Below are 72089 nucleotides of genomic sequence, written 5' to 3'. Positions count from 1 at the left end.
CTGCCTGATGTGAGGATATGTTCACTCCATCTCTCATTTGTTGCCTACAAGTGGCTGGGAGATTTTCAATGAGGCATTTTGACTACAACCATGAACAACCATGGGTCAGAGCAAGCTGCATGGTTGTGGGTGGAGGATGGCTGACAGCACAGGAAAGAGAAATCGTCTGGGGAGAGCTGGTCTGTGTTTCTGTACAGGCAGACTTCACCCAAGCACACACACACGCACACACATGCACACCCCAGTCACGCGAGAGTGATTGTAACTGTCCTGCCTGCTTTACAAAACCATTTGTAAGAGGAAGTTATGGATGAGTAAGCACTGTACAAAGTGAAGAGCACCAGCTCTGTGCCAATATTTTAATTTATCTTAGCATTAGTCCAACTTACAAAATGCTATTTTTATTTTGTTTAATAAAAAAAATAGTGCAAGGTGAGACTTTCTCCCACCCAGATCACATTTCAGTTCTTTTGGATGTATACTCGAAAGTAGGATCCCTGGGTTATATGGTAATTCTCTACTTGTAACATTTTGAGGAACTCTATACTATTTAATTTGAGCTGCACATTTTGTATTTCTACCAAGTATTGTACATGGTTTCCATGTTTTCCACATTTTCTCCAACACTTATTATTTTATGTTTTGATTTTATTGGTAACTGGCATCATAATGGATGTGAGTTGATATCACATTGTGGCTTTAATTTGCATTTCCTTGATGATTGGTGATGTTGACATTGTTTTCTTAGCTGTTGGCTATTTGTATATCTTTTTTGGAGAATAATACATTCATGTCTGTTGTCCATTTTAAAATCAGATTATTTGTTGTTGCTGTTGTTGTTTTTGTTGAGTTGTGGGTATACTTTATATATAGTAGCCATTAACCCCTTATCAGATATGTGATTTACAAATGTCTTCTTCTATAGGTTGCCTTTTCACCGTGTTGATTGTTCCCTTTCCTTTGCCGTAGTTTTTAAGTTTGATATAGTCCCTCCTTATGTTTTAAATTTTGCAGCATGCAGTTTTGGTGTCATATTTTTTTTAAAAAATCATTGTCAGGGATAACCAGTTAGCTCAGTTGGTCAGAGTGTGGTGTTATAACACCAAGATCAAAAGCTCAAAAAAAAAATCATTGCAAAATACAATGTCATAAAGATTTTCCTGTATGTTTTCTTTTGGGAATTTTATATCTTCAGGTCTTACATTTAGATCATTAGTTCATTTTTAGTAAGTTTTTGTGAATGGCATAAGGTGAGGGTTAAGTTTATTCTTTTGCATATCTTTTGATGCCCTTTTGATATTTTTGTCTGATTGTGCAGTCTTGCTGCCCTAGATGAGGATTATTTGACCATATATGTAAGAGATTATTCATGGGCTCTCTCTTCTGCTCAAATGGTCTAAATATCTGTCTAGATTTTAGTACCATACTTTTAAAATTGCTGTAGCTTTGTAATATGTTTTTAAATTAGGAAGTGAGAGACTTACGGCTATATCTTTTTCAAGGGTTTTATACCTATTTGGCTTCCTTTGAAATTACATATATATTTGAGGGGCTTTTTTTTATACAAAAAAAGTGAATTTTTCATAGGCTTTGCTTTGAAAATGTAGATTGCTTTATGTCATATGAACATTTTAACAGTATTATATCTTCCAATCCATGAACACAGAATGCATTTCTATATTTTTGTGGTTTTGTTTCTTTTGTTTTGTTTTGTTTAGCAGTGTTTTGTAGTTTTTGGTGTGCAAGTGTTTCTTCTTACTACTTTAATTTTATTCCCAAACATTTTCTTCATTTGGATGCTATTGTAAATGGGATCGCTTCTTTAATTTTGTTTCTGGAGTATTTCTGATTAGTGTATAGAAACTCCACTGATTTTTAAATGCTTTTTAAAATTCTTCAGCCTTTATAAATTCAAATATGAGCTTTAGTATTTTTATTTTTTGTAGGATATTTATGATTCCATGCTTTTGGACTGGAAAAATTAACATTGTGAAAATGTTCATACTACCCAAAGTGATCTACAGATTCAATACAATCCCCATCATAATACCAATGACATTCTTGAAATAGAATAATAGAAATAGAAAAAAACAATCCTAACACTAAACAGTCCTAACATTCCTATGGAACAACAAAAATCCTGAATAGTCAAAACAACCCTGAGCAATAAATAATAAATAAGTAAATAAAGCTGGAGGCATAACACTATCTGACTTCAGAATATACTAAAAAGCTATAGTAACCATCATACAGCATGATGCTGTCATGAAGACAGACACATGGACCAATGGAACATAATAGAGAACCCAGAAATCAACCCACATACTTACATCACTGGTCTTTGGCAAAGGCCCCAAGAGCAAACATTGGAGAAAAGACTGCCTCTTTGAGAAATGGTGCTGGAAAACTGGACATCCATATTTAAAAGAGGGAAATTAGACATGTACCTCTTGCCATATACCAAAATCAACTTCAAATTGATTAAAGACTTATAAGCCATGAAACTATAAAATTTCTAAAAGAAAACATAGGGGAAACACTTAATAAAGAAGGACATGGCAAAGACTTTATGAATATGACACCAAAATCACAGGCAACAAAAGGATAAATAAACAAACAGGATTATATCAAATTAAAAAGCTCCTCCCCAGCAAAAGAAACAATTAACAGAGTGGAAAGACAGCCTACAGAGTGGGCGAAAATATTCACAAACTATACATCTGACAAAGGATTAATACCCACAACATACAAGGAACTCAAACAACTTAACAGTAAAAAAAAAAAAAAAAGAAAGAAAGAAAGAAACCCGATTTTAAAATGGGCAAAGGAGCTGAATAAGCTTTTCTCAAAGGAAGATATACAAATGGCCAACAGACACATGAAAAAATGCTCAGCATCACTCAGCATCAGGGAAATGCGAACCAAAACCACACTGAGATGCCATCTCACCCCGGTTAGACTGGCTGTTATCAAAATCATAGAGAATAACAGATGCTGCTGAGGATGTGGGGAAAGGGGAACTCTTTTACATCGTTGGTGGGACTATAAATTAGCACACCCATTATGAAAAACAGTATGGAGGTTTCTCAAACAACCACAGATATAACTACCATATGATCCAGCAATCCCACTACTGGCTATATGTCCAAAGCAATGGAAATCATCATGTTGAAGAGATACCTGTACTCCCATCTTTAGTGCAGCTCTGTTTACAATATTGAAGAGTTGGAACCAACCTAAATGCCCATCATTGGATAACTGGATGAGGTAAATATCATATATATACACAACGGGTATTACTCTGCCATAAAAAAGAATGAAATACTGTCATTCACAGCAACATGGATAAACTTAGAGACCATTATGTTAAGTGAAATAAGCCAGGCACAGAAAGAGAAATACCACATTTCCTCACTTATAAGTGGGTACCAAAACAAACAAACAAAAACAAATACATAAAAAAAGAAAGAAAGATACAACGATAACAATAATATGCTGAACTTTTAAAAGAAAACAGAACTTAGTTGATTAGAGGTGGGAAAGGGAGACGGGGGAACAAAAGAACTGATAAAAAGTGCCATGAAAATTGATTACATTGTATAATGTTGAGTATACAAATTATCCTAATTGGAACATCACATATTGCACAAGGTATTGATATTGAATTCTGTACCCTGCAGATATGTGGAAACAATAGGTTCCAATAGTAAAAAAAAAAATTTACTATTTTTCGTAGAAGTTTATATCATTCCAAAATGAGATAATTTTTCTTTTTTTCCAAATTGAATGCCTTGTATTTCTTTGTCTCTACTAATTACTCTGGGTTGGATTTCCAGTACTGTGTTGAACAGAAGTGACCAGAAAAGGCATCTTTCCTTGTCCATGATCGTACAGGAGATTCTTTTAGTTTTTACCATGAGTGTCTTGTTTGCTGTGGGCTTTTTTATATTGAGATATTTTCTTCAACTACTAGTTTTTGAATGTTTTTTAAATTATAGGATGTTGATTTTTGTCAAATCCTTTTTCTGTATTAATTGAGATGGTCATTTGTATTTTTCACTTTATTCTGTTAATACAATGTGTTGAATTGATTGATTTACATGTGTTGAACTACCCTTGTGTTTTGCAAATAAGTTCCAGCAGGACATGGTGTGTAATACTTTTACTATGTTGTGAACTACTGCTTGCTAATGTCCTGTTGTGGGGTTTGCATCATTATTTATCAAGCATATTGATATTTAATTTTCTTTAGTTGCATCTTTGTTTGATTTTGTTATCTTAATAATGCTGGCCTCACAGAATAATTTTGGAAGTGTTCACTCATATCCAATATTTAAAGGGTTTAAGAAGGATTAATGTTAATTTTTCTCTAAATGATTGGTGGAAGTCTCCAGTGAAGCAATCTGAGCCTGTGTTGTTTTCTTTTAACTAGGAGACAGTTGATTACTGATTTATATTCCTCTCTGATTATAAATCTATTCAGATTTTTTTATTTCTTCAAGATTTAGTCTTTGTAGGTTACATGTTTTTTTAAATGAATTTGTTAGTTCGAGGTTATTTGATTTCTTGGTGTATAATTCATGTTGATGCAAATGATCTTTTATTTCTATGGCATCAGCTGTGATATCTTCTGTTTTACTTAGAATTTTCTTATTTGAGACTTTTCTCATTTTTTCTTAGCTATTCTAAATAAGGATTTGTCAATTTTGTTGATTTGTTAAAAAAAAAAAAAAGCCAGCCCTTAATTTCACTGACTTTTTTTCTATTGTTTTACTATTGTCTATATTGTTAATTTCGGCTCTTACTTTTTACATCCTTCTTCTAACTTTGGGTTGACTTTGTCATTTTCGTTCTATTTCTTTGAAGTGTAAAGTTAGGTTGTTAATTTAAGTTTATTTTTATTTTATTAAGGTAGATAGACATTCACTGCTAAACTTTCCATCTTACTACTGCTTTTACTCCATTCCATAAGTTTTATTTTGTGTTGTAAGTTTCTTTGACCCATTGATTGTTCATAAGAATGTTGTTTAATTTCCACATATATGTGAATTTTCTAGTTTTCCTTTTGTTCTCGCTTTTCTACCTTTGGAACTATCATGAGTATATTGGTCCAGTTGATGGTTTATTATGTTATTTTGGCTTTATTCACTGAATCTTCATTCTTGTTTTGTTTTATTTCTCCAACTAGATAGTTTAAAATAGCTTTCTTCAAGTTTGCTAAATTTTTCTTCAGCATGATCAGCTCTGCTGTTGAACTCTTAGTGAATTTTAAAATTTACTTACATTCTTCAGGTTCAGAATTTCTTGTTTTTAATACTTTATTTTGTTGACATTCTTGCATTGTTTTCCTAAAGTTGCTTTGTTGTCTACTTGTGTTCCCTCATATCACACTGAGCTTCTCTCAGTTGATTATTTTGAGTTATTTTTCAGGTAATTCATTCAGCTCTATTTCTTTAGGACTGGTTTGTGGAGATTTATTTTCTTCCTTATATCATTGATGTCCCCCAGTTTCTTCATGTGCCTTGTTATTTTTTGATATGTGATGTGTTCATTAAAAAAAAACCCAACCTCCTGCCCTTTTTTTGGACTGACTTTGTATAGAGGAAGACCTTTATTAATAATCCAAGCTAGAGATATTTGGTACATAAAACATTTTCTGTGGGTGAATCTTCTCCGGTACTTTTCATGCAATACTCTAATTAGAAAGGTTTGAAGGATACATTATTTTCAGGAATTTGTGCAGAAACATACTGCTGAATTCTCTACTGTTCTCTGTGGCTCCCAGGAACACAAAGTATGCTGATTCAATTGGGGCTGTGAGTCAGGAAATATGGGTATCTATTCCTTGTGAAGCCACAAGAAAGGTCTTCCATTCAAATCTACACTGAGGTCAAACAACGACAAAAAAATAAAAACTGTAAGAGTTCCCGGGGATCTCTGAGATGTCCAAGGTTCCAATTTGCATGCCTCATTCCTCCATATACCATGCCCTGAGAGCCCTTCTATCCCGAACCTAAGCAGGCGTAACTCCCTCTCAGCATGGTTATGGGAGCCACTGAGAACTTATCTAGCTGCTGGCTTTTAGTGTGTTTTCAAAAGATGATTTTAAAATTGTCAGGTGTTAACCTTTTTTTGTTGTTTATTTTTTATGATTTTTTTTTTTTATTATTATGGGTAAGGTCCTCAGGGTGAGCTCAGAGCAGTGTCTATTGACCATCTATCCTGGAAGCATGTCCAGGAAGTAAAGTATGTTAGTTCATAAGGTATGTTTGTGTATTCCCATAGATCATCAGTTTTGGTGGCATTTCCCTGCTAAATTTCCACATGCCCCACCCACTAATGCTTTGTCTTTCAATCCTCCCCAAATGAAAGTTTCACACCCCCAGGACATAACCAAAGCACAAAACTTGGCCAAATAGCACAACTATCCCAGGGGGCCAGATTATATGGCCTTGAGCTCAGCTCCCCTTTTAGGACATGTCAGCAACAATACAACTGAGTCTGTAAACAGGGCATCTTCTGAGTCCATGGACTTCAGGATCACATGCCAAAGCCTTCACTTTGGCCAGCAATTGAGAGTATGGGAATCTTCAGATGGCAAAGAATAAGCACCCTTATTCTGCAGGAAAAAAGCTCACCTGTGATTTATCAATGCCCAGCTATGTAGGAGTGAGCAGACCATACCTAACAGAGAGATAGGGGACCTTCTAGAGGGTGTCTACAATAGAAAGAATTGTACAAGGAAATGCCCAGGTGCTGGGCATCCTATTTCACAGGTAGTTGTAATGTTTATGAAATGAGGTCCAGCTGTAGGCTTAAAAACTTCCTCACAATTATTTTCCCATAGATAATATACCAGCAGAAAGAGAAATTTTGATTTCAGAGAAAATTATCCCAGCAGGATTCAAATCTAAGAGAGGCTCAATTAGGGAGCTCCTAGAGGTAGCCTGAGGATGGAACCCTGACTCTCTTTAGACCATCAGTAGATAATATTCCTTTGGCCTTGTCCCTTCTACATTGCTGGTTTTGATCATTTTACATTTTTCCTGTCATAGTGCTGATGCAGTTCCAGAGTTTGACCTAGAACACTACAAATTCCGAATTGTGAGACACAAGTAACTTTATCAAGTAGAGCAGCAGTTGTTTTCTCTCTCTTCACAACTGTAGAAAGAGCACTACAGTCCTGGGTCAGGAAAACGTTTCTGCAAGTGTTATTTTTAAAAATACTCAAATTTTTGAGGTTGTTGCTAAGGCCTGTGAAAGTATCTTTAACCTCTAAATACTGGGAGAGCTGAGGAGCTGTCTTCCCTCCTTGCCCAAGCTAATAATACCTAAGTAAACATATACTCTGAAAAAAGTGGGCTTTAGTACTTCTGTCAGTTGCAAGAGAGGGAGGTTGGCCCCTCTTTCTCTTTTCTTTCACATACCTGATACTTCTGACACTGCACAACTTCTTACCTTAAGGAAACACTTGAGAATCTGTATTTCCTTTAATTTAACAAATAAAGAAACAAAACCACAACTCCCCTGCTATAATAAGAACAGGATTTTAATATTAAACTTTAGAATCTAGTATTTAAAACAAAATATTCTGTAGTTGTTAGATGAAATGTTCTGTAGATTTCTGCCAACTCCAATTGGTCTAATGTTTAAATCCTGTGTTTCTCTGTTGATTTGCTATCTAGATGATCTGTCCAATGTTGAAAGAGGGGTGTTCAGGTTCCCCATTATTACACGGGGTCTATCTCTCTCCTAAGGTTTCGTAGTGTTTTCTTTATATATCTGGGTGCTCCAGTGTTGGGACATATACATTTATAATTGTTATTGTTATGTCTCCTTGCTGGATAGATCCCTTTATCATTATATAATGGCCTTGTTTGGCTCTTGTAATGGTTTTTGGCTTATAGTCTATTTTATCTGTTGTAAGAATAGCTACTCCTGTTCATTTTTGGTTTCCATTTGCAAGGTGTATCTTTTCTACCCCTTTGCTATTAGTCAAGTTAGGTGAGTTTCCTATAGGGAGCATATAGTTGGGTCTTGCTTTATAACCTGATCAGCCAGTCTATGTCTTTTGAGTGGGAATTCAATCCATTTGGATTTAGAATTGTTATTGAAAGGTATTTTCTTACTCCTGGCATTCTATTGATTTTTGGTTCTTTTAAATATCTTTTGTTCCTTTCCCTTTTATAGTCTGTCTTTGGTGTTCACTGTTTTTTTGAAGTAGTAAGATGTAGTTTATTTCTCTTTCTTGATTGCATATCTGCTCTACAAGTGGGTTTTGTTCTTTTTTGTATTCATGGTGGTCATTGTCATTTTTTGGATTCCAGATGCAGAACTCCCTTGAGGATTTCTTGTAGGGCTGGTTGTGTTGTGGTGAACTGCAGTTTTTGTTTGTCTGGGAAATACACTATTTCCCCTTCCTTTCTGAAGAGTAGCCTTGTTGGAAACAGAATTCTTGGCTGGCAGTTTTTCTCTTTTAGTATTTCTTAATATATCATCCCATTCTCTTCTAGTCTGTAGGGTTTCTGCTGAGAAATCTGCTGTTAGTCTGATAGGGACTCCCTTATAGGACAGCTGACACTTTCTTTGTTTTTAGGATTTTCTCTGTCTTTTGGTTTTGCCAGTTTGACTTCTATGCTTCTCAGAGAGGACTTTTTCGAATTGAATCTGTTTGGAGATTTTTGTGCCTCTTGTATCTGAAAGTCTGTGTCTCTCCCAATAACTATAAAGTTTTCAACTATTATTTGATCAAACAAGTTTTCAATGCCTCTTTCTTCCTCCTCCCCTTCTGGAATACCCATGAATTGAATGTTTGTTTTCTTAAGGTTATTTCATAGTTCTCATAGAATTTCATTTTTAAAATTCTGTTTTTTCTTTTCTTTTCTTTTTTTCCCACCAGTGTTATTTCAAAAGACTGTCTTTGAGATCAAGAATTCTTTCTTCTGCTTGTTCTAGACCACTGCTTAAGCTCCTGTTTGTCTTTTTTATTTCATTAAATGATTTCTTCTCTTCCAATTCTGCTACATTCCTTTTTTAGGTATCTATCTCTTTGTAACTTTTCTCCTGGGTAGTTTTATAGTTGTTCTCATTTCATAGTGTCACGAGTCTTTTAGTACTCATTGAGTTTCATTAAGATTGTTGCTCTTTTATTTATTTATTTATTTATTTACTCATTTCAAGGGTTTCCTGCTGTATGAGGTCTGGTATTTGAGAATTATTCTTTTGATGGTGTTATATTTTATTGTTTTTTCATGTTTCTAGTATCTCTAATATGATGTCTGGTCACCTGGCATAGCAGTTGCTCCTTCTATTGCTCTGGAATCATTTTTGAGGAGAGAGGCACCCTCCAGTAGATGCATTTTATATTGACCATTAAGTAGGTTGTTTTAGTATTGGTTCTGGGTGGACACTGCAGTGTAGTCTCCATGTGGTTACTTCAGCCAGATTCAATGTCAGGGTTGCATGTGAATGCTTCTGTGGTCTAGGCATTGGGGCACTTAGTGGTTTCTTGCTGAGGTTAGTGTCACTATGTTTGGTTATCAAGGGTGTGGGTGAGACCTTGACTTTTTAGGAGAAGTTCCTGGGTGTCCTGTCACTCATTGGATGGGGTGGGTGACCATGAATCAGCTTGTTGACACACTGGCTAGTATTCCATGACCCTAAAAGGTGCACTGGGTATACTGGAGCTCCTCAGAATGAATGGGTGACCCTTCTCTCCTACAGGCAGAGGCTCCACTTGGGTCTTTGCATCTCCTTGTTGGAGATAGGTTGGTGGCAGCTGAAATTTTTTTTGTATTTTGCTATCCTGGATTTCTGCACTCTCTGGGGGCTCTATGATTGTCTCTACCTGAGTCAAAGCAGTTGTGTGGGTTGTGCATGTAGCTCACATCTACAGGTGTATGACCATAATGCCCTCTGTGGGTTGGGCAACAGGGTCCTGAGTTTGTGCTCATTTACCTCTTTCCAGTGGGTCTTTTTGTGACCCTCCTTGTGTCAATGCAGTTGAGTGGGTGTTGGTTGTAGGACTCATGTGGCAGAGGTGACTATAGTGCTGGAAGGGTCCACATGGCCAGGGTGGCCCCTGCAGCAGTGGTGGAGCTAGGCTGCAGGTGGCAGTAGTGGAGAGTGGAACAAATCTCTCTGTGGGAAGAGAGGCAACAGTTCTGAGACCAGATAATGGCACAAGCAACTGCAGCTGTGGTGGCAGTGGGCTTGTTCTTGTCTTCTTTTGTGGGAAAAACATGCCCAGTGCAATTCTAGTTTGCCATTTTCTGACAATCCTCTAAATCCAGCACCAGCTTTATGACTCCCCAAACTCATGCTTAGTCCAAACTTTGAGTCTCCAGGCAGTTTACCCTTGATGCCACTGCAATCACTCATTCCTGAGCTTCATAAGGGTCAGTTTTCATGACCTTCACAGGTATGGCTGGCTGTTGCCCCAGTGATCACCTTGCAACAGGATCTGTAGCTGACCAGGGAGGCACAGCCATAGGCTTTCTACAGCTGGACACAAGGAGGAGTTCCTCTGTCTCAGGATTTCAAAAAGAAAACAATTCTGCCTGGCCATTATTTCTAATTCTCACAGAGTTGCTCCATGGACTAAAACCAGCCCCCAAATTGCCCATCTGGCTAAATAACATAGTTGTCAGCCACCACCCAGAGTAGCTGGATTTCTTTCTTTTTTTTTTAAATTTTATTTTATTTTGTCAATATGCAATGTGGTTGATTATTGTGGTCCATTACCGAAACTTCCCTCCCTCCTCCCACTCCCACTCCTTCCCAACAACCTCATATCTGTTCGTTTGTCATATCAACTTCAAGGAATTGTAATTGTGTCTTCTCCCCTCCCACCCACCAGTTTGTGTATTTATTTATTTATTTTTAGCTCCCACAAATAAGTGAGAACATGTGATGTTTCTCTTTCTGTGCCTGACTTGTTTCACTTAATATAATTCTCTCTAGGTCCATCCATGTTGTTGCAAATGGCAGTATTTCATTCTTTTTTATATCAGAGTAGTATTCCATTGTGTAGATGTACCACATATTCTGTATCCACTCATCTGATGATGGACATTTGGGCTGGTTCCAACTCTTAGCTATTGTAAATAGTGCTGCAATAAACATTGGCTAACAGGTATACCTTCAACTACACAGCAAAGCTATAATAACCAAAACAGCATGGTACTGGCATAAAAACAGACACACTGATCAGTGGAATAGAATAGAGAATCCAGAAATCCACTCACACACCTACAGCCATCTGATCTTTGATGAAAGCTGGATTTCTTATAGCACTTTCATTACCTACAATCAGAGGAAAGAGCATGATACTGACAGGGACTGTGTGGTTTATGCTGGAGGGGCCTTGTGCTGAGTTTTGGAAGTGGGCAGGAGCCAGTGCTGCAGTTGACTCTTGCTGCAGAGCTTGCCCTAAATCTGGCACAAGTACTGCTGCTGAATTTAGAATAAGCCCTAGAGATGCCTGTGTATCTGGATCCAGAGTTGTAGCTAGAAGACAAGAAAGATTCACCAACATAAGTCGCTTTCCCATTGCGTTTCAAAACACAGAAAACATCTCATTGCATTTAAAGAATGTAATCCATAAACCCCAACCCAGAAAGTCTTCTAGATGACAGTCCACACCCACCACACTGACTCTGCATCAGTGGACACTAGATGCTCCATCTGGTGAAATGCAAGGTGTTCATGATGCTGCAGGTTTGAGCCGGTCAGATTGAACTTCACATAGGTCACTGTTAGCTGGAAACAAGGAGAGTCCTGAAGTTGACAGGAATCATTTGAGTACTGATTCAGGCCAGGTGCCAAAGATGGAAGAGATGGTTCTGGGGCAGTCATATTGGCAGCTTCCAGAGACCTGTCAGTTCCTTCCAAAATGCCCTTTCATGGCACCCTTGTTTAGCTCTGTGCTGCTGGGACTGCTTTTGCTTATTCAGAAGACAGACACACCCCAACCTCTGAGCCAACATACTCTTGCCACATTTTGGGGGGGAGGAGGCCCTCCTTCTGAACCTTAATCACACTAATTATTTTTAGTTGATCCAGGGGTTTGTCATCCGCATCAGAATATGGGAGGATGGAGCCATACCTAGAGGGCACCATGAGGGTGTCGCATCTAACATTCTCTGAACACAACCTGCTTGTGAGGTCATGCTGTGAGATTCTGATGCCCTGAATAGAATTGAGGATCATGAATTGGCAACTCCATTGTTCATTAAATTATGCCAAATGTCTAGAAAAGTGACCGCGTATAGTACGTACTTACACATTTTTGTTGTATGATTAAAGTTCAGCCAGAGCCTTCTTAGATATCTGAGTGATCCTGGAACCCCTCTGTCATAAACAAGAACCAGGGATGCTGTTGTGTATACAGAAAATACAAGGACCACCAAGGTAGAATCTCAAACCTCCTTTACAAGCAGGAAAAGTTTTTCTATGTGATTTCTTCAAAACACATAAATCCCTGCATCAGTGAGGGGTGATAAATTCTTTATAGAGGAGAGGGAAATAATAAATCTGAACAACAATAGGATATCTGGAAGCCATTTTCAGAAAGCCAAGCATTGTGTAACCACCTGCCATTCCCTGTCCTTTTTAGTACTACAAAAAGTAAATGAGGTTTTCCCTGTTACTGGACTACTTTTTAGCATAGAAAATTTAGGCTTAGAGAACTTCAGTGACATTTCCAAGAAAGTTACTAGGTGGCAGAGCCACCACTATGCCTCGATGGAGCACACACTTACCAAGAACAGCAGAGCCATGGCAGGCTAATGGCCTCACTGCTAATTATTTAAACATTACTAATAATTTAGTCATTCCTCCCCAATAGCCTTATGAGGTGCTATGAAGTCAAGGATTATTTCAAATCATTCTGTTTCATCTGGGTCTTTTTTTCTCTCTCCTATTCCATGATTATCTCTGTTTTTCTCCTCTCTCTTAGCTTCTTCCCATCCCCTTTTTCTGTTTCTTTTTCTTTTTTAAAGATACTGTTTCTAACTGACAAGTGCATCATGATCCACAGATTGTACAAAACACAGGGATTCTGGAAGCCAGAGCCACCCCCATTTCTCCATGTCCATGAGCTCTGTGGATAAAGGCAGCCCTGTTCCTCCAAAACACAGGGATCCTTCACAAGAGCAGAAATGCACTGGAAATACTCAGACAGTAATTTTTGAGCTGTGTTGACCAAAAGATACATTCAATAATGTCACATTGAGTGTCCAGGTTCATTTTAGACCTTAAGTATTTAGGTGTTTTATGAAAAGTCTTTGAAATTTGTAGAACTGTAGAGTTTTGAGCTTTAAAAAATCTGCAAGTTTTTATAAGCTATTAAAAATTATTTGTATTTTATTAAGTTTTATAAAGGTATTTTCTTTATCTTTTTTCTTTATCCATAAAAAGTACTAAAATTCCTACTATCTTAACAATATTCTATCTTATATTTACTTTAAAATACTACCAGGGTAATTGGAGTTATAGTTAGTTTAAAATGAAAGGCAAATTAACAAGAATTGCTGAAGACTTGTGATGGTAATTTATGATGGATCTTAATATATGACTATCTCTGCTTTGTTAATATTTAAAATTTTTGTAATAGCATAAAAATATGGGAGTCTTCACATAATGCACATTAACCACTTAGCATAATGAAAAAGGCAAACATTTCACACATTGTAGTGATTAATTTTGAGGTGCAGTATTTGATTTGGCTGTCACAGGTGGTTGTGAATGAATAACCACAGTGCCTCTGTAGAATTGGGAATAGACTCTTCTAATAGTACCTGCAGGTGCAGACAGAGTGCCATCAATAAACTTTAATTAGATTGCTTCTTTGAGTCATTTAATAAAGAATACTCTTAACCGTGTGATGACACTATTATTTGCTTCTGACAATCTGTGAGTTACAACAGTGTTCTGTAAATAACTGTCTTTGGCTTCACTTTTCTGGCTTGATAAAATTAATCATTAGGTCCTTGTCCATTCAAACCCCTTACAAGATTCTGGGGTTTTGTTTTGTTTTGTTTTGCTTTGCTTTGCTTTCATTTGCATATGTTATGAATATTCACGAGGTGCAAAGCAAATTGTCACCACTCATGCCTAAGATGTAATGGCCAGATCCATAGTGACAGCATGCCTATTACCACAAATGGTAATTATACCCTGTGTCTCTCACCCATTTGTCCCCTCAATTATCCCCAACCTCCCTCCCCACCTCTCTTTCTCCAACTCCACTTTGTATCCCTACATATGTTCTCTCCCTCTGCAAGTCCAATGTACCACTGTGGTCTTTCCTTCCTTCCTTCTTTCTCTCTTAGCTCCCACTTATGAGTGAGCACATGCAGTATTTATCGCTCTGTGCTTTGCTTATTTCACTCAATATAAGTTTCTCCAAGCTCATATATATTGTTGCAAATGGGAGAATTTCATTCTTTTTTAACGGCAGAGTAGTATTCCATATTTTATATATATGACATTTTCCTTATCCAATTATCCATTGATGTACATTTAGGTTGGTTCTATGTCTTGGCTATTGTAAACAGAGCTGAGATGAACATGGGAGTATCCCTTCAACATGATGATTTCCATTCCGTTGGGTATATACGCAGAAGTGGGATTGCTGGATTATAGGGAAGATCTATTTGTAGTTGCTTGAGAAACCTCCATACTGTTTTCCATAGTGGTTGTACTAATTTACAATCCCACCAACAGCGTAGGACTATTCCCTTCTGTCCATGTCCTCATCAGCATTTTTTCTTCTCTGTATTCTTCATTATAGCCAGTCTAACTGGGTTGAGATGATATCTCAATGTGGTTTTAATTTGCATTTCCCTGATGACTAGTGATGTTGAGCATTTTCTCATGTACCTGTTGGCCATTTGTATATCTTCCTCTGAAAAAAACTCTATTCAGCTCCTTTGCCCATTTTTTAATTGGGTTATTTGTTTTTTTACTGTGTTTTATTGATGATTCCCTTGTACATTATGGATATTAATCCGTTTTCAGATACATAGTTAGCAAAAATTTTCTCTCACTCTGTAGGTTGTCGTTTCACTCTGTTGATTGTTTCCTTTGCTGTGCAGAAGATTTTTAGTTTGCTATAGTTCCATTTCTTTATTTTTTTCTTTTGTTGGTTGTGCTTTCAAGCACATGTTCATAAAGTCTGTTCCCAGACCTAGTTCCTGAAGTATTTCACCTATATTTTTCCTTAGTAATTTTACATTTCAGGTCTTATACTTAAGTCTTTAATCCATTTTGAGTTGATTTTGGTATATGGTGAGAGGTGCATATCTAGCTTCTTTCTTCTGCATATAAATATCCAATTTTCTCAGCACCACTTATTAAAGAGGCAGTCTTTTCCCCAATGTAGGTTTTTGTTGCCTACATCAAATATCAGATGGCTATAAGCCTGAGGGGTGATTTCTGGGTTCTGTATTCTGCTCCCCTAGTCTGAGAATTTATTTTTATGCCAGTACCATGCTATTTTGGTTACTATAGCTTTGTAGTATAATTTGAAGTCAGGTAATGTTATGCATCTGGCATTATTATTATTATTATTACTGTTATTACTATTACTATTATCATTTTATTTTGCTCAGGATTGCTTTGGCTATTTGGGGTCCTTTGTTGTTCCATATGAATGTTGAGATTGTTTTTTCTATTTCTGTGAAGAATGTCATTGGTATTTCGATAGGGATTGCATTGAATCTGTAGATTGCTTTGGGTAGTATAGACATTTTCACGCTATTAATTCTTCCAATCTAGGAGCATGGAATGTCTTTCCATCTTTTTGTGTCTTCTTTAATTTCCTTCAATAGTGGTTTGTAGTTGTCATTGTAGAGATCTTTCATTTCTTTGGTTAAATTGATTCCTAGGTATTTTACTTTTTTCACAACTGTTATAAATGGGCTTACTTTCTTGATTTCTCTTTCAGTTAGCTCATTATTGGGGAATATAAATGCAACTGATTTGGGGGCACTTATTTTGTATCCTGCAATGTTACTAAAATTATTAACCAACTCTAGGAGTTTTTTGATAGAGTCCTTAGGTTTTTCTCTATATAGTATCATGTCATCTGCAAATAGAAACAGTTTGACTTCATCTTTTCCAATCTGGATGCTATTTATTTCTTTCTCTTGCCTGATTTCTCTGACTAGTACCTCCAGTACTATGTTAAATAGAAGTGGTGACAGTGGGCATCCTTGTCTTGTTCCTGTTCTTAAAGGAAAAGCCTTCAGTTTTTCCCCAATCAGAATGATACTGGTGGTGGGTTTGTCATAGATGGCTTTCATTATGTTGAGATACTTTCCTTCTATACCTAATATTTTGAGAGTCTTTATCAAGAAGCAATGTTGAATTTTGTCATATGCTTTTTCAGCATCTATTGAGATAACCATATGGTCTTCATCCTTGAGTTTGTTGATGTGACATATCACACTTATTGAATTTTGTATGTTGAACCATCCTTGAATCCTTGGGATGAATCCCCCTTGTGTAATGTTTTTTGATGTGTTGCTGTATTCTGATTGCTAATATTTTGTTGTGGATTTTTGCATCTATGTTCATCAAGGATATTGGCCTGTAATTTTCTTTTTTTGTTGTGTCTTTATCTGGTTTTGGTATCAGTTATGTTGGCCTCATAGACTGAGTTTGGGAGAGCAGCTTCTGCTTCAATTTTTTGGAATAGTTTGAGGAGCATTGATATTAACTCCTCTTTAGAAGTTTGATAGAATTCAGCTGTAAAGCCATCCAGTCCTGGGCTTTTCTTTGTTGGAAGGTTGCTGATTACCATTTCAATCTCATTGCTTGTTATTGGTCTGTTCAGGTTTTCTATCTCTTCTTGGTTCAGTCTTGGTAATTTATATGTGTCTAGAAACTTATCCATATCTTCCAGATTTTCATATTTGTCGTCATACAGTTGTTTATAATAGTCTGTAATGATTCTTCATATTTCTGTGTTATCAGTTGTAATGTCTCCCTTTTCATTTCTGATTTTTGTTATTTGGGTCTTCTCCTTTTTCTGTTAATCTAGCTAATGGTTTGTCTATTTTACTTATCTTCTCAAAAACCAACTTTTTGTTTTGTTGATCTTTCCTCTTGTTTTATTGTTTTGGGGGTCTCTTTCATTTTTCTGCTCTGATCTTAAATATTTCTTTCCATCACCACCTTCAGGATTGGATTGTTGTTGTTTTTAAAGTTCTTTGAGGCATAGTGTTAGGTCATTTATGTGAAGTCTTTCCATTATTTTGATATAAGCATTTATTGCAATAAATTTCCCTCTTAATACTGCTTTTTCAGTATCCCACAGGTTTTGGTATGATGTATCTTTATCTTCATTAGTTTCAAGAAATTTTTTGATTTCCTGTTTAATTTCTTCTTGGACCCATAGGTTATTCAGGAGCCTATTATTTAGTTTCCATGCATTTGTATAGTTTCCAGAGTTTTGATTATTATTAATTTCCAGTGTTAGTCCATTGTAGTCTGAAAAGATACTTGGAATGATTTCAATTTTTAAAAATTTGCTGAGACTAGATTTGTAACCTAATATGTGGTCTATCCTGGAGAATGTTCCATGAGCTGATGAGAAGAAAGTATATTCTTTAGTTATTGGGTGAAATGTTCTGTATATATCTGCCTGGTCCAGCTGGTCTAGGGTGTAGATTAAATCCTGTGTCTCTTTGTTGATTTGTTGCCTGGAAGATCTGTCCCATACTGAGAGAGGGGTGTTTAGATCACTCACTATTATCATATTGGGGCCCATTTCTTTCTTTAGGTCTAAGAGTGTTTGCTTTATATATCTGGGTGCTCCAGTATTGGGTGCATATATATTTATGATTGTTATGTCTTCAAGCTGGATAGATCCTTTTATCATTATATAGTGACCTTCTTTGTCTCTTTTTATTTATTTATTTATTTATTTATTTTTGGTTTAAAGTCTATTTTGTCTGTTATAAGAGTAGCTACTCCTGCTTGTTTTGGGTTTCCATTTGCATGGTAAATCTTTTTCCATCGCTTCGCTTTTGGTCTGTGTGTGTCTCTACAGGTGACGTGGGGTCTCTTGAAGACAGCATATACTTGGGTTTAGCTTTTTAATCCAATCAGTCAGTCTGTGTCTTTTGAGTGGGGAGTTTAATCCATTCACATTTAGGGTAATTATAGACAAGTATTGTTTACTTCCTGTCATGTGATTGCTTCTTGTTTAGATGATTTAAATATCTTTGATCATTATTTCCCCTTTTATTTCTCTTGGGAGAGTTTATGTTAATTTCTTATCTATCTTTGCTTTCCTTTTAACTTTTTGTTCAATAGTTGACATGTGGGATTTAATGTGGTAATACTGGAAATTAGATTTTATTTTTTCCTTTTGTTTTATTGTGGCTGGATATTGTGATTTAGTTGTTTGTTCAGTGAATTTTCTAAACATATTTATAAAAGGCTGTTTCTTGATGTGAATGGTCATTAAAGTTTCTACTTTATTATTTAAGTGGTCAGCTAGTGATTGTCTGCCTCCCCCTTAAAAATAAATCTCCAAATCACTAAAACTGTGCTTTGTGTGTCTCTTCTGGCATGCCTTAACCACTCAGTCACTTAAGTTTTCAACTTTTTTTTCCTTCATTTCCTTCTTGTTGAGAGATTGAGGATCAAACAGGAGTAAGTGTGTAGGGCCTTCCTGTGTCTTTCCTGAGCCTGCACCTGGCCCTGTTCATGCTCATCATCTTCTAAGTTCTCTGAACAATGTGGCCACTTTTCAAAGGTCTAATCCCCAAAGCATTTCACTCCTGGTTCTTTCCTGCTAGACATTTCAGCATAACTATTTTTAACTGATGCGCTTTGCCCCAGGTGAAATAGGTACTTTATTGTCATGTGCCACATAACAGGTTTCAGTCAATGACAAACCACACATACAATGGTGGCCCCATAATGTTATACTACCATATTTTAACTGTACCTTTCTATGTTTAGACATGTGTAGATACACAAGAACTTACTCTTGTGTTACAGCTGCCTGCAGTATTCAGTACAGTAACAAGCTATACAGGTTTGTAACCTAAAAACAATAGACTATACCATGTAGCCAAGGTGTTTAGAGGGCTGTGCCATCTAGGTTTATGTAAGTACACTGTATGATGTTTGCACTTCAATAAAATCATCTAATGAAGCATTTCTCAGAATGCATCTCTTCATTGACACATGACTTTACTTTAAATGTATTTGACAAAAATTAGGTTTTTAATTTGAAAAAAATGTTGGTATTTACTACTATAAATAGCCCTCTGAGAGCTACTTTTGCTACATCTCATATGTTTTGTTATGTTGGGTTTTTATTTTCATTTGCCTTATTTTTTTTCAACTTTCTTCTTTAACACATTGATTATTTAGGATTTTAGTGAATAATAAACAATAATATTTAGTGAATAAAATTCTAAATAATCAGTGTGTTAAAGAAGAAAGACAATTAAAATGTCTTTATTTGTCCAAATGTCTAGCCATCATTAATTTCTATTTTTCTTATCATGGCCAAAGAACATACTTTGCATTTGTTAAATCCTTTCAATTTTATTTATATTTTTAATCGAATGGCCTCTAATATATTATATCCTGGAGAATATTCCATGTGCATTTAAAAATAATGCATAATTGGCTTTCACTGAGTGGAGCATACTACACATGTCTGTTAGAGCTAGTTGCATTAAAGTTTTCTTCAGTGTTTTATTTTCTTGTAGACTTTTGGCTGCTTTTTCTATTTATTATTGAAAGTTAGGCATTTAAGTCTTCAAATATTTTTGTTGGATTTATATTTATCCCTTTATTATTGTCAGTTTGGGCTATATGTATTTTGTTGCTTATTTGTTAGGTGTATAGATGTTTATATTGTTATGCCATCCTGGAAATTGACCCTTTTTTCACTATTAAATTTCCTGTTTTATATCTAGTATTTTAAAAAATTCTATTTCTAATTTTGGAATAGCAGCTATAACTTTCATATGGCTTCTGTTTGCATGTTTTCATCCTTTCACTTTCATACTATTTGAGTGGGGATGTCTAAAGTGAGTGTGCTGTAGACAGCATATAGTTTAATCTCATTTTTATATTGTCTAAAAATATCAGCTATTCCTATTATTTAATTTTTGATATTTAATGTTATTGTTTATATAGTTAGATTTATATGTGTTATATTGTATTTTTTCTATATAGCTCAAGTGTATTTTTTTCTACCTTTACTGCTCTTTTTGCACTTGTTGCTCTAGTGATTACAATATATATCTCAACTCATCAGAATCTGCTCCACATTTATAATATTTTATGTATAAGGTGTAAAAATTTTCTGTATATTTCTATTCTTCTTCCCCTTTTTTGTGTTATTAATTTTATACATATTACATCTATATATGTTATAAACGCAATGATACATTTTTATACTTATTATTTTATATAGTATATATATTTTAAAGAAGCTGTGAAAATAGAGTGGTTATGTATCTACAACTTTCGTAATATTAACCTTATTTCTCATTTCTTGTTCTCTTTATTTGATCCACTGTATTCAATTTATTATCAGGAAATATTTGCATTTCTTTATCCCCAAATAGCTTTATTCTTACCTCCTTTGTTCCATTATTGGAAAATGTATTAAATTTGTATTTTTAATAGGCCAAACAATAAAAATATATTTATATTTTTAACAATTTTTAAAAATTAACAAATAAAAATAAATATGCATTTATATTCTTTTATAATGACATGATTACCTTTACCAGTGTTCTTTGTCATTTATTTGTGTTTAAATTATGACCTTTATGTGTATTTAAATTATGACCTGTGATCACTTGATTTCAGCCTAAATAAGATTTTAAAATTTTTTTGTAAGGTAGGTCCACTAGCACCAAATTTTCTCAGTTATTATTTGTCTAGAATGTGTTTATTTTTTCTTTATGTTTTGTAGATCACTTTCCTGGGTATAGAATTATTAGTTGACAATTTTTCTTTGAAGAACAAACAAAATGTTTCAAATTAAGTTGAAAGGCTTACAAGAAGGGAAACAAATTAAGATCTTAGAAAGCCAACTGAATTGAGAAATGAAGTTATATCGAGGACAGCAAATTATACATTGGGCTGTGGTAGAGAGAGAAGAAAGAATTAAACTTAATGAACAATAAAAGTTTGGGGGTGGGATGTCCCGACTGTGGCCAAATGGAGAACTTCTTTTATTGAGGATGAAAAATGACACACGAGAGCGCATTATGCTGAACCTAAGTAGGCTGAACTACTGTCCTGTGCTAAGATCCATTGGTTTATAGAAAAAAGTCACAATTTTAACATGATAGTAATAGATTGAGAAAGACAATCACAAATATGCAGTCACAATTATGATTAATGTTAGTTTCAGTTATGAGAGGTGTGCATGTCACAAGAGCAAAAGAAATGTCAGTTGCTAAAAAGTAGGTGCTGTACTGCTGAGTGTGTAAAGTAAAACATCTGTGTGAGTAGAAACAGCAGGGGAAGATGAGGGATGTGCTATCAGAACACACCACCAGAGTAGTTTGATATCACACTGTGATCACTTGGGGAGACCAGTTCAAATCCTGAATCTCATAATGCTTAGCATGGAAATATTCTTTCTGCTCTCAGTAAATGTACCTGGAACAACTGATGAGGGATGAGGTACAAAAGCATTCTACGTTGTGTGCAGAGAGAACCTTTGCTATATAGGTCTGATAGAACTGGCATTTTCCTAAGTCACACAAAGGTGCATATGTTCTACTTTTGAATCTGAACGCTAGAGCCCACTATAAGGGCCACCATGAATTACTTGAACCAGCAGAAATACACTGAAAATCTGACATTGTGCTTTATTCATTGGGAATTTTGGGATATTGGGAGATATCTATTTTACTGACAATGACTGAGAATGTGCAATGCACCAGGCCAAGCTGCTTATTAGGAAAATGAGCTCACATAGGAAAAAGTTTGGAACCAGCTGTTCCTGTTTAGTTTTCCAGAAATGAAGTTCAGTTTTCCCTTAGGTGTCTTTCTAGGTCAGGGCTTGTTCTCCTACAGTTGACATAAAAATTATGGGCCAGAAGGGAGATGAGCTGATGCTATTACTTTCCTATAACTATATCTTGGAACCATCACTTCGCGTACAAGAGCTCACTTCAGAGACTCGGCTGGGTGAGTGTCTGTCAGAATCATTAAAAGTGAGAGCTTCAGACTTACGTGAGCGGTGGGATGAGGAAGAACTGTTCTCAGTAAAGTGCTAGAAGAATTATTTTCTCATATTTCTAGTATTATATTTTAGTGAACAATTCCTAAATACAGCAAATGTTTCCAAATAAAAAAATCTATTTTATAAAGTTTATGAGGCAATAAATTCATAGATTTTAAAAGGACTCTTGTGATTTTATAATGTATTTAAATTGAAATTGCATTTTTCTTATTTTTCTCAGTTTAGCTTACTGTATGTATTTAGGTGAAATTTTATATTATATAACAAAATTCTGAACTAATACAAGAGAATTTAGTTATACTATTTTATTCTTTTAAATTTGGAAATTGTTAATATATTTTTGTTTAAAACAACTTAAAATTATAAAGTGATAAAACAGATTTTTTTCTTAACATTTATGTTATTTAGCTTTTAAAATATAACCATGAAGACCATTTTGTTTTAGTCTATTGCAGTGATTAATGCAGAATTTTTTATGATTATCATAAAACTGTCTGGAAGTACCTTTTTTTGTCACTTATCAAATTTTGGTAGAGTCAATTATTATATTACATTTATAGAAGTTTGTAATGTTAAGCATAATTAGAAATACTTTAATTCCATTTTAGAGTATTATATTTTAATAATAAACTAAAGCTTATACATTGTTCTATCAGTTTAGAAAACATTTTAGTAATGAAAGAGTAATAATTTGAAATATTTAAAAAAGATACTCTTTTTCTATTTAACAATTTTCTAAAAGTTTAAACAGACTCTTCTAAAAGTTTAAAACTTGTAATTTGATTATTGAACATATATTCACAGATATGACAAGTATATGTAATTTTGTGGTTGAAATGTACAAGTTAATGTCGTCTAATTTCAGTAGGGATAGTGTCCTTCCACTGTCTACTTTTTGTTTCTCTGTTTTAAATGGAAGACAGACAGAATGGAGCGAGGGTAAGTTAAAACAGAAAAGAAAACAAAAAGGTAATAATAATTGTCCGTTTGTGAACCATGAGGGCATCAAACTCAATAAAATTTAACAGTATGAAACAATTATATTTCTGAACATTAGACAAAGAAATTAAAGTATTTTAAAATTATTCAGTTGTCTGCATTTTATGCATTTAGGGACAATAATGTCAGAGAGGAAGCATCTCAGTTGTTCTTAATCAGTGTACATGTGAAGAAGATGATGCATTTCTCTAAATTCCAATTTTTGAACTTGGACATATCCTTTCAAATTCAATATCTGACAAAATTAGTATGACTCTCATTATCTATTTATTGATATTTACAAAAACATGATGGTACCAGATCTTGCAAGCCTTTATTAAAAAAAGTGTTACATTCACTGGTATCTTCGTTGGTATCATTTTGGTTGGGATAATTAGGATATTTTCTGGTTTCTTGTTTGTTATTTATCCAATTATCCCAACCAAAATGGTACCAGTGAATGTAACACATTTTTCCGATATTTGTACACAGGAGCTGTGATCAAATCTCTCCAGTAACATTTTCCTTACCTATGCTTACTTTCCTCCAAGGGAACCTGAGAATTAAGTGTCTCAGAATTATCAATATCTTTGACAACAAGCCTTGTGCTTTCAGCTACATGCTGCACTGTTTAATTTCTGAAGAATAGTGATGCATTGCAGTCATTCGATGGCACCTGATACTTACTATATTTGTTACATAAAAATCTCTTAATGAGACGAATCTTGGTGGCACAGTGTTTTCCTTTTTTGAATTTTCCAGCTGGTTTTCTCATATTGCCACCTATGGCCACTTGTCAACCAATGAATCCCCTTAACTTGGCCCCTGAGATTCTCATAATCACTTTATGCTGTCAATGACCAGTCATAGGTATGACCAGTCTGCCCAGTTAATATAGCAAATTTTTTATAAAAATAACCATTTTGATTAATTAATAAAGCAAACAAATATTTTATCCTATAGATTATATTGTTAAATCTCTACAAGACACAGCTCAAAAACTGCTACTCAACTGATATCATTTATGAAACTACACTACTCTAAAAATTAGATATTGTAATAAAGATGAGAAAATTTATTTAACCAAAGTACTTTTTCTTCAAAATAACATACCTGTCTTATGCAACATAGCTTTTGGGTTCCTGTAAATGGCTCCTTCTTTTCATTATACTCCTTATATTTTATTCAGATGTCTGATCTGTGCTTTCATGCTTTATGATGTCTTTTTTTCTTGGTATATTTAATGGTTTTTCCTATTATTGTCCATGATTAGGATTTACAATATAAAGTATAGTTCAACGTAAAAGCCAATATAATAAGAGTAAACTTCATCTGCAGTATCTGTTTACTAACAGTTCTCAGGAGCGTCACCCTCAGCCCTCGTGGCCCTGGATGTCATAGTGAATGCTGAGATGTGTACTGAGGTTCATAAGTTTTTTAATGCATCACATAGAACCCAATTCTCCTTTGTATTGTGAACGAACTAGAAGTGACCTCTGTAAATTTTTCTTCTATTCCATTACTCCAAGTTTGGCAATGTATTATTTCAAATTTCATGATTCTTCCATTGCAAAGATTCTAAAGTCATCAAATAAAAATTTAAAAGAAAGTTTAAAATTCAGATAAAAACAAATGCCTTTTTTTGATATGTTGAAGGCAACTATCAGTTTAATTCTGGCAGTTGAGATAAATTTTTTTAAAAGTAGTACAATTAACTATATTAATCTTTACACCCTGGTCAATGTGCATCTTAATTTTATCTTGTCTAGGCTCAGCTGCAAAGCTCAAGAGCCTCATGGAGAAATACACCACTTGATGATCTGGAAGATCAAGTCTTTTTCAGTATGGAATGGTAAGGTAATTCACAGAGTGAAGGGTGTGAATTAGACGAAATGAGCTCAGTATCTATTGGTGGTGAGAGAAGAAAATACTAAAATTATTATCTATGCTATTTTATCTAAGTATTTGTATTATCATTGTTTGCTGCATGGTTTATTATGTATAAGGGGTAGTAATAAAATTACATAGAAATATAGTTAATAAATCATTGTACATGCATATTACTTCATGTCCAAATATTTGTTTACTGGTACAGGAAAGATCTTTATGTGGAAGACATTAAGATATTAATTTAATGTTATTGTGGTGCTTTTCCTGGTTTCAAATTGACAGTAGAACCCAACTTTGTCTAGTGGCAATGTATGTTGATAGAAGCTACCTTACATTTAGTTCTTGAAGCTAAGATAAAAGTTTCTTTACTAGATTGAGCTTTTGGAGAAAAAGTAACAACGTTTTAGTCTACTATACAACGTTTTCTTTATAAAGTCATGTATATCAGGTTTTAGAGCAATTTTCTACCTTAGCCATTAATTTCTGATTATGATGCAGGAATACTAATTATAAAAATTTCTGCATTACCTTACATATTTATACTATGGAATGATATAGTATTAAGTGGCCTTGAAAATATAATTTGACACACTTTTATGTTAGAAGAATTCGAGTGAATATGGTGTTTTTTCTTTTTTGTATGTGTCATATAGCTAAATTATTCTAAGCTCTAGATGGAGTTGAACTGATAAAATAATGATGCCTGAATCCAAGTAAATAACAAGAGACAGTAACTGCAAAGATTATTCTGTAAAATTTAATGAGATTTTCTGGTATTGGAGATATTCTGAGAATACTTAAAGAATCACCTTTATTATTGGAAACTACGTATTTTTCTAAGCATGGTAGAGTATTCCAAGAGTAAGAGAAGTCTCAGGAAAATAATAATGTGATTATTTTGAGGTATCCTTATCGTTGTCATAAAGTAATTAAAATAGCATTTTTTTCCTCTTCGTATTTGTGAGGTGTATATTAGTAATTTTGTACTGAGATGAAGAAAGTTTGCATAATGGATCTGTGGGATGAAAACTAAGCTTGGAGACAGCCAAAACCATTTTGGATGATACACCTAGTAGGGTTTTGGTAAGCACTATAATGCCTCCTCAAAGGTGTCCACATTAATTCCCAGATGGACTTGGTGTATATTAGGTTTTATGGCAAAGAAAATATAAGGTTGCAGATGAGATCAAGATTGCAAATCTGATTTATAATAGGAAGATTATGATAATAAATTATTGCAAGGAATCATAAGCGTTCAAAAATGTGAAAAAGTGATAAAGAATAGAATGTAATCAGAGTAATGGGATGTGAGCCTCAACTGTTTTATTTTCAATGGTTTGTTTTAGTGATTCTTTTTAGGTTAGCATAATTTTATATTCAATTAAAGTATACAAATACCATTGATTCATTTTTCACGTCCATTATTTTTCTGGAAGCTAAATATGAGAATATAGAACAAGGATATTACTTCTAAAAAAAGGAAGGTCTGGGAACTACAGGAGTGTAGATAGTGTGCACCCTGCATAGGCACGATTTTGATGTGTTGATATTTTACATAAATAAGTTATTTAATGTAGAAAATAATAAAGAAGCTGGATTATCCATAATTTAATAAGGTAGAATCAGCCAAAAGAATTGTGCAAAATAAAAATAATGGTGATGGTAATAATTTTGAACACTGAAGAACAAACAATGATGTGAAATCTTTGGCTTTTATTTTCTAGATACACAAAATATTGTCTCTGTGCCATTAGGATGAACACACTTTCCACTTATGTTATCAGTAGAAAATGCCTTTATTTTCCAAGCTGGCATTGGAGTCTCAGCCAACACCTTCCTTCTTCTCCTGCACATATTCACGCTCCTTCAGCACCGCAGGCCTAAGCCCACTGACCTGGTCACTTGTCACCTGGCCGTTGTCCACATAGTGATGCTCCTCACTGTAGTGGATTTTTTGCCTGTAGACGTGTTCGAATCACTGAATTTTGGGAATGATTTCAAATGTAAGGCTTTATTTTACACAAGCAGGTGCTGAGGGGCCTCTCCATCTGCAGCACCTGCCTCCTGAGTGTGCTCCAGGCCGACACCATCAGCCCCAGCACCTCCTGGCTGGCAAGGTTTAAATATAAATTCATAAATTACATTATTCATAGTTTCTTACGTTTTTGGTTCCTCAATCTGTCTGTCAGCAGTAACCTAATATTCACTGTGGTATCTTTCAATGTGACCCAGACAAATCTGCTGAAGGTCAGTAACACTGCTCACTTTCCCCCAGGAGCTTCATCCTCAGGTGTGCGACATCCACACTGCCCACCTCCAGGGATGTCTCCTGTGTCGGAGTCATGCTGCTCTCAAGTGCATACATGGTGATGGTCTTGTGCAGCATCGGAAGCGGTCCCAGCACCTTCACAGCCCTGGCCTCACCCCAGCAACCTCCCCAGAGAAAAGGGCCACCCAGACCATCCTGCTGCTGGTGGGTTTCTTTGTGGTCATGTACTTTGTGGACCTTATCACCTCATTCTTCTCAACTCTGTTATGGACGTACGACCCGGTCATCATGAGTGTCCAGAAGTTTGTTTTCAATGCCCATGCCACTGCTGTCCCTCTGGTACAAATTAGTTCTGATCAAAGAATAATTGACATTCTCCACAATATGCAATCACAGTTTCATCAATTTTTAATGTTAGTGATGTAAAACATTTTCTGAAATATGGAGTCTTCATCTACCAGTTATTTGTTCAAGTAGGCCTGGATTTTTTGATCCGATTTAAATAAAAGGTATGGAATTATACTTTTATTATAGCTAAATACTTTTGAAACTGATGCTGCCAAGGACTATGTACTTTCTGTAGTTTTATTTATGCTTATTTTAATGATTTATTTAAATGCTAGCTATAACATCTAATTGATTTGCAATATAAGATAGAACAAATTAGAATTAAAATATAAAAAAATCACTACTTATTAAGTATCAATCCAAGTAAAGGTGAAACAGCCTTCAAGTTTAATATCCACCATGGCTTGCTATCCTCATATCATACCTCTTACTCTTTTATTTTATTTTACTTTCATACTAGAAAATGTTTCTTTTGTTTTGAAGTGTACCCTTAAAAATCTATTGGTAATCAAGTATATCAATGGTTTACTTTTAAAAATATTTTAATTTACTCTTATTTTTGCAAGTAGTTTAGCTAAATATTCAATTTCAGGTTTAACATCATGCTTGCTCATTAGAACTTCCCTAACTTTGTAAAAATTATGTCAGTTTGAATTTATATCAAATCTAGAATTTATTTTGAATAGTCATAAATGCAGTTTACATGTGGCTGGATATTACTTTGGTTACACTTAGTATCTGTAAACCTTTATTGGTGTATAATTGACAAGAAAAAATTAGTTATATTTAAGGTGTACAATGTGTTGTTTTAACATGTACACATTGTGCAATTATTATTACAATTAAGCTAAATATTTGTTACTTTCATAGTTACTTTATTTTGTGTGGTGGGAACATTTGATATCTACCTTTTGAAAAAAGTTCGAGGATGCAATACATTATCTTTTACTACAGTCACCGTACTGTACAGTAGGTGCTTATTCATTTTATAAGAACTGGTTAGTGACATTTGACCAATATCTCCTAAATCGCATTGACCCCTGGTCCCTTGTCACCACCATTCTCCTCTCTACCTATACGTTTAACTCTTTTTTAGATTCCGTACCTTAATGAGCTTATGCAGTGTTTTGTCTTGTGTGTTTGGATTATTTGACTTAGCATAATGTCCTCAAGTTTTATTCATGGTTTTGAAAATGGCAGAATTTCCATCTTTCTTAAAGGCTAATTTTATATATATATACAATATATATATATAACATATATATTATAAATAAATTTTATATATATAAAATTATAAATTATATATATACATAAAATTAGCCTTTAATTATACAGACACGTTTTGTATATATGTATATATATATGTATAATGTATATGTTCTTTGGATATATACCAAAACGTGAAATTTCTGGATCATATGGTAGCTCTATTTATAATTTTTGGATAAACTTTATACGGTTTTCTATAATGGCTTTACCTACTTAAGTTTTCACTAATAGTGTAAAAGTGTTTCATTTCCTCTGCATACTTGCTAACATTATCTTTTATTTCTGTGGAAAATGCTACTGTAGTTTTGATAAACATTGTATTGAATTCATAGATCATTTTGGGTACTATGAATATTTTTAAAATATTGATTCTTCCAATCCATGAATATGGGATATGACTCCATTTATTTGTGTCTCCTATAATAGCTTTCAAATCAGGTGCAAATTAAAAAAAGAGCACTGAAGCCAGACAAAAGCATGACAAATAAAGAAGGCTATGAACCCACATGCTGTGTTAATATAGATGCATACATTCTCAGAAAATGCCAGTAAACTAAGTCCTGCAACATATGAATATACATGAAGACCAAGTGGGATTACATTTGAAATGTAATTGTCACTTAATTTCTGAAGTTCAATCAAGGTAATACCCAATATTACTTAAGGACAAAAATGATAATTTAAATAGACAGAGAAAGTTTAAAGAAATTAAACACCCACTTATAAAAAAAAAACCCTCAGCACACTGCTAACAAAAAGAAACTAGCTTCTAAAAGACATCTGTAAAAAATCTACAGCTAACATCAAACACAGTGGTGAAAGACTGGGTGTTTTTACTTGCGGATTTGAAAACAACACAGGAAATTCCACTTTTAGCGCTCTTCTCAACATTATGGTGGCAGTATTAGCCAGGAAACTGATACAATAGAAATAAATAAAATTTCCCAGATTGGAAAATAAAAAAGTAAAACTGTCTTCATTGTAAGTGACATAATATTTTCTACAAATATGTGCAAGGGACTCACCAAAAATTCACTAGAACTAATAAACAATTTTATCAGTATCACAAAATACAAGACCCACATCGAAAAGTATATTTTACTTTTAAAAAAAAGAACATTATAATAGTGATGGAGTTTGGATGTGTTGTCCCCTCCAAAACTCATGTGGAAATTTGATTTCCAATGTGGCAGTGTCGGAAACTGAGTCATGGGGGCGGATCCCACATGAATGGATCAGTGCTCTCCCTGGGGGGGGGTAGTGAGTGAGCTCTCGGACCTGTGAGAGCAGATTGTTTAAAGGACCCTGGCACCTCCCCTCTCTCTTGCTTCCTGTCGCCGTGTGATCTGCCTGTACCCGCCGGCTGCCTGCCACCTTCCGCCATGAGTAGAAGCAGCCTGAGGCCTGTGCCAGATGCAGCTGTCCCAGAATCGTAAGCCAAATAAACCTCTGTTCTCTATAAATTACCCAGTCTCAGGTATTTCTGTTATAGCAACACAAAATGGACTAAAACAATACTTGATATCCACATGCAAAAAAGAAGTTTCACCATGGATAGAAATCAACTCAAAAGGGATTAAAAACTTACATATAAGACCAGAAGCCATAAAACTTTCTAGAAGAAAACATAGAAAAATATTCCACGACATTGGTTTTGGAAATTATTTTTTTGGATATGACACCAAAAGCATAGATAACAATTGCAAAAGTAAACGTGGAACTACATCAAACTGAAGTTTCTGCACAACAAAGGAAACAGTCAACAACATGAAAAGGAAATAGAATAGAAGAAAAAATATATCCAATAAGAGGTTATATCCAAAATGTATAAGAAAGTCATCCAAGTCAATAGCAAAAAGAAAAACAATAGCCTATTAAAGTCATGTTTGTACTACAGAGTGTGCATTGTGATTTTGTTTTTACATGTTCTATATCAAATGAAATACAGACTCTCACACTTCTTGAAATAAGAAATCATGTAGTTCTGAAACAACTCAGTAGCCAATAAACAGATAACCTAACTAAAAATTGGGGAAAGAACCTGCACAGACTTTTTTCCCGCAAAAAGACATAGAAATGGACAACAGGTATATATATATTTTAAAAATATCCAACATCACTAATCCTCAGGGAAATGCATATCAAACCCAGAATAAGGTATCACCTCACACCTGTTGAGAAGGCTATTATGAAAAAGTCAAAAGATAAGTGTTTGGACAGGATATAGAGAAAAGTGAACAAATATATCGCTGGTTATAATATGAATAACCTCTAGAGACCCAATGTATGGCAAGGTGATTATAGTTAATAATAATACATTGAATACTTAAAATTACCTAAGAGATTAGATCTTAAGTACAGCATTCTCAGTATACACACATGCACATACAGAGGCTAACTATGTGAGTTTATGGTTATGTTAATTAGTTTGATTGTGGTAATCATTTAAAAATATGTATGTATATCAAACAGCACATGTACACCTTGAATATATAGAATTTTTGTCAATTATACCACAATAAACCTGAAAAAAATTAAGCAAAGCAATCCAACAAGTTTTTATGGTAAAAATATATATTACATATAAATGAAGGTAATTAAGCTTGTATCCTTGGAATTTGAAAGGCTTAATGGGACAAACATAATTTTTAAAACATTCATAAATTTTACTATCTTAAATTTTAAATATTTTGTATTTTAAAAAGTTAAAGGATAGATGGAAGCCTGGCAAGAGATGTGAAAATGCTAAGAAGATAATATCCAAAAGCAATTCATAATACCCCCTCAAAATTTTAAAATCTAGGAAAAAAGAATACATTGTATTAAATTATTTAAAAATGTCCATTTGACAAGGACAAGGAAAATAACAACTTAAATTGAAATGGGATACCATTTCTCCCATCAGGAATTTAAACTAATTTTTATCAAATATGCAATATATATGCAATGTATTCCCCTGACCACCATTATTAATCCTTTCACCAGATCCTTCAATATAATCACCTCTTAAAGGCCCCGCCTTTCGATTATCATAATAGGGTTTTCCACCACCCTAACAGTCACAGTGGGGATTAAACGTTAATGAGACTGGGGGTGCGGGGGTCATCCAATCTACTGAGAGGCCTGAGTTGTCAGGGGAGGTTGGAGAAGTCCATGGTCCCCGGAAAGTTCGCCTCTGGGAGAATCTGCTCCCTCATCTGTGACACGGTTGTGGAACCACCCCTTCTGCTGTTGTCACTCTCTGCAGCTCACCTCTTTGTTCTGAGGTTCAGGGTGGATGCTCTGTACACTGTTTGAAAAATAGCAGAGAAGCCAAGCATGAGAGAAGAGAAAATGGCAGGTGGGAACCCAGGCAGCACATTTATAGACTCTGTTCAAAGGAGGGCTCCTCGAAGACTTGCTCTGACTGGATTTAAAAAGCTGGCCCTGTAGGCCAGCTCTGATTGGATAATCCTGTTAGTGGCTCTCAGCCAATCAGAAAACAAAAAACTGAGGAGACTCTTCCAAGAATACTTGCCAAAGACCTCAAGCTACAGCACGTTCATCTGTAGAGATTTCATTTTCATGTTTTAAAAACTTTTCCTTTTTAATTGTCACTAAGTACAATGCATAAAAATTAAGGCATGCGGAATAGTAGGAAATACAATTATGTAACCATAATCCCAATCAAACTCGAGAGTATGTCCATCAGTCATCTCATTGCATTTATTTTCCTTTATCACTTTGGCTGTAGACAGTTCTGCATCCTCTTTGACTGGGGAATTGTATTCTCTGGCGAAGATATACCACTTAAATTTTTCCATCTAGTAGTTGATGAATATTTTTGTTTCATTTACTTTTGGCTATTATATATATGCTGCTATGAGCATTCACATATGAGTCTTGGTGTGACCATAGATTTTTTTTTCTGTACATACGTGAGTGAAATTTCTGAATAATGTGGTGATCCTATGTACATTTTGAGAAACTGCCAAATTGTTTTTCAAAGTGGCTGCAGTATTTCACATTCTCATTTATAATGTATGACAGTTCCATATTCTCCACATCTTTGCAAACACTTATGACTATCTACGTTATAGCTATTTTATTGTGTTAATTATCCTCCATATGGTGTTAATTTGCATTTCACTAACCAATAATTTGCATATTACTATATATTGAAAATTTGTATATCTTCTTTATAGACATGTCTATTTAAATCCTGACCATTTAAAAAATTTGATCTATTGTCTATTATTGACTTTTAAGAGTTTTTTGTATATTCTGAAATCTAGGCCCTACATGGTCATATAACTTAAAATATATTTTCACATTCATTGAGTTGCCTTTTTATTTTCTCCATGGTATTGTGTGAAAAACACAAGTTTTAAAATGTTATCAAGTGCAGTTTTTAAAATTTATTTCCTTACCTAGATTGTGATTTTAGTGTAATATCTAAGAAATTGTTACCTTATTTATAGTTACAAATATCTACTCCAGTATTTCTCTACGAGTGTTATAGTTGTACCTCCTACACGCAACAATAGATCTATTTTGAGTATATTTGTGTACGTGTGTGAGTTGAGTAGGGGTCCGACTTCATCTTTTTGCAAGTGGATACTACAGTTTTCCCAGCACCATTTATTTAAAAACTGTTCTTTCCCCGTTGACATATCTTGGCACCTTTGTCAAAATCAACTTACCATAATGAAAGTTTTTATTACTGGACATTTAAATGTATCTCATTGATCTACATGAATCTATTCTTATACTTGTATCACACCATCTTATAATGGTAATTAAAAGTAAGGTTTTTTATTGGGAAGTGTGAATTAGTTTTCTTTTCAAAAGTTGTTATATTTAGTTTTATTTGCACTTTCATATGGATTTTAGGAAAATTGAGCCTGTCAATTTCTGTAAAAAAAAGACAGTTGGGAATTTGAAGAAATTGCATTAAATTTTTAGATTAATTTGTGGAATATTGTGATCTTCACAGTATTAAATATCATTATTCTTAAACATCGAATGTGTATTTATTTACTGTTTTTTCTTTCACCAATGTTCTTTTAATTTTTAGTAGAAAGACTTGCACTCTTTTTGTAAACTTTATTTCTAAATGTTTTTAATGTTATTCTGAATGGAATTTATTTTTATTTTATTTTTAGATTACTCATTGTTAGTATAAAAAAGTACAGTTTAATTTTGCATCTTGACCTCTATAAGCCTATTTATGGATTCTAATGTACATTAGCAAATGTCTTACAAAGTTTATATATCACTTTATGTCTTCCGAAATTAAAGATGGTTCTACTGTTTCTATTCTAATATGATTTTATTTATATTTTGTGTAATATTTTTGACTAATTTATCCAGTTCAGAGTTAACAAAGTGATAAAATTGAACATTCTTGACTTATTTTCAAACTTGGAAGTTAAAGCACATAGTCTTTTACTATTATGTATGATGTTAGATGTAGGTTTTCTATAGATGCCTTTTAGCAGGTCTAGGAAGCTTCATTATATTCCAAGTTTGCTATGGGTCTTATCATAAATGAACTCATAAATATGAGGGTATTTCAAATAGTCCAGGAAAGAATTCATATTATATTTTAATTTTATTTTTCCACCAAATTTTTTAAATATCCTCATATATCCACACATCTCCAGTCCAGTGAGGAAAGATTCATGACATTTAACAAGTTATAAAGAGGTTAGAGTGGCATTTAATGTACAAAATCCAAAAGTCACTATATTTATTATGATAAGTGCACATACTCACTACCTACAATTATACTGGATTCCACTAAAGAAAATTCCCGTTAATAGAATAGTTAGATGCATAAACCCTACACACTTGAGAAGGCTGTTCTGTGCACTGCAGGCTACTTAGCAGCACCCCTGGCATCTACTCACTAGATGGAGTAGCCCCTTGAGTTATGACAACCTAAAACATCTCCAGACATAGGCAAATGTCCTCTGGCAGGCAATAGTAACACTTAAATTTAACTACTGGCATACAGTCAAATATTTCAAAAAATAGTTTTGATACTATTTTTAAACTTGCCATTTGAAAATTTACATACCTATTTCATAAGTCAATAGTTTCCACATCTTTTCAAATTCTCAAATATATAGGAAACTTGAAAGATTTGTTGAAAGTGTTGACACGTTAAAGATACTTACAAAAATTTACTTTATTCTCAGCATTCAATAAAATGTCCCCCTGATAAGGTATTCCCAGTGTGTTGCATTGTTTGTCCCATGAGATCTTTCATTTTTCCATAAATGAACTTTGGGATAAAAGGTGACCACACAGGTTTCTCTCCTCTATGAATTTTCTCATATACAAGAACAGGTAACTTATCTCAGAAATTTCATAAACTCAATTAGCTACAGTGGGCTGGATGTGTTGTAACGCAAACAGATCACACAGACAATGGCTCGACATAGTATTTCTTATTCACACGAAGTATGAATAAGAGTTTATCAGAATAAAAGTGAGATCGACTCTGCTCTAATCAATTCCCTCTGTCTTAAGTCATGGTCGCCTCCTCCCACCTAGGTCTTTCAAGTACACCCTGGAAGTCATCTGCACTTCAGTCCTGGAAGGCATGAAGAACGACATGGACATTTTGTTGTTGTTGCAAGACCAGAAAGTAATGCTCGTCACTTGTTCCCATAATCCCCTGAACAGAGCTCCGTTGCACAGTCATGCACACAATAACAAGAAGCTGAGTGTGCATGCCGTCTGTGCGAAAGGAAGGAAGTGCTTTCTGGGAAAATAATAGCCACTCTCTGCTGCATAGGATTTCTCCCTTATGTGAGTTCTCTGATGTCTCTTTGGGTGTGACTTCTGATAAAAGATGTTTCCACATCTACTACAGTCAGCCCTCCATGTCCACATGATCCACATCCATGGATTCAACCAACCACAGATCAAAAATATTTGAAAAAAAAGTACAACTATAAAAATTATACCAAAAATAACTACAATAACCATTTATATAGTTTTTACATTGTATTGATTCTTATAAGTAACCTAAACACGATGTTAAGTATACAACGGAATGTAACTCAAACAGTAAATTATTTTATAAAAGAGACTTGAGCATCCACAGATTTTGGTGTCCATAGAAGGTTCTCAAAGTACTCCCCTATGAATAATAATGATTTTCTCTTCTATCTGAGTTCTCTGATCCATCCTGAGCTGTGACATCTGGTGAAAGGTTTTTCCATTTTGTTACGTTCGTGGGACTTTTCTCATGTGAATGCATTCATGTCTAGTAAGGTTTGATTTCTGGTAGAAAGATTTCCTGCATTCATTACATACATATGGTTTCACAGCCGTGTGAGTTCTTTGATATGCACTGAGGTCAGATTTACTTTAGAAAGTTTTCCTACATTCCTTAAATTCATGTGGATTCTCACCTGTGTGAATTCTATGATGTGTGTTGAGGTTTGAATTATGTCTGAAGATTTTTCCACCCTCATTACATTCATAGGTCCTTTTTCCTGTGAGAATTCTATGTCTATAGAGGTGTGATTTTCAGCAGAAACATTTTCTACATTATTTACATTTACATGGTTTCTCACCTGTGCGAGTCCTCTGATGTACACTGAGATGTGACTTTAGAAAGTTTTCATACATTCTTTACATTCATATGGTCTCTCACCTATGTGAATTCTCTGATGACTGCTGAGTTTTGACTTCTCATGAAAGGATTTTCCAAATTAACTACAATCATATGGTTTCTCACCTGTGTGAGTTCTGTGATGTACATTGAGGTGTGATTTATGGTAGAAAGACTTTCTACATTCTTTACATTCATGTAGTTTTCATTCTTCCTTAGGAAATGGCTATAGGCATTGTGGGATTTTTCAAATAAAATATCTCCTTTCCCCAACACTAGATAAAGACAGCTTCCTACAAATTTCTCACTTAACCTCACTATCTCTGCCTCTCTAAAATCTCTTTCCACCACTCTGGGAACCCCCTTTCTGCAAATGTAAAACATTTGGTTTTCAACTCTGGCTGTGCCAACAATCTTTGAAATTGTTTTTCTAGCTCATTCTGAGTTCAGCTGGCATTCTCCCCCCATTTTCTGGTGCACACACCTCTGCTTTATAATTCACTGCTTCTGAAGGTTTTCAATTTGTGCACTGACATTTCAGCTGTCTCCCACTTTTGTGAAAAATACAGTCTGTACATTTTTCTTTATCTTTGTTGTTTTAGAATAATTTTCACAAACAAGGGGAAAATGCTAACTTCAAATTCCACTTCCCCCCAACAAATCTGAGCCCCTGTATTTAAAACGCTTGGTTCACTTGACCTTGGGACCTACAATGTCCTGATTCTCCTTTCAAGTCCAGTGGCTCCTTTCCAGGCTCCTATGCTGTGTTCTAAGCTTCATAAGTTCTGATTCATTGTACACAAGGCTCACTTCTTGATGTTTCTCATTTTCTTATCAACCGTCTAAGTAACCTCTGCTGTAAGTATGTCTCCAAACATCAACTTTAAGTCACAATTACAAATTTGTACCTCCAATAGTGACGTCCACTCTAAAATCTATCTTTTGTACTTGGGTACATTTTATCAGTCAAATTTGGAAGAGTTAAGTTGATCTGACACTACACCAAAGTAGACACTTGGTAATCTTCCTAAAACTGCCTTTTCTGAACATCCTTCCTAAATTCCCACTACCCTTTTTTCAGTCTCTCTCACTCTGGTTATAAATTCCTCGTGTTTCTAATACAATTACTTAACGTATATTATTTTCTTGTTTCTCTCTCATCAGAATGTAAACTCTATGAAAGAGAGACATTATTTAGTTCATTGCTGTTTTAAGTACAACTGTAAAACTAACAGTGCTTAAAACCTGCTTAATTAAGATGTGTTTAAAAAACAAGCGTATGCATAAATAAATGTCTGTGCTATAGTTTAAATATTCCCCCCAAAAACTCATATTGAAGCTTGATCATCAGTGTAACAGTGTTAAGAGTATAGGAAACCTAACTGGCATTTGAAAGGTGAGGCCTTTGGGAGGCTATTAGATAGTGAAGAACATGCCCTCATGAGTGGATTAATCTGTTTTTGAAATAATGGGTTAATGATTTAATGAGTTATCACGGGGTAGATTGGTGGCTTTACACAGCATGTGGACACACTTTTGCCACTCTCACCTTGTGATACACTGCACCAACTGTGGACTCTGCTGAGAGTCTCCACAATCGAGAAGACTCTCCCAAAATGTGGCCCCTCAACCTTGAGATTCTCAGCCTACGAAACTATAAAAAATAAATTTTGTTTCCTTATAAATTACCCAGTTTCATATATTCAGTTCCAAGTAGAAAAATGTGGAATAAAAAAATATGAAGGAAAACTCCATGATAATGGAGAAAAAGAGAGCTACCAAGAATACTGATAAAAGTTCAGAGTAAAGAAAGAGGTCTAAAAAGAGAAAGGTAGAGGTTAGATTTGGGGAAGCATATAAGATATTCATTAAAATAAATGATGAGTGTGTAAGTGTGAGAGCCCTCTTCGGAGATTATACAATGCAAGAGTGTGTGGCATAATCCTGCCAATGATGCCAGTTGTAGAGCTAGGGCTGGGTCTGAGCTCACAGACCCCTCGAGCCCATTCACAAACCCTTCACACGCAGGTCTGTGAGCTAGGTAACCAGCAAAAAGGTCCTTGGAGCCTTGGTTGAAGAAGGAATAGTCTTTATTCAGCACACTCACGTCTAAGAGCTAAACAGTCCAAAGGAGAAATTCAGAAACTCAACTACTACTGTCAAGGTCCAAAGTAAAACTGAAACTGAGCAGCTGCCAGCAGAGTAAACATGCTCTATTGTTAGACTGAGCTCTCTGCTTGCAAACTGCAGAACACACAATAGCTACAAAACTAAAATGATACATTGGTGTACATGCGCACTAACTCCACCCACACAACTTGTTCACAAGAAATGTGCTGCTTGACCCGCAGCCAGACCTGAGCCAAGGGAGCCTGACTAAATTATTCTATATTCCCTACAATGAGTTTCTAAGCAGGCCAGCTGTTCTCTGGTTTGAAACCTTTTAAAAATATTTTCAGAAGAGCTGGACAGGATCAACATGTACTGGGCTTTACTTTTCTGAGCCTCAGTGCACAGCATGCACTGACCTTGTAGGTTCTGAATTGGGGATTCTTCTATCATCCATGGCTCTGCTTCTTGCTCCAACTTGAAGATCAACTCAGGTTTGGTAGTGCAGTGCCCTTTAATGAAAAATAACAGAGGACGTTGCAAAATTGCTAAGTCAGGTCCTTGGAAGGGTGACAAGAACTTGGCTTCAGATGCTATAAAATGATGGGGCCAATTTGTAAATTTCATTGGGGGAAATGACTCAAGTTCTTTATGGAATAAAATCTTACCTAAATAGCATTAAATCTTATAAGTGGTTCCTATATTTATCATAAAAGAAGAAAGTGTTGTTCCTGACACTGAAGAGTTTCACTCACCCAGTGACAACAGGTTGCTGTGACCATCACTGAGGTCCTGCCATTCCTCCAGGTGAAGTCCACAGCAATGTCACCAAAAGACACCAAACCCTGTAACAGCACATTTCTTCTCAAGTCACCAGACCTGGTTCACAAAACAGAAATCTGGGAGTTCACAATTCTGTGTATGTGTGTTTCGTATGTATCTTACAGAAGGCACAGCTTCTTTGTATTCCTTATGATAGAAGAAAAAAAAATCACAACAGGAATATTCTGCAACTGTAATAATTTATTAATTTCAAAAAAATAGTATTAGAAAGCCACTTTACAGATCTAGACCATCATTCTTGCTCCAGATAAATGTATGAATAAAATTCGAATCCTCCAAAGGGCTAATGACCTTGTATAAAAACACATACCTGAAAAAATGTGTTAGATAAACTAATTTTGAACAAAGTTCAAAATAGACTGGGGTAAGAAAGAATGAGAAAATATAGTTCTATTCTGTGTTCAGTTTGCAGTTCACTGAAATGTCAAAGGTGCTCAGCCCTTCCATGTAAGGCATATGAGGAAACAGCAAAAGTCCAGTCAGAAGGGCACAAACAACTCACAACCTATTAACGGAACTACACACAGCACCATGTCTAGGTGATGGGATAAATGCAATTTGACCTAAATCAAACACCAAAAATCCGATGCACTGATTGTTGATTTTAAATTACTTGCAAATTAAAAGCATGAGCCAAACACAAAAACAGTTTTTGAATATGCAAAAAAAAAAAAAATGCTTGTGTCCACCCCAGGGTGAACACTGCCACTTTCCAAACCACAGGGTATAAATAATAAGGTCCTGTAAGAACAGGCAAGTTACATAAACAGATTTGCATTTGGCAGTCATCCACGAGGAGAATGGTTAAGGAGTTTAAGGGAGAGTAGGAGGGGAGGAAAACAGAGGAACAGACGCCACCTGTCATGAGGACACACGGCAGTAAGTATGCCAAAGAGGGAAGTAATCCTTTAAAAGAGAAAAAAGGAAAGAAAAATCAGGAGCAGAATGTTTTATACAAATTTCTAAAAATATATACTCCACTGCAATTAACAGTTCTGGTTTACAGCCAGAATTGCTATTTCTATAAAATACTAAACCAATAGATTAAAATTATTTACCTGAACTCAGGTCTTCTGGCTCAAATCACCACACTTTATTTTTAGCAATTTTTCTTGACTCTAAAAATAATCTCAGTTGGATTTTCTGTTCAACTCAGTCAGGTAAAGGGCATAAAGAAATACCATGATTTGTGAGAATGAATATACTGATAATAAATAAAAATTTTTTTTTTTTTTCTTTTTCGTGACCGGCACTCAGCCAGTGAGTGTACCGGCCATTCCTATATAGGATCTGAACCCGCGGCCGCTGGGAGCGTCGCCGCACTCCCAGCGCAGCACCCTCCCGAGTGCGCCACAGGCTCGGCCCATAAATAAAAATTTTAAAAGAAGTTAATAAAAAGATCTTACATAAAATTTGTATGTGACTAGATATTACTGGTTGTTTTATTACATTAATGTGTTTTATTATATTAATTTTATTACATTAATACACTTATTACATTAATGTAATGTGATATTACATTAAATCATAGTTTGTATAGTCATTTCACAGTGCCTAGAAAATGAAAGCTGTTTGGGCCGAGCCCGTGGCGCACTTGGTAGAGTGCTGCGCTGGGAGCGCGGCAACGCTCCCGCCGCGGGTTCGGATCCTATATAGGACTGACCAGTGCACTCACTGGCTGAGTGCCAGTCACGAAAAAACGACAAAAAAAAAAATAAAAATAAAATAAAATAAAATAAAAAAAAAAAGAAAATGAAAGCTGTTTGATCTCAGTTTTTATGACATTAATGGCATTTTTAGACCTAAAACCTTACCATTTAAATTTTTTTTCTGGTATTAAAAAATAATGCCTATCCCATATTTACTGGTGAATAATCTGTCCATTTGTCACTATGCCTCATTAGTCAATCTTTCTAAATAAAGTTATTTAACATTATCTATGTTCATTTGTGTTATATAACAAAAATTTTTATTTCTATGATCCTTTCAATGTCACCTAATATGATTATAAATGTGTTAATGTGTCACTGCCCATGAATCATTGTGTTCTACATTTTAAACTATTAGGTATTCAATCTGTATATATGAATGACTTAGAATAGTGACTAAGACAGTGAATGAACTAAATACATATTTACCAATCTGATTAATTACATTTTCATTTGTTAATACAATGTATTATTTACTATATCATTTATTTGTTTTCATCAAAATATTTTGTCCTATCTAAATATTGATGAAGAGGAGGCAGTCTCACTGTGGTTTCTTAATAAAATCTGAAGTCAGATGGCAAACTTCATTAGTTTCTTTTAGAATAAATAATTCATTTGACTCACACAATAGATATGAGTATTGAGTACAGAAGTTACAGTCATGTCGCTCATTCTACAACGGAGGAAATGTTGGGTCATTCAATGATGACAGAAACACCTTATTCTTCTACATTAAACTTTCTGGATCTTCCATGTCAACTACCTAGAAAATCCAAAAACATGAAATACTACCTATTAGAAATAAATGCCTTGATAGGCACAGATTTCGAAGTAAACTCAGGAAAAAATAGAATATACGAATATAAATATAACAAGTAAAGAAATTCAATTCATTAAAAATCCTCCACATGGCTTATGTGGTAAATTCTACTAAAAATACAGTAAATAATTAATGACAACTTTTCACAAACCTTTCAAGGATATAGAAGAGCACTATTGGGAACCCTTTCCAATTCACTCTAGAAGGCCAGTATTACCCTAATACTAAATCCAGTCAAAAGCATCACAAGTAAAGATGACTACGGATGGATATCCCTGAAGAATATACATACAGAAATTCTTACAAAAATTTTGGAAAATTAAACCCAGAAACAAATGTAAATGATTATACACCACGACCAAATGGGATTATTACACAAATACAACGTTAACTTATCCAAAAATCAATCAATGCAAACCACAAAACTAATAGATTAAATAACAAGACAATGATCCTTTTAATAGTCACAGAAGAACATTTGACACATCTAATACCCATTGATGTTTAAGCTCCCTGGAAACTAGAAGTGCAAGAAAACTTCCATGACCTGATAAAGGGAGTCAGTGAAAAATCTACAGCTAACATCATAGTGGTAAAAGACTGGGCATTGTATCTTGGCATTTGGAAAAAAGACAATTGCGTCCACTGTATGACTCTATTCCTCATGAAACTGCAGGTATCATGCAGAGAGATTACACAGGAAAAATAAACAAAATCTTCGTATTGGAAAATAACTAGAATTGTCTATTGTTGCATATGAAATAAAATTGAATATAAATGTTTGTAATGAATTTGCTAAAACCCACTAGAACCAATAAATTGCTTGACCCAGGTCACAGGATACAAGACTAAGATACAAAATTCAATTGTATATGTATATACTAGCAACAAGCAATCTAAAAAGAGAATTAAGAAAACAATTCTATTCATAATAGTATCAAATAGAAATATTTAGGAGTAAATTTTAAAAATCAAATGCAAGTCTTTTACACACACACGTTAAACTTCATTAAAAAAATAAAGAGGAACTGAATAAATAGAAAGACATTCCATGTTCAAGGATAACAATGCTTAATATTGTTAATAGTTTACAAGTTGGCAATTCTCCACAAATTGATCAAAAAATTAAATACAGTCCCTTAAAATTTCCAGTTGTCTTTGTTACAGAAATTGGGAAGCTCACCCTGAACTTTATATAAAAATGCAAGGGCAACTGAACACCCAAAACAACCTTGAAAGAGAAAAACAAAGTGAGATGACACATTTCCAGATAAAAAATTTACCGCACATTTACATTAACCAAGACAGTGAAGTACTAGGATAGGGTTAGATCCACATAGCTCAATGGAATAGAAATAAAGGTCCAGTAAGAAACACTTTCATTTATGATAAGTTGATTTTTGACAAAGGTGCTAATAAATTTCCATGAGGTAAGAACCATCTATCCAACAAAGTATGCTGAAATCATTGGATATCCACATCCAAAGAATAAAGTTGAAAGCCTAACATAAGTCATATTTTAAAAATGAAGGAAAACTGGAAAGTGTACCTGAGTGTAAGAGATAAAACTATAAAATTCTTAGAGAAATATTGGAGTAAATTGTTGTTACTGTGAATTAGGCCATGATTTCTTAGGTATTACACCAACAGCACAATCAGGAAATGAAAAAAACAAATTAATGAACTGCATTTCCTAAAATTTAAAAACTTTTCTTATTCAGAACACACCATGAAGAACATAATAAGACAAGTCACCAAATGAGAGAAAATAGTTCAAATTCTTTAACTTATTAGGTTCTAGTGTGCAGGATAAATATAAAGAATTCCTCTAAGTCAATAAAAAAAAAGATAGGTGACCAACTTATAAAAATGGGCAAAAGACTTGAATAGACATTTTTAACAAGAAGATATAGAAATTTCAAATAATCATGTGAAAATATATTCAATATCATTAATCATTAGAGACATGCAAATCAAAATAATAGGTATAACACAGAGACAGTGACAAGTGTGGGAAGATACAGAGGACATAAAACTCACATATATTGAAAATTAAAATGTAAAATAATACAGCCTCTTTGAAAAACAATTTGGCAATTCCTAAAAATATTATACATAAAATCATTGCATGACCCAGAAATTTTGCTCCTTTGTATGTACCCAAATAAAATGAAAATCTATGACCACACAAAACAACTAGGTGAATGCTCACAGCACCACTATGTGATGATAGTCCAAAGTAAATACAACCCAAATGTCCATCACTCGGAGAAAGGAAGTAACATGTGATATCCCCGTGCAATAGAATACTATTCCCCAGTCAAAGTGAATGAAGTAATGACGCCTGCTACAACAGAAAAGAAACTCAGAAACATTAAGCTAAATGAAAGAAACCAGACCAAAGAGAAAACAAAATTTATTATTTTGTTTATAAGAAATTTTCATAAAGGTTCATCTACAGAGACAGAAAATAGATTAATAATTTTCTAGGGCTTGGGTGGTGAGTTATGAAAACATTGTAAAGTTAGATTATGCATGCGGTTACCACACTCTGCAAATAGGTTGTAAAGCTTGGAATTAAAACATGTGATCATTATGTTACATAAATTATATCCAATAAATGTTTTCAAAAACAAACATGGCAAAAATTAGTAAAGTTATCTCTAACTTTCAAAAACCAAGTCACAGACTGTGAAAACCAAACCTATTTCTTGTCCATTTCAATGAATATTAAAGGTAGGGTTGGAGGCAAGGACACAGATGTAATATGAACATGTTTAAAGTGGCTACACATGCAAAATAAAGCAAAACACAACAAAACAAAATAACCCCAGAATCTTGTAAGGGGGTTGAATGGACAAGGATGTGATGATTGATTTTACCAGGTCAGAAAAGTGAAGTCAATGATAGTTACTTACAGAACACTGTTCTGACTCACAGACTGTTAGAAGCAAATAATGGTGTTGTCACAGTGTTAAGAGTATCCTTTATTAAAGATGACTCAAAGAAGCAATCTGATATAGTTTATCAGTGGTACCCTGTCTGTACCTGCAGTCACTATTAGAAGACTATTCCCAGTTCTACAGAGGCACTGTGATTATTCACTCACAACAAACTTTGACATCCAAATCAAATACCGCACCTCAAAATTGATCACTACAAGGTGTGAGATGTTTGCCTATTTTTCATTATGCTAAGTGACTAATGTGCATTATGTGACATCTCCCACAGAAATTTTTTAATTATTTACATGATTACAAAAATGTTAAATATTAACAAAGCAGAATTAATCATATATTAAGGTCCATCATAAGTCACCATCTCAAGTCTTCAGCAATTCTCATTAATTTGCCTTTCACTTTAAACTATCAACTCCAGTTATCCTGGTCGTATTTTAAAGTAAATGTAAGACAAAATATTGTTAAGCTATTAATAATTTTAGTACTTTTATATGTATAAAGAAAAAAGATAATGAAAATACATCTATGAAACAATAAAATACAAATAATTTTTAATTGCATATAAAAATGTGCAGATTTTTTAAAGCTCAAAACTCTACAGTTCTACAAATTTCAAAGCTTTTTTATAAAACACTTAAAGACTTAAGGTCTAAAATGAACCTGGACATTTGTATTAGTCCGTTTATGTTGCTTATAACAAGGTACGAGGAACTGGGTAATTTATAATGAAAATGAAATTTATTGCTTACAGTTTCTGAGACTGGGAAGTCCAAAGTCCATCTGGTGGTGGTGACAGTGGCCCTGGGGTTTCACATTGCAAGATGGTGGAAGCAGAGAGAGCAGAGAGAGAGAAAGACAGACTCTCTTCTTCTTTTAAAGCCCTCAGAACCACACCCCTGACCACCATTTTTAATCCATTCACTCCTGCAGGGTCCTACAATCCAATCACCTCTTCAAGACTCCACCTTACAACTACCATAATGGGATTTCCCATCCTCTTATCAGTCACAGTGGGGGCTTTCTAATACATAAAACTTGGGGAACACAATTCAAACCAATGAGTTTTGGGGGGACATAATTCAGCCCACTGCAACACTCAATGTGGTGTTAATGAATGTATCTTTAGTCAACACAGCTCAGTAAAACGCTGTCTCTGAGTATTCCCAGTGCACGTCTGCTGTTTTGACTGATCCCGTGTTTTGTAGAAACGGGGCTGCCTTTATCCACAGAGCTCATGAACATGGGGGGAGGGAGGCTGCTCTGGCTTCCAGCACCCCTGTGTTTTGTACAATCTGTGGGTCATGATGCACTTGTCAGTTAGAAACAGTATCTTTAAAGAAGAAAGAAAGGGGATAGGAAGAAACTAAGAGAAAGGATGAAAACAGAGGTAATCATGAAGTAGGAGAGAAAAAAAAAGACCCAAATGAGACAGAATGACTTGAAGTAATCCTTGACTCCATGGCACCTCATGAGGCTAATGTCGTTTTAATATTTTGGCATGTTTCTGTGTGCCTATATTTCTATGCATTGTGCTTAGTCACAATTTAGAAAAGAGAAATTTGACAAACTACAAAAATGAACTCTATAAAGACATGTATGCTGTAGATGGTCTTTTTTGAAAGTACTCTTGTTAAAGCTGGACACAAAAGAAAATGATCCACTGAAAATATGTTTAGATGGTTTCTTGCCAGTTTGATACTGATCTATAAGTTTCACAGTCTTACTTTCTAGTACTCTTGTAAAACTTATTTTTAAACTTAAATAATTAAATTATCAGTGAGGCTGTTTTTCCCCCAGTAGCATTCCTGAATATACTGTAGTGTCTTAGTGTAGTACTCACGTGGCATGGATTCTCGAAATAGGTTCATCCCTGTGTGTTCAGTTAGTGACAGCAAAAGGCCCAGCCCGCCCCACCCCCCTCTCATGTCCCATCAGAGGTGGTTCTTCAGTGCCCTGTTCCTACCAGGTACTGACCGTTCTCATGGTTGGGATTTGTTCTTTTCAGCTATAGCTTGTGAAAAACAAAAACATAAAACAAGTCTATGTTTACATCCTGTAGGAGGATGTAAAAGTAATTCGGGCAGGACCTAATATATTCTGTGCCAAATGCGTTACTTGGTTCTTGGGGAGGCATTAAGTGGTTGAAAATACTGCCATTCACAGCAACATGGATGGACTTAGAAAAAATTATAGTAAGTGATATAAGTCAGAAACAGAAAGAGAAATACCACATGTTCTCACTTATTTGTGGGAGCTAAAAATAAATAAAGAAATACACAAACAAATGGGGTGGGCGGGAAGAAGACACAACGATCACAATTCCTTGAAGCTGTTAAGACAAAAGAACAGACACGATGTTAACGGGCAGGAAGTGGGAGAGGGAGGAGGAAGGGAGGATTCAGTGAAGGACACAAAAATCAACCATTGTGTATTGATCAAATTAAATTTAAGAAAAGAAAGAATCCAGTAGACTCCGCAACTGATAACGCACTTCTGAGCCGGAGTGGGGCTGGGCAGCGCTCCAGCCTGTGGGCGCGGGGCTTGGCAGCGTGAGCACTGCAGAGGCTCAGAATGACGCAACAGAGGCCAGTCGGAAAATTAAAACACGGTGATCACTTCACTTCTCGCTAAATCAGAACTATTTTCAACACTGAAGAAAGGTCAAACAGTATTTAGAAAACAACGGCATTAAAAGGGTCCCCAACTCAAATGGCTGCAGGGCTAAGAAGGGAAGGTAAACATGGACCAAACCGGCAGTGACAGCCGCTGGTGGCGCAGCCTGTGGCAGCTGCAGACGTCACACAGGCCTGACCGAGGAGGCGGCCGGCCTGGCTGCAGCACGGCCTGAAGCTGCGCGTGAACGTGAGAAGATGCCTCCGTCCTTCTGCTCCTGCACGCGCTGAGTCTCTTACTTGCGCACGTGTCAGAGGGAGAGGGGGCTCTGTTTGTTTCTTAATAGACGTCAAAAGCATTGCTTCTGTCCAGCTGTTCTTCTGTCCAGCTGTTCTGACATTGGCTTTCACAGGTGTCTGCAGTGGAACCTTGAACACAGAGCAGGAACTTTGGATGGAAAACCACATGACCAGATTTTCTTCCTTCAAGACTGAGTTTTCTAGGCATTCCTCTTTCTTGGCTTTGAGCTCCATTTCCACATCAGCCTTGTCCAGCAATTGATCAAAGTCAGGGGCCAACACCGGTGGGTGCTTCTTCGCTTGGCAAGTCTCTCCCACTACTTACCCGCCTCCGGGTCAGTTTGATCTAAGGACGCCAGGTGAAATTCCTAGGCATTGCCGCCTTTGGCTCCGTGTCCCTGAGCTTAAAAATGCAACACATTCTCAGTGAGGCCAGCGGCCGGATTCTGCCCATCACTCTGCTCCACAAGAAGACAGAGCTCCCGATGTCACCAAGGCCAGTAGACGTGCAGGTTGGAGCCTGACTCTCCATGGCCCCACTGTCTAGAGCTTGAGGCTCCGCCTGCTGCTTCTCACAGCCTGGGTAGTAGCTGAAAGGCAGAAGCAAACCCAGCTCCGGAGCGCTCACAGCTCAACAGCCTCCAGACCAGGCCCGACCAGACTTGCAAAGCCTCAAGCCTTTCTTTTCTGATTGGTTGAGGACCATCAGGATTAGCCAATCATAGTTGGCCTGCAGGACTCCCTCTCATCCAATCAGAGAGTATTCCAGGAGCCCTTATTTAAATATCCGGTCTGTAAATGGGCTGCTCTTGTCCTCACCTGCCCTTTTCTCTTCTCAGAGGCTGGTGGTCTCTGCTATGCCTGTTGGTCTCTGCTGTCACAGGAGGGTGTCCAGAGCAGCAGCACAGATGAGCTGCAGAGAGTGACAGCTGCAGGAAGGGAAGCTCTGCAGGTGTGCTGGAGATGCAGGGTCTGGTTCTCTGGTGTTGGAGACCTTTCTTGGGTCCGTGTGCTTCCAGGTCCTCCTGAAGACCCAGGACCGGTGAGTCCCTATGTATTTTGTTTATTAACCCCCTCTCAGGTGTGTGGCTTGAAAATATTTTCTCCCATTCCTTGGGTTGCCTTTTTATTGTGTTGATTGTTTTATTTGCTGTATGGAAACCTTGTAGTTTCAATTTTGTCACTTGAGTGTCCAGGCTAAATATTTTTATAAAGTATTAGGATGGGTCGTGTAAAGTTGTGGTGCTCTGGCTAATGTCGGAATCCTGTCCACATAGCCAATTGCGGAGCTTCTAATCCTGTTCATGACGCCACTTTTAAAACGACTCGACCATGCCCGTTGTCAGGCTCTTTTACCTGCTGGTAATCCTACCACGACTGGGCCGGTTGTCAAGCTAGGGCTGGGTCTGCAGCTCACAGACCCCTCAAGCCCATTCCAGACTGGGTCACAAACCCTTCACACGCCAGGCTGGGTCACCAGGCCCGTTACACGCAGTCTATGAGCTAGGTAACCGGCACACAGGTCCTTGGAAGCCGTAGGTTGGAAAGCATGGCCACACAGTGCGGTGGCCACCCAAGGCAATAAACTCCAGCCGAGGTGGTGGCGCTGCGTGCAGAGGCACAGTCACTCCACCCACACACGACCTGCCCACAAAGAATGCTGCACCACCCCCAACCTGCCCCGAGGTGAACGGGCCTGCTAAATTAGTCTATTTTCCCAACAAAGTCTATGGTCGTTGTAGACCCCTAGATTTTCAGTCAGAAAATATAGTGGAACAGTATGTCTGTAAGATAATAAAAAATTTTTATATTTTGTTAGGTATGATAATGACATTTTTATTAGTTTTGTTTTTTTCATCTGTTAGAAATAGGTAAGAAAATATCTACAAACTAAATCGTATGGGATGTTTATAAGGAGTCTTCAAAAAGTTCACGAAACTTTTTAATTATTTTACTTCTACTTTTCCATGAACCTTTTAAAGTACCCTCACATTTGCTTTGAAATACCAGTAGGATTGCTGGAGTTGGTAGCTGGAACTGATGGCAAAATAAGGAAGTGTTGAAGCCCTTGGCTGGGTACTTGTCATGGGTTTTATTATGTAATTATCCCTACCGCTGTGCAGACTGTTTGCATTTTTATTTTTATTTTAATATTTAAATAAAGCACATAAGCTTTTTATAAAAATGCCTAACACACGGCATATCGCCCTGTTCCGTAATGGAAAAGGGCAAACACCTCCGGCTACAGGAGCTGGGCCGCAGCGGCGCCGGAGCTGAGGCCGGTGCACGGGCAGGGCCTTGATTGCCGTCACCGCTGCCTCCAGGGCCCACGTCCCGGAGAGCTCCCGGGCTGCCGCGGCCCCTGCAGGGAGGCTTCACTTGGTCAGGGGCGGCTGCTCCATGTCCCTCTGCTGGCAGATGGCCAGGGCCGGGTCAGGTGCCCACAGGGTTTCGTGGAGGTGGCAGAAGGTCCCAAGGCCGTCCCCGCCAAGGAGGGACCGCTCTTCAAGGCAGAGCTCCGAGGCCCGGAAAGTCAGGCCACCAGGGCCACCCCAGACCCCGAGCCCAGGCGCTGCAACCGGCTATGGCACCGGGCAGTAGCCAGCAGGGCCCTTTCCAGCGCCACTCATGGGCTCCACCACCAGGCGCTGACCCGCCGCGCCCTCGCCAGGGCTGGGCCCTGCAGGCGGCGCTGCGGGCGCTGCGGGCGCGGCTGCTGCTCCCCGGGTGTCCCGGGTGTCCCGGACGCGCGGGCACTTCTAGGCCTGCAGAGGTGTCGCAGGAGCCTGCAGGTGGGGACCCAGCCTGCGGAGCCGCAGGAATCACGTCTCGAGCGCACGTTCCGTGCTCTTGTCTATGTTGTTTGTGGAGGGAGGAAAACATAACCTCAGTTTCATTTAGACACGTGCGTGTTAATCCCCCGCCCCCAAATTCACTGTTATTTACTATTTCTGTGTTATTTCTCCAGCCCGAGGCAACTACTAAGGTCCACTCTGCCTCTAGAGATTTGCTTTTTCTGGACATGTCTTGCAATTGGAATCACACAGTTTGTGGTCTTTTGTGTCTAATTTCTTGCTGTCAGCTTTGAGTTTCATTCCTGTGGTAGCAGCACCGTTATTTAATCCATTTTGATTGCTGAATAGTGTTCTAGGATAAAGATATAAGATATGCCGCACATTGTTTTTCCTTTGCTTCATGGGACAATATTTGCGATATTTTATTTCTAGCCAACATGAACAGTGCTTGTAGTGAGCTTTTGTGGGGACACAGGTTTTCTTATCTCTTAGGTAAAAAAACTGGGAGTGGAACTACTGGGTCAATATGGTAATTCCATATAAAACATTTTGAGAAACGGCAAAATTATTTTTCACACTGGCTGCACTATTTTACACTCCTGCCAGCAACGTATGAGGGTTTGATATTCCCCAAATCCCAGATTTACTGTTTTTTGTTGTTGGATTAGAGTCATTCTACCGGTTGTGAAGTAGTGTCTCTTTGTAGTTTTAATTTGCATTGCCATAATGATTAAAGTTAAGCTCATTTTCAACTTACTGAGAATTTTGTCTTTTGAATAAGATGTCTGTTAAATCATGACTTCATTTTTTAAACTGTTTATGTCTTTTTATTATATTCAGAAGTGTAAAGCTAGAGCTGGGTCTGGAGCTCACAGACCCCTCGAGCCCATTCACAAACCCTTCACACGCAGGTCTGTGAGCCAGGTAACCAACCAAAAGGTCCTTGGAGGCTTGGTTGAAGAAGGAATAGTCTTTATTCAGCACACACATCTAATAGCTAGGCAGTACAAAGAGAAACTGCAAACTCAACTGCTGCTGGCAAAGTCCAAAGAAAAACTGAGCAGCCCCAGTAGAGTAAACATGCTCTATTTTTAGACACGAGCTCTGCTGGCCAGCCTGCTTCACAAACTCAAGAACACACAATAGCAACAACTAGAAAGATACATGGGTGCACATGCGCACTAACCACCCCCACACAACTTGTTTACAAAGAATTGAGAATGTGCTGCTCAACCCCCAACCAGACCTGAGCCCAGGAAACCTGACTAAATTATCCTATTTTCCCCACAAGTAGTTCTCACTGTAAAATTGGGGCAACTTTACCAAAAAATTTTCCAAAACTTTTTAAGCTATTTTGAATGCTGTTGTCTTCTTAATCATATTTTCAAGATATTCATTTCTGATGTATAGAAACAATTGATTTTTCTTCTTGATTTTGTATCCTGTGACATTGCCAAATTTATTTATTACTTTGAGTGGGTTTTTAGTGAGTGCTTCAGAATTTATTTCATATATAGGATTACATTTTGAGTATTAAAAGGCACTTTTACTTTTTCCTTTGTAATCAGATTCCTTTTACTCATTTTTCGTCCTTTATCTTTTTAGCAAAAACCTTCAGTATAATGTTGAACAGAAGGGGTAAAAGTGAATATTCCTCTCTGGTCCCAGTCTTATGAGGAAAACATTCTGCTTTTGCTATTAAGTATGATGTTTACTGTAAGCTTTCGGGACACACCCTTTGTCAGTTTGTAGAAGTTCCTTTTGATTCTCAGTTTTTGGGTTTTATTCATAAAAGCGTAATGGATTTAACCAATTGTGTGTGTGTGCGTGTGTGTGTGTGTGTGTGTGTGTGTGTGTATTGATTGATAGTATATCTTGATTTTCTTTTCTTAATGTGATGTATTTTATTAATTGTTTTTAACAACTTTATTGAGGAATAATTTATACACAAAAATACACACGTTTACACCCATGATACTCTCACTGCAATCAAAGTGGTAAACATATCCATGTTAAGTTTTCTTACCAAAACACACACACACACACACACACACACAAACATGAGGAAACTTCTGAAAGTGGTGTGTATGGCTGAATACATACTACAAACTGCATACCTGTGGCATGATCCTGCATGGTTATGGTTTATAATTCTTTTTATACATTGTTAGATTCAGTATGTCAGTATTAAAATTTCTTAGTCTGTCTTTGAGAGGGATATCTTCTCTGGTTTTATTTGTTTGTGATGTTTTTGTGTGGTCTTTACTGTGGTAATATTGTTCTAGAAGAATGAATTGGGAAGTGTTTCCTATTTTTATGAAAGCCTTTGTGAAGCATTAGTATTAATTCATTAAAATTAGTAGACTGTGCAGTGATCTGAGATACTCTTTGTATAAAGATTTTAATTAATTTAATATCTTTATATAGGCATATTAATATGTTATTTCTTGAGTTTGTTTTAATAATTTTTACCATTAGAGAAATTTGTTTATAATATGAAGTATTTCCTGTTTCTAAATTTTCATGGCACTTGATGTATAAAAATAATGAAAGAAAATGAGGCTTTGGGGTAATGTATGAATACCCTATGTCTCAGAGTCCTCTGATATGGGAAAGAGAAAATGACTATAGCTGCTGTACCTAGCACTCAGAGAGACAAGTCAGGTTGCATGTAACATACATTAGGAGATTATGGCATCTGACTTTGCATTTTATCAACATGGCAGACTAAGCCTTTATCTTTTCTTTGTCAAAATTTAGATAACAACAACAAAAAAAATCCCTTGTAATTAGAAAAAAATAGAAAAGACTACTGTAAGTGAAGAACGGTATCAGTGGTTGATGATTTGATAAATCAGAATAGTTGCTACTTAAAAAATCATATTATGCATTTTCCAAACTACTTGCACATATGTAGCCCTATGCAGGATAGTGTATCATGTTAGGTGAAACTATTATGTTACGTACCACTTGAAAATTAAGTGTGATTTCAGGAGATAGTATGGACACCAAGTTGACAAGGGGTGAACTTGTGAAGGTTAATTCCATGTGTCAACTTGGTTAGATGAAGTAATGCTGAGAAACCTGGTAAAGCCATCTTTTCAGGTGTGTCCATGAGGGTGTTTCCAGCAGAGATTAGTATGAGAGTCTGAGTGGCCTGGGTGGGAAAGACCCACCCTCAACGTGGGTGGGAACCATCCAGTCCACTGGGGGTCCGGAGAGAACAAAAGACAGAGGAAAGAGGTGAATTTCAATCTCTCTTGATCTGCTAGACCTGGGACACACTCTTCTCTCCTGTCCGTGGACATCAGAGCTTGAGACTCTTCAGCTTTTGGGTTCCAGGACTTACACCAAGGACACCATCAGCTTCCCTGGTTCTGAGGCCTTCAGACTTAGACTGAGCCACGCTACCGGCATCCAGTTTGCAGACGGCCTATCTTGGGACTTTTCTTTACAATTGTGTGAGCCAGTTCCCCTAAGAAATCCCTCTCATATATTTATAACATATCGTATTGATTCTGTCTCTCTGGAGAACCCTGACTAATACAAGCCATGATGCATCATATTTTAAAATATATAGGGCAAAGATTCCTTTAAAAGAAAGATAAATTGGCATATTTACAGTTATATTAGGTGACATTGAAAATACCACAAAATCAATTGTTTTACTGGATAATGAAAATATGAACACATCAAGTGCTAATTAACTTTATTTGAAAATTGACTAGTTAGGCAAATAAACACATGGATAGCATCTTTAGTCAGTAAATGGAGAATACACATTATTTTCAGATACTAGAAAAATTATTTAAATTGTAAGATTTTAGGCTCTATATATGTCAATAATGTCATATCTGCAGAAATCCTACAAGTTGCATTTTCTATCAACTGTGAAATCACAGTAGAAATGACTGAGAAAAGTGTAACCAGCGAGCATTATCTAGCCACATACCTTGTCACTGTTTGTTGAAATCAGGATATTTTGAATATTTTAATGAGGTAACTTGGGAATTTAGATCATCCTCCTCCTTCCGGGTTTTTGTTGCTACTTATGGGTTGTGGTTTGTTTTCTAAGCTTGTTTTTAAAAGATGATGGGCTTTGTCATGTGTGTTCATTGAAGTCTCTGTCCCATTAGCTTAGTGAGCAGCTAGTGGTTACAGAGATTTCCTTAAATGCCTGTGCTTGCCTTGCACCCAGCCCCACTCCCAGAGTATAAATTTCCTGATCTTTGATGTGGGATTGTGCATATGTGAGTGTGTGTGTGTGTTTGTTGGGGCATGCCTTTACCAATAAACCAGGAAGTTACAATCTGTCTTTGCCTCCACATTCTGCTTTGCAGAGTTTGAACGTCAAGGTGAAGGTTTAAGGTCTTCCTGGGTCTTTCACAAGCCTGGCTCTGGTCCTGAGCATCCACGTTGCTTTCTAGATTTCCGAGAATTTTTCATGTCTCTGCTCCCCAAAATGTCCCACTCTCCGTTAGCTTTTTGACATATGCTCAGAAAATTATACTTAAATATAGGTCAGGCAGAATGCAAAGAACTGTGTTAAAACGATATCATTCATAAAATAATACAACTCTAAATATTAGATATTTTTATTGATGTGAGGAAATAAGTTTTATTAAGCTTTTCTCAAAAATGACATTTTTTAAAATGCAAAATAGCATTGGGTGTGTGAATGGCTTCTGTTCGTTGCAGTCCTCTCTTTTAGACATCTGATCTAAGCCCATAGACTTTGTGATCAGTCTTTGGTTCCTGGCTTATGCAATGATGTTAATTTTTCTACTATTATTATGAATTTTTGTATTCTTTGGGGCTTGCAATGCTAAGAATATTCTAAGTTGAAAGTGAGAATAGTGAGGATGAACTTGACCTGCATCATCTGTCTTCTGATTATGCTCAGGGCCTTCACCATCAGCCCAAGGACAGCCTGGTTGTCACTGCTCACAGTGAGTGCTGAGATGTGCATCCAGGTTTATAAGTTTTTAGTATCAGTTAGGACCTAATTCTCCTTTACACACTGACTAAACTATATGATGACCTCTATAAATTTTTCTTCTATTCTGTTTCTCCAAGTATGTACCACGTTTTCAGATCCCATTATTTTATGTTGGTGTTGCCAGATTCACCAAATAAAAATACAGGGCACACAGTAAAGGGTAAAATTCAGGACGACAACACATAACTTTTTAGTATAACTATAAAATCTTTGCTTATTTGCATGTAACATTAGGGTGCAATACCTGGGGGTATTTTATATACATATACATTTAATATATAATAATTATATATAAAATTAATTCTTCATTATTTATCTGAAATTCATGTTTAACTGACTGTCTTGTGCTTTGTTAACCCCAATCCATGGGAACAATAGTACTTCCCAGCCCAGGCTCAGTACTGATGCCCTCCAGAGTCTCATGGAGAAGGAGGCAGATGATAATCTAGCAGGTGCACGCTTTGTTGGTATGTGCTCATCAGTTAGAGAGGGGGATCGGGAATTAGATTTTAGGTGTGTAAGAGTATGTCTGTTTATTCTAGGTTATTCAATTTGTATGTGTACACTTGCTAATAGCAGTTTTTTATGATATTGTGTATTTCTCTCATATCAGTTGTAATGTCTACTCTTGCATTTATTATATTTGTTTGAGTCTTTTCTCTTTTTTGCTTAGTCTAGCTTAAGGTCTGTCAATGTTCTTTTAGGAAAAACAAAACAAAACAACACTCGGTTTTGCTGATCTTTTCTATGGTATTTATAGTCTCTATTTTATTTATTGTCCTAATCTTTGTTATTTCTTTCATGATACTAATTGTAGGCTTAGCTTTTCTTGTTTTTATAGTTCTTTGAGGTGTAACATTAGGTTGTTCATTTGAGATCACTCTCTTTTGAATGTAGACATTTATTTCAATAAACTTCCCTGTTATAACTACTTTCTTGAATTCAGTAAGATTTGGAAGGTTATGTATCCATGTTCATTTTTCTCATGATGTTTTTTGATTTCCATTGTATTATGTATTTTTTGATCCATAGGTTGTTGAGGAACATTTTTCAACTTTCCTCTTTGCTGTGATTTGAATGTGTCACTAAGAATTTCATGTTGAAAGTTAATCTCGAATACAGTTCTATTAAGAGGTGAGGCTTCTAGGAGCACCTTCAATAAAAGTTGCTTAAAAAAAATGGATACTCGTGTGCAAAACAGCTTCTTAACTTTTCTCTAACATCTGTCCTAGGAGCAGGGAAATAAAAAGTATGATTCAACAGTTCAGTGAAAATGGAGCCCATGGGCTGTGTGTACTGGTAATCCTCTGCACCCTGCCTGACGTGAGGATATGTCTGCTGCATCCCTCATTTGCCTACAAGTGGCTGGAAGATTTTCAATGAGGCAATGATCACAACCGTAAACAACCATGGGGCAGAGCAAGCTGCATGGTCATGGGTGGAGGATGGCTGATTGCACAGGGAAGAGAAGGCACCTGGGGAGAGCTGGCTTTTGTTTCTATACAGGCTACTCCCCCCAACCCCGACATACACACACAAGCCCATCACACAGGAGTGATAATTCCTGCCCTTCCAGCTTTACAAAACCATTGTTTGGAGAAAATTATGGATAAGCAAGAACCCTACAAACTGGGTGCACCAGCTCTGTGCCAATATTTTAATTTTTCTTAGCATTATTCCAACCTACAAAAGGCTTTTATTGTTTAATATTTTAAAAGGTAGTACAAAGTGAGACTTTCTCCCAGTAAGATCACATTTTATTTTATTTTTTGGATGTATACACAGAGGTAGGATTGCTGGGTTATATGGTAGTAATTCTCTATTTGTAACATTTTTAGGAAGCTCTATAATATTTTTTATTTCAGCTGCACATCTTGTATTTCTACTAAACATTGCACATGATTTACATGTTATTTACATTTTCTCCAACACTTGTCCTTTTATGTTTTCCTTTATTTACTTGGTGGTTGGCATGATAATGGATGTGAGGTGATATCATGTTATGGCTTTGATTTACATTTCCCTGATGATTAGTGATGTCAACATTGTTTTCTTAGCTGTTGACTATTTGTATATCTTTTTTTGAGAAATGTGTATTTTAAAATCAGATTATTTGTTGCTGCCATTGTGGTGGCTGTTGTTGAGTTGTGTGAATACTTTATATACTGTAGCCATTAACCCCTTATTAGATATATGGCTTACAAATGTTTTCTTCTGTATGTTCCCCTTTCACTGTGTTGATTGTTTCCTTTGCTGCACAGTAGTTTTTAAGTTTGACATAGTACCTTTTGATGTTTTAATTTTGTAGCATGTAGTTTTGTTCTCATATTTTAAAAAATATTGCTAGGGCTGGCTGATTAGCTCAGTTGGTTAGAATGTGGTATTCTAACACCAAGGTCAAGGGTTTGGATCCCCATACTGGCTAGTTACTGAAAAGAGAAGAAAACAAAACAAAACCCAAACAAACAAAAATCATTGCTAAATGCCATGTCATAAAGCTTTCCCCCTATACTTTCTTATGGAAATTTTATACATTCAGGTCTTACTTTCAGGTCATTGGTTAATTTTAAGTTAGTCTTTGTGAAGGTGAGAGTAAAGTTTATTCTTCTGCATATACTTTGGATATCCTTTTAATATATAGTTTTTTCTGATTGTGTAGCCTTGCTGCCCTCGATGAGGACTATTTGACCATATTTGTGAGAGCTAATTTATGGGCTCTCTGTTTTGCTCCAATAGTCTAAATATCTGTCTTGATTTCAGTACCATACTTTTTGTATTGCTGTATTTTTGTAGTGTGTTTTTAAATCAAGATGTGAGAGACCTGTCCTTTTCAAGGTTGTCATAGCTATTTGGCTTCCTTTGATATTCCATATAAATTTGAAGATTTTATTTTTATTCAAAAAATGCTACTGACATTTTTGGAGGTTTTTCTTTGAATATGTAGATGATTTATGCCATATGGACATTTTAACAATATTAAATATTCCAAGCTATGAAGCCAGGATGCCTTTCTATTTATTTGCAGTTTTGTTTTGCTTTGACTTTTAGCAACGTTTTGTAGTTTTCATTCTGCAGGTGTTTCTCCTCATTGGCTTAATTTATTCTTAAGAATTGTATTAATTTGGATGCTATTCTAAGTGGGATTGTTTCTTTAATTTTGTTTTAGGAGTATTGGTTATTAATGTATAGACAATCAAGTGATTTTTGAATGCTATTTGTTTTTATTCTGAAACCTTGATAAATTCAATATTGAGCTTTTAAAAGATTTTTTGTAGAATATTTTATTTGTATATAAGAGTATATCATTTGAAAACAGAGATAATTTTATTATTTGTGTTTGTTTACTTCCAAATTGAATGGTTTGTCTTTCTTTGTATTGCCTAATTAGTATGGCTTGGGCTTCCAGTGCTATGATGAATTGGAGTGACCACAAAAGGCATTTTTGCCTTGTCCATGATCTTACAGGAAATTCTTTTAGTTTTTTCCATAAGTAGGTTAGCTGTGAGATTTTGAGATATATATAATTATATATATACAATATATATAATTACACGTATATTATATGTAATTATATTATATACTATGTAATTATATGATACATATATAATATACGTAATATATATATTACATATATGCATATATATTATATATATGTAATTTTCTTTCTTTTTTTTTTTTTTTTTTTTTGTCGTTTCTTCGTGACCGGCACTCAGCCAGTGAGTGCACCGGTCAGTCCTATATAGGATCCGAACCCGCGGCAGGAGCGTCGCCGCGCTGCCAGCGCAGCACTCTACCAAGTGCGCCACGGGCTCGGCCTATATGTAATTTTCTTCAATGCCTACTTTTTGAGTATTTTTTAAAAGTGATAGGTTGTTGAGTTTTACCAAATGCTTTTTCCATATCAGTTGAGATGATCATGTATTTTTTGTACTTTATTCTGTTAAAGTGATGTATTAAATTGGTTGATATTAATGTGTTGAATCATCCTTGCATTTTACAAATAAATTCCACTAGGTCATGGTGTGTAACGCTTCTACTGTGTTGATAAATACTACTTGCTAGTGTTTTGTGGAGGAGTTTGCACATTATTTGTCAGAGATATTGGTATGTAATTTGCTTATATCTTTGATTTCATTATTAGAGTAATGCTGGCCTCATAGGATAAGTTTATAAGTGTTCACTTATACTCAATATTTTAATTTTTCTCTAAATGTTTAGTGAATGTCTCCAGTGAAGCAATCTGGTCCTGTGATTTTTTTTTTTTAATTATGAGATATTTGATTAGTGGTTTATATTCTTTTCTGGTTATGTCTGTTCAGATTTTTTATTTCTTCATGATTTAGTCTTCATAGTTTACATGTTTTCCAAAATGTGTTTATTTCTGCTATGTTAGCCCATTTCTTGGTGTACAGTTGTTCATAGCTGACACACATGTTCTTTTTTTATTTCTGTGGCATCAGTTACAACATCTTGTTTCATTTAGAATTTTCGTTACTTGAGTCTTCTCTCATTTCTTCTTAGCCATTCTAAACAAGGGTTTGTCAATTCTGTTAATTTTTTCAAAAAGTCAACTCTTAGTTTCATGACTTTTTCTATTGTTTTTCAATTGTCTATTTTATTTATTTCTACTCTAATCTTTATTTTTGCATTCTTCTAACATTGGGTTGACTTGGTTATCTTTCTTCTATTTCTTTGAGATAAAAAGTTAGGTGGCTGATTTCAGGTTTTTATTTTTTAACATAGGCCACACACTTACTGATAAAATCTTCTCTTATTCTGGTTTTTGCCTTAGAAGCATCATCACAGTTCTTTTCCCATAGATAATAAATCAGCAGGAAAAAGAAGTTTGAAGTCAGAGACAGTCATCCCAGAAGGATTGAAATCTAAGGTAAGGGCTCAGTTAGGGAGCCCCTAGAGGTGGTCTGAGGCTGCAGCATTCTGTCTGTCTGTCTGTCTGTCTTCAGTCCATTCATAAATAACATTCCTTTGGCCTTGTCCCTCCTACGTTGCTCATTTTGATCTTTTTACATTTTTCCTGTCATGGTGCTGATGTAATTGCAGAGTTAGTACTGGAAAACAACATGTCCTAAAAGTGGGAAATGATAAACTTTAGCAAGTGAGGCAGCAGATGTTTTTTCTTTCTTCACCATTGTAGAAAGACAGCCACAGTCCTGGGTCAGGAAATTATTTCTGCAAGTATTATTTTTAAAGGTACTCAAATTTCTGAGGCTGATTCTGTGCCCTGTGAAAGTGTCTTCAATCTCTAAATCCTGGGAGTTCGGAGGGGCTGTCTTCCCTTCTTGCCCAGGTTAATGATACTGAAATAAACGTGTGCTCTAAGGAAAGTGAACTTGGGTGTCTCCTTCAGTAGCAAGAGAGGGAGATTGGCTCTTTTTCCTCCTTTTTCCACGTACATTATACTGCTTACCCTGCATAATTTCTTATTTTAAGGAGACATTTGATAGTCTGTATTTTTTTAATTTAACACAAAGGAAAGAAAGAAAAACCACAACTCCTAGGCTGTAATAGAAACAGGATTTTAATATAATACTAAACTTTAGCATCTACTATTTAAAAAATAATTATTATTGTACTTCCCAGTAGGTAAAGAGGGATGAGTAAGAGCTTTTGGGGATAAGGGTCAGGGTCTTCCCTTCTTCTTCTGGCCCTACTAGAAACCAGGAAGAAGGTCACAATGTTCTCCTTCGCATCAGAGCTGGAGGAGCTGAACCAGGACCCTGAAAGCCCCGACTGCACCCTGATGCCGAGAAAGGGGCTCCACTTGATCTTATCGCAGGAGTTTGCTCCGCCACTGATAGAGGCCTCTGTGCTGGGGGCTTCATGACTGGATAGAAGAGCTGAACTACCGTGAGGCCTTCTCCCAGATTAATGGGCCAGCTTCCCCACCTCCTTGCACTATGTGCTTCAGCATCTGGTCAATCAAGAGGACCTCATTTGTCCCTGCCATGAGTGATCAATTGGCATTACCCTGTTTTACAGAGAAGAAAACCATGTCCCAGAGAGATGAGGCAACTCACCCCAGACACCAGGCTGGCCCGCAGTGAAGCTGTGATCCCAGTACCTGCTGTATGACTTTCTGAGCCCATGCTTAGTCCAAACATTCATTAAGTTTCCAGGCAGTTCACTCCTTCTTGCCAGGGAAGTTGCCCCTGAACTTCATGATGGCCATTTTTCTTGGCCTTCAGTGCGTTGCTGGTCACCTGGGATGAGGCCTCCCAGTTGTAGCTATAGGACAGAGAGGCAGCTGTGAGTCCACCAGACCTAAGATCTCTCTCCCAGTGCCTGCCCAGCAGCTAGAGTTTTGGTGTTCCAGTGGTCACCATGCAACAGGATCTGTGGCTTACCAGGGAATCATGGCTGTGGGATCTCTGCATCTGGCCACCAGGGAGAGTGAGAAGGGGCCAGTGCTTCAGTTGACTCTTGCTGCAGATCTGGCCCTAAATCTGGCACTGGTGCTACTGTTCACTCTAGAGTTGGTGCTGGAGATGCCTGTGGATCCAGAGCTGAAGATGAAAGATGAGAAAGATTCACCAACATAAGTCACTTTCCACTTGCTTTTCTAAACACAGAAGACATCTCCCTGCATTTAGGGAAAGTCTTAACTCATGAACCCCACATCCAGAGTCTTCCAGAAAGCAGTCCACCCCACTCCTCAGACTGTGCCTCAGTGGACTCTAGATACTGCACATAGGGAAACAGAACATGTTCATGATGCTGCAGGTCTGAGTTGGTTGCATTGAACTTCATGTGGGCCACTGTCAGCTGGAAACAGGGAAAGTTCTGGAGTTGACAGAAATCTTTTGAGTACTATTTCAGGCATGTGCCAAATATGGAAGAGATGGTTCTGGGAGTAGTCATATTGGCTGCAGTCAGAGACATGACATTTCCTTCCAAAATGCTCTTACATGGCACCCTTGTTTGGGTGTGTGCTGTTGGGACTGCCCCTGCTCATCCAGAAGAAAGACACACCCCAACCCCTGAGCCAGTATACCCTCCCCACTTTTAGGGGGTCCTTCTAGACCTCTAGCACACTAGTTTGTCTAGTTGGTCCAGGAGCCTGTCATCCCCTATCAGAATATGAGATGACATTCCTACTGAATGATGCCATGGGGGTGTCACATCGAATGTTCTCTGGACACAACCTGCTTATGAGGACTAGTGTGAGCCTCTGGCTCCCAGAATAGAACTGGGAATCATGAACTGGTAACTCCATTGTTCATTACGTTACGCCAAGTGTCTAGAAAAGTGACTGTAAATAGTAGGTACTTAATATATATTTGTTGAATGATTAAACCTCCTCCCAAACCTTCTTAGATATCTGAGTGGGCCTGGAGCTCCTCTGCCATAAACAAGAACCAGGCATGCTGCTCTGCCCACAGAAAGGACAAGGACCTCCAAGGTGGCATCTCAAACCTCCTTTACAAGCAGGAAAATTTTTTCCTTCTATGTGATTTTTAAAACTAGCAAAGCCCCTGTGTCAATGGGGGGGGGGTGATAAATTATTTACAGGGGAGGTGGTAATAATAAGAACAAGCACAGCATATCTGGGAGCCATTTCCAGAGAGAGCCAAGCATGAGGTAAACACCAGTCATGGCCTGTCCTGTTTAGTCCCTACAAAACAGGGACTAAACATCCTGTTACACCCTACTTTTCAGTATAGCAAATTTTTAAGCTCAGAGAGCTTCAGTGGCATTTCCAAGACACAGCTCATAGGTGACAGACAGAGCCACCCCTGTGACTTGCAGGGAATGAGCACTTACATATTTAAGAACTGATCCAGGAACTGGTTAATAGTTCCCAAGGGCCAGTAGGAGCACAGAAATGTGGTGACGTAGGAGATGTTTCTACCCTAAAAGGCTTGTTTCAGAGACTCCACCAGCATCTCCAGCATGTCTGCATCACGAAGGTGTTACTGTATGATGGTATAGTTTGGGATTAACTCATTTTCCTGTTGGGTGGGACAAGGAGGGACACATAGTCAGTGGTAGCTCCATACGCCACTCAGGAGATTGGGGTCGGAAGCTCAGATGAAGAAGACTCAGTCCCTCAGGGACTGGTGCATGAGGAGAGATGAGTGCTTTTAGTGAGAAGTTTTCTAAATTTTAAAAAACCAGTCTGCAGGAGGAATCGCTAAATTATTAGTAATGTTGAAATAATTAGTTGTGAGGTCATTAGGCTGAGATGGCTCTACTGCTCTTGGTGCCTAAATAGCAAACTGACACTTAACTCAGAGTAATTGACTCCTATCAAAACTGTCAGCTAGCCTTTAACGACAGACTTTCCACTTTAATCCATCAAATATTTTATTTGTTTTTCTGCTATGAACACTTAATAAAAGTTTCCCTCTTACATCCATTGGTGGAGCCCTGAGTCACTTGGGTCTGGTGCTGCCTAATTTATGAATTACTGCTTTCTCAAATAAACTCTTTAAAACTTTAATGTGCCTAAGCTCACTTTTACCAGTTTTAGTATTAGAACTGGATTTGAAAGAGACGCCCCCCAGCAATGACCCACTGGAGCAGTGAGTGCCAGGTGTGGGCCCTCGCCTAACGCCTTACGCTCGCCCCTTTCTTGCTGTGCATTTGGAGGTCACCACCAGGAGGCCCCTCTTGAATCCAAGCTCAAAAACTTGACATTCTGAGATCTCTGACTTTATTTTGGCATTTTTGGCATTTTTGATCTGAACTAGGTCCAGTATCACCGGGTTCCCCTTAGAATTGGGTCTGACAGGAACCGGACTGGGTTCAGTAGGAAGCCTCTGGTAGGTAAGGTACTGTGAAGGCAGGAAACAATGGGTTCCTCTGAATCCATAAACTCTGGGAATCCTTTATCTCAGAGCCTGGGCTTTTCTAGAGACAAGGCAAACCTTACTAAATATAATTTTGAATTAAAGTGAATATATGGGAATGTTCTTAACTTAAAGTTATTCAACTATGAGGTGCATTGTAAACAATGGCATGCATTTCTCGATTGGTGTGGAGAGAATACTAAAACACTAAATGAATCTAAAATTGCCTGCCTAGAAGACTTTATGAAAAGCAAACAGACACATGTCTTTATAGATACAACCACCATAGGAACCAAAAGGATACAATTTTGTTGCTGTTGTTGTTGGCAGCTGGTTGGTAAAGCAATCAAACCCTGGATCTTGGAGTTTTGGGCACCGTGCTCTAACCAACTGAGCTAACAGGCTCGCCCCAAAGGGATATTCCTGTAAGCATTTAAATCCAAAACTGAGAGGTCCCAACCTAAAGAACCAAGTGTCCTGAGATACTGACCTTTATTGTTTACAACCAGGCTACTGGGGGGGAAAAAATCTGTCTTCTTTTTACACAAGCCATATGTAATCAGTCATAATTTTAGATATTATTTTTGAACATTGTATACCACAGAAATGACCAAATTAATTCGTGAATTGCAATATCAAAAATTCTCATCAGATATTTACCAGTGGTCATTTTAAATCTTTTATCATTCATAGTTAATTATTTTAAACTAATCCTTTTCTAAAAGTTTTTGCAAATGATTAGTGTTTAAGAAGATTTATGCAGAAGAGTATGACATTGTGACTTATTAGTTCTGTGCTGAAACAAAGACAAATAAGTCATAATGGTCACAAAGAGTGACACTTAATGCCTGAGATTTTGTCAATCTCTCACAAATGAGAGGGTAACCAAAAACTTCAAACCCGAGAAAGGGAGCACAAATTGTGCTCAGCTCTCTGTCTGAATTGGACACTCTCGAATTTACCTTGTTACTTAGTGCCTTGCCCAAAATATTCCAGGCTGCAGCCACCAGATTCCTGCATAACCAAAAATCCAGTAACACCAGTGAGGACTCTCCAAGCAATACTGTTGGCCAGACACCCTCCTGACACACCAGCAGCAGGAACAGCCCCCTGACCTCACCCACCAACTCTTCCCAGGGACTCTGATACACAGAACCTGAACTCTGAAGAAATCTATAGTTCTCTGTGTTGAGTTACAGAAGTCATAGAAGAGTTTAGTTTTTGAAGTCAAGAGGATATGAATGAGCCAATTAAACAAGATGGCCAAAAGGACCATGATGTTGTATCTCAAGATGGGGGGACTGCCTCCCCTGCCATTGAGGGCCATGGAGGCAGTGAAGTGGAAGGAGGCAGGACAGCCCTAGAGAAGAAGACCTCTCTCCTCAACACTCACCTCTGTGTACTTTCCCAGGGCTGTGGGTACAAGACTACAATCTGTACCCCTACTTAATCCCTAACAACACCCATGACAAGACAGCCCTGAAGGAGGCCATGTTTGACAACATATGCCCACTGACCACTCTAGCCTGGTGGCTGCCCTTGTGAAAGGGCTGCTTAACTACAATGGGCAGGTGGAGGAGTGGAAGGGTGTCCTGCCAGAGCTGCTCACAATCACACGGGAAGACAGCCTGGGCGTCTGGGAGGGGCATTTCAGGAACATTCTGCTGCTGCTGTTGGAGACCCTTGGGGGAAAAGGCCATTCCATTTGAACACTAGCTTTGAGAGTTTTATAGGATATTCTGAGAAGCCAGACAGGAAGATTTTAAAAACATAACAACTACAATTCCTTGAAGTTGATATGACAAGCAAACAGAAAGGACATTGTTGGGTGGGAGGGAAGAGGGAGGGAGGTTTCGGTCATGGGCCACAATAATCAACCACATTGTATATCGACAAAATAAAATTAAAAAAAAAAAAAAAACTACTCAGGGATGACCATCATGAAGACTGTGGAAGTCCACAAAGACTCCCATCGGGAGGGGGTGGGAGTGCCAAGGAGGTGGCGTCCACACTGGCCAGTTCCACGCAGCCAGAGCAGTGCATAAAGTTCTCTGCCCCATTGTCCAGATGGCTGATACCCATCGACCTCGCCACTGTCAAGATGCAGACCAAAGTCCCTGAGAGGATCGCCGAGGAGTCCTTGCTGCAGCTCCTCAGTGACATCACCCTGGGCTTGCTGCAGGGTTATGACAACACCGACAGTAATGCTCATAGGGCCAGTGTATTTTCATAGTGGCAATTTATTCCATAATCAGAGAAGATCTGAAATCTCACCTCTCCCAGCTCATGGAGAGCAAGATGAAGTTATTAAACTTACGTATAAAGAAGGTCCAAACCACAAACAGCAGCAGCAGCTCCTCTTCTGACACCCTCACGTGCAGCTAGTGGTGGCACCAGTCTCTCTGTGTAGACCCAGAAGTAAAGGGTGATGCCTCTCAGAGACCTCTCCCCACCCCTTCGTCAGCTGCACAGTCAGTACACAGAGGCCCACAGGTATTTATTGCCATCGGCACTTTGGTCGCTTCCAGCTTTGGTGTAGAGCCTGACTGTTACCGATTGCAAAGGAAGCAAGACCTGCACTGCAGTCCTCGCACAGAGCAGCAGGAGCAAGAGAAGATGGGCTCCACGTGCTGTACGGACTGTGAGATCAATACTGTGTGTGTGTGAAGGTGCTAACAGTCAGAATTCTCTAGCCAATCCTTGGTTAAAAGTGGTATTTCTTTGTTTGTTAATAACAGGTATGGGGTTGGGGCGGGTGTTCCTCATTCTTAGCTTGTTTTCTGTGGAGACAGCCTGTGTGGGGCAAAGCCCTGCCCCTCTCACAGCCAGCACCGTGAATGACTGCATGCTTTAACTTGTGTTTTGAGGCCTACTAAAAATGGGAATCAAGTCTGGGCCAAAAAAGGAGAAAAGCCTGACGATGGCCCTTCACAATCACTTGGATTTCTGCTTATCATACCCAGACTGGAGGCCGACTGCTGCCCTGGCTTTTAGCACAGAATCAGTAGGGCTTCCCCCACAGTCTCCTTCCAGCCCCCTCTGAACAACTCCACAGACAATTCCTTCCCGAGAGCTTCCATTCAAAAGAAATCTTAAAGTTCAAATCCAAACACAAAAATATGGTAAATGTCTAGCATCATGTAGGAATGCCTGAAACAGCATTTCATGAAGCACGAAAGATTTAAGAGAGGCAGTGTGTCCGCTTTGCAACTAAGAGCATGGGAAAACATTACGCTACAGAGACTCTCCCAGGACCCTTCTGTTTTTGAGAGTCGTTGGTGGTTCAGATTTAGCACCATCTTCTTTTCTCTCTTCCCAAGCTCCATGTAAGTGGTTCAGTTCTAAAATGTTCTCAGTTAATCTGGTAAATGGCAACTTAACCATTTCAGTTTTCCTTCTCTGTTTAATTTGCAATCAAGAACAAAGAAAAGTCTAGAAAGACTGGGTATCAGAATATATGTTTTTTAATTTCATAAAGCAAAGTACTTCCTTGATTTTCTGTTGAAATAATCATTGTTTAAGGAAAAAGTAATTATGATGAGTGGTGGATTGCAGAAAAAACAGGATTCAGAACACATTTTGAGAGTCTGTTTCCTTGTTTCCTTTCCTTCTATGAGAAACCACCAGCTCCTCTTCCCATTTTTAACCTCTTGAGGGTCCGATTGCTCCAATAAGAGTAACTATAGATTTGGAGTCTGGTTAAATAACTTTTGGGTAAATTCTTAAGCCAAAGGCAATTCTTAATGAAATCATGAAGCTTTCAATGATCTCTTACTATTCTATTTTAGATTTTCTAAATTGAATTGATTTTTCCGTAAGGAAAATTCTTCTTTTGATGTTAATTGTAATGAAATATTTGCTATTCCAATGCAGAGTCCACTGCTGGGACTGAAAGAAGCGGCCAGGGCACCTGAGTGTACTGTTCTCAACACTGATTTCCACAGACCACCCCCTTCTCTGACCCTCCAGATTTGATGTGGAAAGTTGTAAAAGACAGATATTTTGTTTGGACATATGCACTGAAAGTGAAGGTCTCATAATGTGCAGGAGCAGTGAAGCACCAGGCTGCTGTCGCTACTGTGTGTGCCCGTGTGTGCCCGTGTGTGCCTGTGTGTGTGGAGGGGGACCTTGCACATGTGAGGTACCCACTGCTGCTGTTCAGGGGACTTCAGGGGTGTGTTTTCAGTGAGTGAATGTTATTGACTTACTTTGGCTCAAAATGTAGCAGCACCAGGCCTTACTTTTATTGACTAATACTGTTTGTTAATATATCACTAATGGTATTTCCTTTTTATATTCTACAAGTGAGCCAGGGAGTCTTTTGGTTACTCCTCTGTTGTAGAAATGTGCATTTGGCTGGTTATTTAGGTGTACTTTTATACCTAATGCAGTTAGATAGGACTTTCTCCTGTCTTGGAGCTCTTTGACCCCCCAGAAGCTCACAACAGTCCCCTGGTGTAGTTGGGAAGGACCTTGAACATTGTTTGATGTCCTCATAGTGTTCACAAAGGGCTAGCTTCAAATGTCACTTTCCCAATCTTCAGTCTCCTGACTTACAAAGAGGTTCAAATCCTCCACAGGTCTCTTGGCCTCAGTCTGAACACTGCTGCCCACCACACTGCCAGGGGGTCTTGCATGACACCACTACCTTACCTGAAGGGTGGCCACATGACCGTTGTCCCCTCCCAACCCTGCCAGCTGCAGCTGCCTTGCCTTGCCCCCACCTCCCTGCAGGGCCCTGTTCAGATGAAACAAGGGAACACAAGAGCAGAGCACCTAGCGCTGTGTTTGTCTCCCCGTCTACCTAACCGTCCAAGGCCTCGACCGCCCCCACAGGGAGGAGGCCACTTCCTCTGCCTCCTTCTTCCCTTCAGGCTGCGGCCTCACTCTTCAGGCCCGAGGCTGGGCAGGGCAGGGCCTTCCCCAGGTGCACCGTGTGCGCTTCCCACAGATGCCGCCAGGTCGCCTTCTCTGTGGCCCATCACCAGCCCAGCAGTACCCTGCACAGGGAATGCCACTGGTCTTGGCTAACAGATCTTTTTTTCTTTCTTTTTTTATTTCCTTTTTCTGCTGCCCTTTATTTACCAAGTATAGTATTATACTTTAAAGGACAGTAAATAAGAACTTTGTAGAATACCCCAAGGATTTTATGAATAATAGTGTCTGGAAATGACAAAGAAAAAAATCAAACTGAAAAATATCAGCCACCAAAATAGTTTTGGTGGCACTGTGTTCACACACATGGTCCCCACACCCCTGTTGGGTGGATTTTTTTTTCTTTTTGGGGGTTGAGGTTTTTTCATGTTACATTGGTATCTATATTTATATCTTGTTTCACTTTCAAGTGTATCATGGCAAATGTACAGACTTTTTTTATTTATGTGCTAGGATTTTCTAAAAAAGAGAACAATAAAAAAATTTTGGATTTGCCCTACAATAAGTAAAACAATGCAAAAAATAAAATAAATAAAATTCTAATGTGCCTAAGTTTATCTTTAAAAACAATAACAAATGAGTGGGTGTGGCTATATTCCAAAATTACTTATATACTCTGCAATGTGAATTTCATATAATTTTTACATCATCAAATATTTTCTTTTGATTGTTTTCAATTATTTAAAGAATATAAACTCTGTGGTTAAGTCACAGGGTCAAAAAAAAAAAATAGGCAGAGAGCCAAGTTTAGCTCTCAGGCAACAGTTTGCAGTTACATGAGCCAGACGATGGCAGAAGACAATTTTTTATTTAACATAGGAAGTTGGGGTGATAATTTAACAACCAGTGTCATGTTTGGCCTAGATGATAGGAGTGAGAAAACTACAAAGAAGAAAAGATAACCAGACTCTGATCTGAATGGCCACTGAGAGTTCAGGCTGATTTCTAGGGTTGGTTCTTGTTTATTCTAGGCCCATAGCTTCATATTCTTTCTGTCAGTGACTTTAGTGGAACATGGGACAGGTCTGGATATGAAACTTCAGGGTCACCTGTTCCAAGGATGTGGCTTTGGGAAGACCAGAAATACTGTCCCAGTGGAGGAAGGACCATGAGCCAAGGTATGGCCCAGAAGTTGATCTCGAGGGATGGTGGCCAGGCAGGGATGTCCAGTCCTTGTAGATGTGTAGCCTCCACTGTCCAGTGAGGGGGCCATAGTTGGGATCCTTCTCATGCTGGATGGGTCAGCCCTAAAGATGCCCTCTCTTGGTTCTACCACTTCAGAAATTCTTTGATGCCCTAATAAGGTGGATGGCATGATAGAGCTGGAACCTCTTCAGCTACTTCCAGAAGGCCATGCAGCTGTGGGAGACACACAGAGTGCACTATCGGTGCAGGAGCTAGAGGCTGAGCAGAGGATGGAGCGGCACCTGCAGAAGCACAGCCTGGAGAACCAGGTGTAGCCCCCACCCCCTGGGGAATCCACAGGGAATGAGGTGTGGGCCATACTCACACTGTCAGCTGCCCTGAGGACTCAGCATGGTGGCCTGTGAACTCAGGATTCAGATGCAAAAATGAGAGAGGGGAGAGAGCTTTTATTTATATTTTATGCCAGAAACAAACAAAATAACTAAAACCAGATTTTAGACCCAAATGTAAATCTTAATGCCATAAAACACATACAGATGAGGAAAACAAGGTTTGCTTTTCTCATGGGACTGTATGGGAGTGTCAGAAACCTCCCCGAGCCAGATCCCAGCTGTGTGTTGTGTTCCTGGAGTGAAGCATGTCTGTAAGAGAGTGTGCAAGACAGACCCACGGACAAGGAGTATTGAGCATCTGCCTCTTGCAATCACTCTGCCCCACAGGAAATCACAAAGTCAGGGGCAGGGGAGATGTACTCAGAGTCTGATTTTAGGTATGACTGGTGATGAGGAGAGCAAGAAGGTGGTGCCATGTGTTGGTGTAGCAGGGGACTAACCAGGTGGAGTCGGTGTCCCTGGGGAGTCCCATTTGAGCTGGGCCTCTTGGGGTATAAAGTGGGAATGGAAGACCATTCACACAGAGAGAAGAGTCCCAGGACCTGTAGCCAAGAGAGTGTGGGCAAACAAATTTGCTGCCCCTGTTGTAGAAAAGAAAGTCCTGGGCCTGCCCTGGGCAGTTGAAGTTTAGTTCCAGCAGCTGGGACTCTGTGTGTCTCTGCCAGCTACTTCTGCTTCCTCTTGTTGTGGGCTGCCAAAATAAGAAGGCCACTCAGTGAGCTTATGGGCCAACTGAGGCAGCAAGGTCACAAGGAAACATGGAAGATTTACCTGAAAAAGGCCAAATATTTTTGGAAGAACATGAAATTCAGGTAGGACAACCAGACCCCCAAAATCAAAAGTGGATGTCCCGAAACTCATATTCAAGGCCACAGGCAGCTTGCTTAGAAGCCCATGGGTGTTCCCAGAAAGATGAAGGTGAAATTTTTGCCTGTGACTAATTAGGTTGTGTTCTTTGGCAGGTCTGCTCTCAGTGAACACAGAAGCTTCCAAGGAGAATTTTTAAAAGATTTTTGGAAAGAGGTTTCAAAACCATATAGTGAAAATTTA

The 72089-nt window shown here is 37.2% G+C and overlaps 2 pseudogenes; both read left to right on the top strand.

Annotated features, from left to right (window-relative positions):
• The first annotated feature begins 26885 nt into the window (after window positions 1-26885).
• LOC134363231 (vomeronasal type-1 receptor 90-like) lies at window positions 26886-27806 on the top strand (annotated as a pseudogene).
• Window positions 27807-65454: 37648 nt separating this feature from the next.
• LOC134363230 (CLIP-associating protein 1-like) lies at window positions 65455-66951 on the top strand (annotated as a pseudogene).
• The last annotated feature ends 5138 nt before the right edge of the window (window positions 66952-72089 follow it).

This window comes from Cynocephalus volans, chromosome 14, assembly GCF_027409185.1.
Source record: "Cynocephalus volans isolate mCynVol1 chromosome 14, mCynVol1.pri, whole genome shotgun sequence".
Taxonomy (NCBI): domain Eukaryota; kingdom Metazoa; phylum Chordata; class Mammalia; order Dermoptera; family Cynocephalidae; genus Cynocephalus; species Cynocephalus volans.
The sequence above is the reverse complement of the archived record's forward strand: the minus strand, read 5'-3'. Positions and strand labels throughout refer to the sequence as shown.